Source organism: Argopecten irradians, chromosome 1, assembly GCF_041381155.1.
Source record: "Argopecten irradians isolate NY chromosome 1, Ai_NY, whole genome shotgun sequence".
Lineage (NCBI taxonomy): Eukaryota > Metazoa > Mollusca > Bivalvia > Pectinida > Pectinidae > Argopecten > Argopecten irradians.
The window spans coordinates 54,831,188-54,883,685 of NC_091134.1; the positions used below are offsets into that span (position 1 = coordinate 54,831,188).

Here is a 52,498-nt window from a genome sequence, read left to right on the forward strand (position 1 = left end):
AATTCAAATTATTTCCATTTTGATCGAAATCAATGATGATATGTTTAAAACCTACTGCAGTGTACCTAAAACATATAATTGGTTTTATATAGGCAAATGTGTGGTACAGTTGCCAGGTGCTGACCTAAGATCGGTAGTTTTTCTCTGGGTATTCCGACTTTCTCTAAATCAAGTACCTAGCACGACCTTAACGACCCCAATTGCGAGCCCCTGTCCGATTACGCATTCGTGATTTTGTACTACATATTTGACTATTTTACGTCTTTATAATTGAATCTCCTGAGAGACAAAATACTTGTTTGTGTTATTCCAAATGATAACTCGCTTGCAAAATGTTTAAGCACATCATATCATTGTGATATTTTTCATTAGTCTACAAATTAAGGTAAATTTTAATTATTCCTTTTATAATTCTCCGTCATTTTTTGTTTCAGGATTGGACGAGCTATCCACAGAGGACGACTCGTCCCTACTTACTGGTGACGTTACAGATGACACAGACAGTTTGTTCTCCAGCTCAGGAGCCGTCACAATCCCCATGTTCCATAGACATTACATTCGACAGAGAGCTATTTCCTGTGAAACCACCTCAGACGAACAAAATGCATTAGATGACAGTCACTTTGAAAATATGCTCATGAAAAATATCCAATTGTGGAAATTTTCCTTAGACAAAGATACTAATAGTGAACAAAATGTTTTACAAGCAAGATAATCTTTGTTATGTATATAATGATTATATGTGGTTGTTAATCATCATTATATTAAAGGCCCACTAGCTTTCCGAAACGGCTTTAAACTTTTAAATAGGAAATGTAAAACGAGATCGATAATTTTGTAGAGTCGCAAAAGTTATTAACTTACCGTTAATTCTACACTCATCATTATCTTCGGAAATATTTAATTAAAATAAAAAAGGTAAATTTTCATAACGCTGGTCGAATCACGACAATTATCACATATTACGCAGGAAATCTTGCATTTGTTTGGTGTTGTTACCTCATCTTCGTCATTGATATATTTTATCATTTTATTAATGTTTTCAAGAAATCTTAAAATTTTGCTCCGGAAAGGTAGTTGGCCTTTAAATATATTTAACGTTGATAAATTATAAAAGAGGCAGATATTTTTTCATGTTATGTTTAATGATATTTGTTGAATATGAAAATAAATGGTATGTATAGGCAATGAAATTGAAGTCTCAATATTTGACGCAAATTCATCTTTGATTTTTCTTGAGTCTTTTTCATTATTGTATCACTATTTCGTAAAAAAACACTACCAATCTTAGGAATGGCGTAATGATTCAATATTAGTGATATATTGCCAATATCACGAAATACAAATGGTTGCTTGGATAGATAAAAAAGACAAATACTGACATCGACATACCAGAGCATGAAATGATAAATATTAACATAATAATAAACACTTTTGGATATTATTGAAAGAAGAATGAACATGCATTCCAGAAGAGATATCGCTTTAAAATTCCAATAAATGTCATACACATTTTTTATCAAATACAGATCCCGTCGTCGTACATAACATGTTTTTAATACAAAAACGTCTACGTTTGGCACGAAAGTAAGAATTCGAGTGTAACCTTCATATTAAGTACACATTAATGGATTTAATAACTGAGTTATCTAAACTAACAAACTTACCAACGTCTTAGGGTCGACTTAATGTGTATTTTCATAGTTTACCCGACTGTCTAGCCACAATACACTGTACTGTGTTTAACTTATTTATACTAGTACAACGATTCACAAATAAAGTAGGGATATAATAGACCTTGCTATTATAAATAAAGGGAAATAATTCTGACTAACCTAGCGATTGAGAGAGAACTGAAATAAAATAAATCAAAGGGAAACAATCAAGCAAGCCTTACCGTAGTGTTGGAATGAAAATAAAAGTTTTAAGTTGTTTTCAAGGATTTAGTTAATACAAATTTTCCAGCAGATTTTCGTGTCAATCAAATGCATAAAATGTCAAAATTACATACCTGGATTCAAAACTATTTTTTGCTACAATGATGTATTGTTTATCATATCTATATAATATCAGAATCACAACTAAAATGATATGGATATTAAAGGATATGTTTTACAATTTTATAATATATTTTGGAAAAAATAAAAACAAAGCAACCTATAACGAATTCTTAATATGTAGTATCATAGGTAACACTTAATACCATTTGTCGCTTTCCAGCGGACAAGCATAGTGAAATATAACATGTTATAGATATACCACTTTAACACGACATCCAGCTCTTTATTCTTTAAGGCATTGCCCATCGACTGTCGTGAATCACGGGGTCACAAAACTGAGCTTTTAAACGAGACACTCGCATTTGAATGACATGAAAGGTAACTTGTACTCAACATATAGACCAAAGCTGACTTGTGGCACTCAACTGTTGTAGCAACCAACCTTCAAAAGATATGCAATATATTGTTAAGTACCCTGCACTCATTACAAAGTACCCCACCGATCAATGACATTCTATCGATAGATTGATCGTGTAGCAATATAGGGGGTTCATCCCAGGAATGTCAAGAATAGAAGAATGGCAATATCCGAGTTACTGGGAGGTGTCTATCGATATCGACAAACAATGAATAATGATTTGTAGAGTAAACATGATGTTCGTTTAAACAAACAAGTGAAGAGGATCAAAGCTGTTTAGTAAATACAAATCAGACAGAAATGGCCATCTATATTAATAGACCATGTTCTCGGTGTGTTTTGTAGGCTAGTGTTTTCATATTACACAGAAGGAAATATTGACTGATTTTCTTTTGTGTGATATTAATCAATTAGAAAAAATGAAGAAAAAAATGATGCACTTAATAATAGATGAGTTTATCCAATTGTACTTCTTGATATTGTTGACTGGAACTTTCACTATTGATTTTTGATTCATGTGTTGGTGTACGATACATAAAGAGGTATATTGTTCAGATGTGGAATGACTAAATGTATATGGTGTCGTTACACATGGAAGGTTTGAGCCAGGTACAAACGATCTGGTAACACAAAATTTCAGGTAGACATCGTAACGACGTGTAACTAGACATTAGTTCGATTAAGATTATGTCACTACATTGGAAGAGTGGTACCTGTTAAATACTCTGCCTATGTGTTATATAATGTGCCAGGGTCTAGGTCCTAGGGGTATATTTGGTCACTTAGGTGAGTGAAGTACTATGCTAAGAACCATAACACTTTTACGTCATTTGCCCCGGGTTTATAAAGAAATCGATCCAAGCAGATAAGCTTAGCTACTAGACATATTTCACAGGAGTTCGAACACATTTTTCTCAAAATAATCATATTCCGATAAATCAAAAATGTATATTATATGTAAGCAATGATTGAGCATATTTTTACATTCAAATAACGTTGTTCCTATTTTAATGTAGCCTTTAAGCTATTAGTCTTACTCTGGATCAAAGGAACACCAATTTTTAGCTGGCAATTATTTTGGAATATAAAACGTACTTGACTCTTCTTTATAAGAACTTAATACCATTAGAAGTTGATCGATATTTGAATCGAAGAGCCGTAACGTCCAGACGTTAGAATTGTGAGTTTTTCTCTGTTGAAGTCAGTGTAAAAGTTAAACAGATACAATTGGGGCAGTGTAATCGGGTATGTTTATACCTACTGCTGTGACACGAAAGTGCATATTCTAACTTCAGCAGTATAGTGCTGGTTTAATTATAGAATGTATGTCAAAAAACATGATTACCGTTGATTTAATCGTATCTGATTAAACATTTTTCAATTTTATATCTAGGCCAAAACTCCACAAGTATAGGTTTTCTTATTAGTTTAAGTTTATCACTACATGTGTTTATTTATGCAAAGGAAATGCGGCAAACCCGTGTGCAATTTTGCTGAATATCTAAGGTAGAGTAAGGCGTCTACGACATTTACAAATCAGATAAATATAGACATCCATTGTCCTAGACCTCATCGGTTTTCAATGGTCTGCAATGGAGATCATTATCAAAGCAGTGGGGAATCTAATGGTGTTTTAATAGTCTTTATTTATGGGGTATAAGTTAATGTACAACTGCTTTCCGTCCTAAGAGTCAGAATACATGTCAGCTTACCTATAGATTACATACGATGTGTTTACATTGTGATTTATTTTGATTACAAAATAAATAGAAAGACGAAGATTAATCGAACATGAGGCTTTTGGTCATATAATTTATCATCTATTATTTTTCAAAGTTTCCTTGAATGACGTTACATTTTCAAATAAATGAACATATCAATGGAAAAAAATCATACTCCGTAGAAATTGGATTTATATGTTTCCCTTTCAAATTTTTTTTTTTATGATAAAATACGAATTAGCATGGTAACAAGAATGTTAACTGTTCATAAATTTTCATTTAATCTTTGATACATATCAAAGTTACTTTATTATAAAACAAATCTGATCTACCCAAGTACTCTGTTACACCCATATTAATCTAACAAGCCAAAGATATTTACTATGGAACCTACTATCACAGGAGGCCACGTTTTGGGGTGTATTGATATCTGTGTAGATTAGTGTAATGATAATTAATGTACCCCTTACCTGGAGTACATACTGTAGTAAAACCAGTATATCGGATTTGACAATCCTACCGTCTTGGCAAGGGACTCGTATTCCTACAGACTGGCCTACTTTTATAGTGTTTTGAATGCATACAATGTTCTATGTACTTCCGAACTTATGAAAATTGGAAAGATGGAACTATATCTGATTTCCCGTATTTGTAATAAAGCTGTCCATTAATCAAGTCATTCAAATTCTAAGATGTTGTAACATTACTACTGTACTAGCTCAATGCATTCTGTTTTGTAAAATTGTACACATGGTCTCTTGACCTATTTTATGGATACTTTGTTTTTAATGCTCTTAACACAGCCTTTTCATCTGAAGATATAATTTCATGTCAGTTAAATTGTATATTGTAATTAAATTTGATCCTTATTATAAGAAAAAAAGGGGCCGCGGTGGCCGATTGGTTAAAATGTCCCGACAAATTACCACAAGCCCTAAACCTCTGGGTTGCTAGTTCGAAAGCCATGTAGGGCAGTTGCCAGATGCTGACCGCTGGTCGGTGGTTTTTCTCTGGGTACTCTGGATTTCCACCACCATCAACAAACCACACTTCCTTACATGACCCTGGCTGTAAGTAGGACGTTAAATTGATAAAACCAAACTTATATGAAATACAACTTTATTGATTCGATAATTTAATGTAAAACTCACTAAATCACAGTACTATAAAGGAAAAATCTCAGCCATAAGATATTGAAGATAAGTAAATGAATCAATATCATATTCTTAATAACCTGCCCGCCAACCATCTAGAAAGCTATGACCTACCTTTCTCAATAAACCAGCGTTGTAAATTGGCGAATGATTTATTTCCTGACTCATTATTATTAAGTATATATCATCGATAAATCAATAGCTACACACACATCTATCATTATATGTTATCACACTGTGGAGATTTGTTTTTATTTCACTTTACATTCGCAATGCATTCAAGCAGATATGTCACCTTCAAAAATCGATTTTATTTTATTTAATTACAATCCATAATAAATAAATAACACGGTTACGTTTCCAGACTTCGACATACTTTTTACTCGATATTTAATGCAATAGATGACGAAATTGTCAAAGCGTTTCAGATTTGATTAACTGTACCACACTAACATCATTTAAGGAAATATTTTGAATAGTTATTTTGTCATTAAATTAGATTGTTCTATTGAAATTGACATCAATCCTATTAAAATTCTCAAATATATTTCAACATACGCTTTGCTTGAGATTGAATAGACTATGCATACACTGATAGTAAATTAATTGAAAGATATATATTTTTAATTATGTTTGATTTTTAACCTAATTCCACTGCTACAACACTTATAGGTATCCATTACTGTTCTAATTAATTAATAAAATTAATGTTATGCGTGCTAAAGATTAACATTTTAATCTGTATGTCAATAAACCTGTTTGTTTAAATGTTCTAACATCACGTTTGTTTCGTTGTTCGGGCCCAAAATACGTCATTGTTCCCACTCAGGTCAACTACAATAAATGAGGTACATATGTAATCCCCGCATACCTATTGTATATCCAGTATGAACTATATATTACACATCATCGTGAAGGTATCTCGTTAACACTGCCATTCATGAGAAGGTAAATAATGAATTTTATAAACAATCATGAAAATGCATAGTTTCTCTATGCAAACGTAAACAGAAAGTTAAACAACAGCCGTTATGGTTAACGTTGATAACATTTTACATTTGTTATAACACAAAACAGAATAAAATTACATACACGTGTGTTTTATTTTTCAGTTTATATTTATATGTAATAGATACGCATATTACACTCTATATCACATACATTTTAGCACAATTTCCATAAGGACCTAGACTGCCATTAGAGTATTCATAAAGTGTTTATCAATGTGCTGGTTTATCAAATCAACAGTATGATAACTTGATATATAAATGGGTGATACATGGGGGAAAATTATGAAAAATTGTTACAAACTGTCCTTTTTGTGATAAGTATGATGTCAAATACTTTGAGAGTTTTAAAGATTAAACAAAGGAGGAGCATCTGTCATACCAATTATGTTCATTCTGCAGATAAGCACGAAATAAGATGTTGGGTTAATGTAGGATGACCAAAATAGTACATTTTTAAGACTTTGATCAGGGGATTTGGTGACATTATGAAATATTTTTAAAAACGTATTTTACAAACCAGTCTGTTAAAGATGCTCCACCGCCGACAGAGCATAAATGATATTCGTCATTTGAACAATAATTGGTGTTTAATCGTATATATATATATGTCTAATTAACACAAAAATGATATACAATTATCTCTTTTGTCTTTGGTGCATGCACAATCAGTATTTCATTCCATATAAGATATAGTGCCACGGATTTTTTTTCGGGATGCAATTAATTATTTTTAATATTTTTATCTTGACGTAAAATAAGAAGCTCAATCTTTTCATGGGCAGTAATGGTGTAAAGTAAGTAATTTTTGTAACTGAAGAAAAATACTAAATCGTCTGCTCCTGTTTTTGATAGTGAAAAAATTTGATTTGTCAGCGGTGGAGTATCTTTAAAAAATAGGCTCTTTAGTTTTTGATAGGCCAATGTTCTGCCAAAATGAAAATGAGCATCTATGATAAAAAGGAGTTGCAAGTTAATGGAAGATTGTCATAGGTTTTTGTTATGTTATTTTCACTTTAGTTAAATATTATTTTGATACTCTAAAAAATTCCTCGTATAAGTTGGTGACCTCGTTATCATAAACGCACCCAATCATCATCATTTTAATTCTCAAAAGACTACAGAATCATATCCTCTTCAAAATATCTTCCAGTGCATTCACACATCCTTTGATCTGAATTCAAACGTTAACGTAATTAGTCAATGTACCTAATCATATTTTAGTTCAATCCACACGAGAGACCTATATATATATATAATTACCTGACAAAGAACAAACGAACTACTAATCGAAGCGTACTAATCGAAGCGCGATATGATCAATCAATACATTTACCATAGTAGTTATGTGATAATGAGTAGTTAAACGACTAATGCTTCAGTTTAATTTGTTGTTATATATTATACTAAAAATCTTTCTTATTTCAGAGAATTCTTGAATGTAAGATAAAACCTACCATTGGATAATCTTTGAATATCTACGCTTACAATCGTAAACAGTACTGTTTAAATCAGTGTGAAGGACAATATATCAGGTATTTTTGATATCAATCTTCTCTATCTAAGCCGACTTTTCACCTACAGCAAGGCCTTCACGTATATTCTGTTCATTATTGGCGGTGCCGGCTCTAATATAAAAGATAGTCAACCGGAATGAACATTTCTTGGTCACGTATAATGTTGTCTTTGTTAGTTTTGGTGTATCGCGTTTGAAATTACCTTATGGCAATATCTTTATAATAGACCGCGAATCTCAAAACCCAGTATATCACCATCGCTAGTAAATTAGACACGTGACATGTGCATCGTGCTTTGCGTTTATCGTTAAGAGAGCTTTGACAACCAGTTAATAAAGAGCAATATGAAGCAGTGGTAACATTGACTATCGGAAAACCTTTAATACGATAGCGTTATCGCGCCTCAAACACTAATAAAATGGCATCAAATCAAATGAAACCTGACCAAAATATTGAACATTGATTATTTTGTGTAACGGGGCTAAATGGCTAAAGGTCTCAAAGGCAGCTTACATGTCTAGCTAAGAAGGAACCAGCGTGACTCGGGGGTGGTCCTTTAAGTGCAAGTGTATAACTTCGTCGTCCCAGTATAAGTGTAGTATGGTTAGCTTGTATGAACTTGTGCGAAACAAAATTAAAAATCATATGCACCTGTATACATGGATGTATTTTAGCATGTCTTAAACAGCTTTAGTGTCGTTGTTGAATTTGACTTTCAAATGCTACTGTAAAGAGAAAGAAAGAAACAAAGAAATTAAAGAGAAAGAAAGAAACAAAGAAATTATTCATTTTTCACATGCATTTGTACATGTAAGCACATTTACAAACGTGAGAGAAATATAATATTCCTTCTATTTGTCATATAATATAATCTGTAGTCATTTTATGGCATGACTATGACTTGTTTTCAGCTTATGCTCTTAAAATGTGTAATGATCAAATTATTTACACCAGAATGATTATTTTTAATTGAGTACGCATCAAATAGATCAATTAGCCAAAAATCAATTCATTGTATCCGGAAAACACATTGGGAAATTGATTAATGGCAAAAGTTTAACCTTAAACTGTGTGATTTATAACAACAAATTAAAAATTCCAAAATTCTATTGGAATATCGATTAGGAAGGATATTCACCTAACTACACGTCTCTTGTTAGGCATTTCTCGGGTAACCTGCTGAACACAGTCAACGCCTGCACAGTTTATTAGCATCAGTTTGTGTACTGGCGGTCTGAGGAGTTTTTTCCTGGTGTTTGCTTACCCCTTCGCGATCTGTCGTAAAACCGTGTAGTGTTTGTATATTACTTATCGACGTGTATTTCCTGAGGATATGTCTATACCCATTAGCATGTATATGCGGTCATATAGCCGACTGTCGACTAAATGTTTCTAAAGTCATTCCGGGGATTTACTTGAATGTAATCAGGCACCGCACGCTTCAGTGACTTAATGCCCGAGTTGTTTCATTGTTATTCTTGACGACGCGTCAATGAAGCATGTCACGACAGCAGCGTTAATGTTTAGAGGCTGGCGGATGAGGATGCAATACCGGTAATAGTGGTTAACTGACAACTATCTGGAGGAAATAGGAAGGTATTGACGTCTGATAGAAAGGTAATTTATCATATTACAATAGTAGAGAAATCCCTCAGTATAGTGCTTCATTTGATTTAACGTTGAGTCTTATTGTACTCTATATACATGTTAAATTATGGCAAATGAGATTAAGTTGTTTGTTGATTTAAATCAAATTTAGATATATACACAACCATGAAGGTGATTTATAATACTACATATGATACCATAAACATAATTATGTATATTAGAATAAGTATATAATCTTATGTTATTCATTTGTGATACTATTAACATAACCTCAACAAATTATCATCTTCTTGATTTGTAGTAAGAATATGTATATTATTACAGTACAAATTGTATTGGTCATCACATATATTTAGCTTTTATTAAAATATTGTATTGAAGAAATCGTTGTATTATTTTCAACGAACCAAATCATTATTACATTAACCTTTTATATGATAAACGTTTCACTAAAACAATTACCCCCCAAAACAACTCTGTTTACAGTATACGTATAACAGCATGAGCTAGCGCTAAGTGTTGATCCATTCAGAGATCCTAAATTATCAGTACAAACATCAGAATATTGGTCATATCTAGTAGATAACGAGTTGACAAGACATTAATGAATGGAATACTAGATATACGATCTGAATTGTAGACAAGATAAATCATAAAAGTGCTATTCTAACAACTAATTGCTATTTTACCGATTATAGTGAACACATGATTGACTGCCTTGTTCTACAAAATGAGTTGAACAACAAAAGTAATTCTACTAGTGTTAATGCCATTAGACAATGTCAAAGCATTCTGATTTATGGTATAAAATTTCAGTAAAAATCTAATGTGCAAACAAAACACCACAACACCTAGATTTGTCTATATAGTATTTAAGGTGCCTGGTGTACTGAATCGAATCCGATTCATTTTGTTTCTAAAGACTAGCGTTGGCCCTGTGTAGGAAACATATTAAATCTCCTATGTGTATAATAAATCGCCCGGGTAGAGAAGCATTGTTCTCATATCTACAGTCAGCTACATGTAAATGCGATTACCTGGCTCACCCGTGAATTAATTATATTGTTCGTTCTATTAAAACGTAGGTCCAATATCAGAAAAATTATATGTAACAGTTCAGTTTAGTCTGAGTGTCGACTTAGTATATAATGGTGCACATTGTGAACCGAAGAAATTGTATCTAATTCAAAAGGAGGAAAATTATCTAATTCTGTATGTGAGTAAGAAGATATATTTAATGTTGTGTATTCACTAGGTCCCAGTCTACATAATGACGGAAAATCTGGATAATGGTGAGGTGAATAACATGTCTACCCAGGATTATACCACTGCGGATTTAAATGTCTCTACTCATAATGATGAGAACGCCGTGGTACACACTAACAACAGTGAGCAGTTGAACCATGAGGGAGTACAACAGGAAAAACATACAAGCCCCGTCAATTCAACGCCAGATAATACTGTGATACCTGGAAAAATATCCGAGTCAGAGGTTGATAATAATCCACAGGGTGACAGCCAAGGTGAAGTCAACACAAACAGGGACAATCCTAATCAATCTGAGGACGTTCAAAGCAACAAGGTAGTTAACGGTTTAACAGCAAGTGAAAAAGCCGGTACTGGCAAGGAGGACCAAACTGGGGTTACGGAACTGTCCCCAATCGAAAAGGATGATGAGGGTGACCAGTCGCTCTCACAAACAGGGGATAGAAGTGGTGACAAAGAAGAACAATTAGATGTACCGGTTAGATATTTTATGTCAGAACAGAACACTGAAAATACAAATAAGTCTGCGGATGATAAGGGCAATACTGGTGACAGTGGTGTAGAAGAGGACCAGAAAACGAAAGGAGACACTGATCACGATTATTCTGAATCTTTCGAGGAACCTTCAAAGTCTGAAAACTCAGAACCTTCATTTCCAACATACAACAGTGAAAACAGTGCTAGTCAAGATAATAATGTGTTAGATGAAAAGGAAAACGGAGATAATGTGAACAATCAGGAAAGTAAATTGAAGTTAGCTTTGCGAGACGATGTTGAATTAGAGCCAGAATTTACATCGTCACCACGTGTTCAGATATCAGATATTGACGGTCAATCTAAACCAAACACAGTTGACCACATCAATCAAACGGCCTCCAATAGGGAAGTGAATCAAGATAGGCCATCCAGTCGTGCGTCGGTAGTTTCGGACCACGGCGATAACCAAAACTCGGACAGGACAGTAACAGAAGGTTCATGGCCCTCTTACGAACAAAACGAAAGTAGAGGTGGAGAGGAGAATATACACGGAGCTTTAAAACATAGTAACGACGACAGTAAATTGAGTGATGATATAAAGGACCAGAACGGTGTTGATCACGCGAGCGTTAAGGAAGAAAAACACGTCAGTTTCTCGGATGACCCAAAAGGGAAAAATCGCCCTCGTTCCAGGTCACCAGAACCGGATGTGAAAGATAAATCCGAGGAATCACGTACCCTGACAGAGGACAATAAAACAGGGGAGGTAACGCCTAGAGGAGGAGATGATACATTAGACGATATAGAGGCTCTTACCACAATATCAGAAGCTAATCCTGTAGATATTGAAACATCCCAGAAACATAGTGATCAAGAACCAGTAGCAAATATTAATCTGACAAAGACTGAATTGGAGAAATCAGAAATGGCTGATGATATGGCGCGCGCAGATGATATACCTCGGCAAGAAGCTGGTAATGATACTGATCACGATACGGAAGAAATGGCTTCTGAAGAACTGCCTACAAAGTCAGAAACAGAAAAACGGGAGGATGAACAGCAACACCAAAGTGATTCTAAGGAGGTAGACGAAAGTCGTGCAAGTGAACAACCACATGCGGAATCGGAAGATCAACAGGAACTAGGTCACCACACAAATGGCGATATATCTCAAGTAGAAAACCAGGAAGAATTGGAACCCAAAGCGAGAGAAAATGAGAAATTAACTGAAGGCATGGATACTCAAAATGAGGACATAACTCAGTCACAGCAGGAGAGGGAAGATCAGGATGACTCTGAGCAAAAGGTAAATTCTAAAACAGATGTACCAGCCGAACAAAAACAACTTTCAGAAAATGTTGATACCTCGAAAATTAGCGATGAACCATCTGAAGAGGGGTCTGCTCCTCCTCAACAGCAACAACAAAAACAACAAGAAACTACAGATAACGCAGACATGGATTCATTTTATGAGTCTGCGGATGAGCATTCTGTTAAGCCAAAGGAAGAAGACCAGAATGACGTTAACCAGGAAACAAGAAATAAAGAAGACAACCAAACACTGGAAAAGGAAGTTAACGACAATGATAAACCTGAAACCGGAAGAAGCTCGGAACCTGATACAGAACAGGAACACGATCAATCTACTGAAGAAACCAACGATAAACAGCAGGACCAAGAACATAAAGCTGAACCGGAAACACAGAATGAGCCTGAACCTGAACCAGAACCTGAGCCAGAACCCGAGCCAGAGCCGATGAGGATAATTCGAAATATAGAAATAGATCATGCTGTAGATACTGTGAATAATGTGGAAACAAGTGTTCAGGAATTACTGGGTGATATGAAGGAGCTGATGGACGACTATCATCACAAGTTAAAATCACAACCTTTAGCAGACTTTGTACAGGACCTTGACAAATTTCGCGGAGATTTTAAGTCTATGCACGATGCTTACAAAAAATGTGATACAATGTTTATACATCTTAACAAATCGCTAAAGGATTTACGGGTTCTTGGAGATGATTTTAATTCTTTGATGGACCGCAAGTTTCGGGAGGAGGAACTTTCGACATGGACAGTGGAGATGGATGATGACGGTAAGGGGAATTTTATTTATGTAACACTCTGCTCTCTCTGAATACTTAAAAATTCGATATTACCTTATAAAACAGTTGATAATTTTTACGTTACTTTCGTCTGTTTGTTCCCCAAATCGCTTCCGGTAGTATGTTTTATCAACAGCTATCGTTTCGCAGTTTTAGACTTTTTATTGAGTTCAATAATAGAAGTGTAACAGTGTTAATGAAAATAAGGTTGTATAAAACATTTTTTGTGGATACAGCTATCCCAAAATGAAAATAGTTAAGTCTCACATTGAGATATATAGGGGGTTCATGCCTAGAAATTTACGTCAATTTATATTTACATCTAATCATGCTATCAACTCAATATCTCAAACAGGCTTTTGTGTGTAACTGGTTTGTTAGGAGTTGCTTTATCGTAAAAATTCTCCGGATTGTATATACTCAAGGAGTTATGTCAATACAAGAAGTTGTTACCTAATTCATCAAACGACTCTATTAATTAACCAGACGTCAATATTACTATAACCTGCCTAGCGACACAATTCTAAACAAAACAAACTGCATTTGTTTCTCTGCCTGCCATAAGAGTTTAGTTGGAGCACTCGGAATGTTTAGCATTGGCGGTTTTATTCCTGTAGATGACGTTTCCAAAACACCTGTTGTCAAAGTGTAAACAAACAAAAGTCAATATTTTCCGCTGGGATCAGCTTAATGTTATCACTGACTATTCTAAAACGCATTCACTTCTGTTTACCAATGAAATCAAATATACCTATGCTTCTCCTACTTTAAGTGCCATTAATTTCTCCTGGCCTACTGATCCTCTATATCGAGTCGACGTTCCGGATTACTTTGTCAAGGTTTCCTTGTCTCTGCTATCTATTTTGGCATGTTCTTAATAAAAACCCATCGATTTGTAGGACCTACATCTAAACAGTAACTGTCAGGATTTATCTAGAGTAGGAGTAGAAGGTCGCTATGTTTCCTTTGATCAATTTGGCCCCGGCCACTTCATAGCGACATTTTGGTAGGAGGTCAAATAGTAATGGAGCACATTTGAAAAATGTTATCTACATAATGAAATCAATGATATCAATCATAATATGAAATCAATGATATCAATCATAATATGAAATCAATAAATGTATAGAAGGGTTCTATGGAAATTGATTTCTTTGAAAAAATATTAGATTATTGCTGTCAAAATGCTTTAACAATTAATTCTTTATGAATACAACAGCCAAAACACACTTTAACAGAAAGTATTGTTCTGAAACTAAAAGTTTTAGCTCGTTAATTTCGTGCAGCTTAAATGCCATTGGCAATTTCAAGAATGATATAAATTACATAAGATAACCACAAGCACCAAACTAATCAAACACCATGTTACCATGACAACCTGTTCTAATAATACTATTTTATGAAGCATCCTCATCAAAACGGTCGTGTATATAACGGACGATAAATTATTTCTAAAGCGAATCGTCTAAATATAACCCTCTTAAGGATCTAGATCAATACATTTAGTCTTAATCAAGGGACATGACGCAAATGCCAGAAGTCACATATAGCCTAAAGACACTTGATAGCGTACAGCAGAACTGTCTTGTTAATGTACACTATGAACTGGGCTATCAACAAACCCGTCACTACGCATGGCTATTATCTCTTGTTTCTCCTCGTGGGTATTAAACGGTAAGGTTCGTTTCGTATGACGTATCAAGGACAAGATGACAACCGATAATTATGGAACCACCTGGAAATCGATACGATCATTAGGCTTAGAGATCTTAAACAATTCTATTTATAATTGTCAGAAGTTCGTTTCCTGGCAAAGATATGTATAACTTATGTATGTGTTTATAAGGTTCTATTTAGCCTACTTTGTGCAATACACTTACAATCAAATTAAAATTATAAAGTCAGAACTGGTTTTCGCGATGGGATGACATTTAATTATTTCATTATTAGGTATGAAAAACAAAATAAATGTTGATCAGTTTGGTGTTTAAATCTTACTTTCAGTTGCAATCCATTTCTTTCTTGTAGGCAAGCGAGACACAAATGTCGCTGCCCTATTAGTCGTCGTTATAATATCCACGTATGATACGATACTACTAATTGTATGTGCCCAGACATTAACCATACATCACCAAACTTCTATGTTTACTCTGTTTCATATCACGTTCTACAATATGTCTTGTAACATCAGTATATAGCTCCATCTAGAATTGTCTCCCTGGAAAGAGTTATTTTCTCGAGGGCTTTATTTTATTATACCGAACAAAATCAAAAGAAAAAAATCTTTGTTAAAAGAATCCATGAAGATATTTCCCAACAACAACGTTGTTAAATTCGTTGGGCTACAAAAAAATAAACAACAGCGTTGCCATTGTTGGTTGACGTTGCAGATGACGTCAACTTCCGGTCACGTGCGGAGCTTCCAATGGGTTATTTCCCTGGGGTTATTTCCCTCGGGGGTTATTTCCCTGGGGTTATTTCCCTCGGGGGTTATTTCCCTGGGGTTATTTCCCTCGCCTTCCAATTCCGGGGAAACATCTAACTTATTCAATGTCATGTGATCAAGTTTAATCCAATCAGAACATTCTGTTTCATATCACGTTCTACAATATGTCTTGTAACATCAGTATATAGCTCCGGTCATAAAGGATATTTGCTCTAGTATCACCATGTTTAAATGATGTTCGTTATGAGTGACATCCAGAGCCTATGAAAGTTTAAATAGAGTAAGATATATACTAAGTATAACCTGTGTGACAGAAATAATCTATACAGCTTAACATGGTAATGACAAATAATACCACAATCACGCTTCAGTAATCAGCGGCTTAGCAGTAAAGAAATGTACAAAAGCGTTATTTTATTTTCTATAGGTATTCATAAATCGTTAAGGGATTTCCGAATGCGACTTTTTACCATCGCTTATTAACTAGATAAACCAAAATAGATCATATTTTAATGTATTAATTTGAACCTAATCATTTTGTAATATGGGATCAGATTCATAAGATAGCATGCCTCGAAGTTCCGTTGTCGCTCTGCCCGATTCTCATTTGAAATGCTTAATATTTCCATAGGTGTCAATGACAACCATAAGGTTTGATATTTGTGTGGATAAAAAACTATTCTATGTACAATTCAGTAAAAATAGGCAAACGATAGTCCTTTAAGTCTTTAAGTTAATTTTACAATGTTTCAATCTGAGAAATGAATGATTTTACATACAACTAGACCTATTGTGTATCGCAATATGTTTTACGATATTACAACAAGGTTGTGTTGATGACAGTCCCGGGTCCAATGTCATAGAATAGTATTGAGTTCCATCAATCCAAAACTGCCTGCATGGGTTGCCTTTTGCAGTGGTACTCATTTACAATCAGTCGATGATAATTAAAAATGTCCTGAATAACCTGAGGAAGGGATAAAAACGTGAGAATTCCAGCCTACTTTGAGTTAAATGGTTAATGGTATAGACACTATTGTTGCCAGGTGTCGCCAGGTTTATTAGCTGCACACAGCTAATTTATATACATATACATACAATGATCAACTCATATTTGAATCACTAATTGACGTCCACTAAAATGCAAGTCATTCCCTGCTTTTATTTATCAATGGAATATTTTATCTTTATTGATAACACCTTTTTAAAGGATCATGCTCTTCAATCAAACTAATTTGTTCGATTTAATTTGTTATTGAATTGCCATACTTAAATTACCGATGGCAGAACTATTTAGCTGGGGACTATTATTTTACGAATTGGAAATATATCTAATCGTTTTTTTTCAATTTTCAGTCCCTCAATCAGACATTATCTGAATCATACTGCTGCCATTTCAATCAAACATAAGTTTATATCCACATGAATACTGACGTTATTTTAGATACACATGCGCACTTGTCGGTGTCCTGTATTCGTGCCAATCTTTTGTCAGCGCTTAGAAATGTACTCCCGTAGATGAGTTTTCATATTAAAATGCTACCCAAAATTCTTAAGTGTATCCATATCACACATTAACTTTGTTGACATGTACAATTACATTTTGATAGAAATAGAATTTAGAAAAAAGTCATATATATAATGAAATAATCATATATGGTCATCAATACGTATTAACGATATGCGTAATATTTTACTTAGAACAAAAACAAGAGAAAAAAAAACAATACAATGTCATACTTAGTTCTCTATTAACGTTAATTATAGCACACAGACAGACTGTTTTGTTTATTATTTATATATTATACTACTACTTATCCCAATCGAAGTATATGTAAAGATACTAAATAGAAGTTTATCAGGCATGTATATAACACAAGTGGCAGGATAAAATTTCATTTTGATCACATAATTACAAGCACAGCATAAAAGTAGTTTATTGTATGTTTAAAGATTAAACATGAGGTATGTTTGACTATGCCTATACACTATATACCGTATACCTATACACCATAAAGGATCCCGATTGTAAATGACACTAGGTAAACAGGGTGTATACACAGTTCACTGATTGATGATAGTTCCATGTCCACCTTGAACTTTCCGTCAGTAATTACAGTGGAGTGAACACGGATGGTTTTAATACTCTTAAATATTTAATAATCATTGGAATACTCGAGAAGAGATTAATTAACACACACAAAAGAACATTCTTCTGGAGTCCTATGAAACCTAAAACATTAAATTCAAAGTCCCATGTTGTTCATGTATTTAAAATAGAACGTACAAAGAACTAAACCTTTTTGCATGTTCTGTAATGTTATTTCATTCAAACAGTGATAGAGTAACATTTCATTTCACATAGCCGGGGTTTTAAAACTGAATAATTAAATATGGGGATTACGTCACGATTATAGACTTATCGTAGACATCTATCGCGCTGTTTAATCAAATATTGTAAGCTGTAAATAAAATACTAATATTAAAAACAAAGTATCTAAATTAAGTTGGAATCATCTGACTCCCGTTCTGTACTATTCCTTGAATCACCCAAACGTCGACATGTTTAACAATGTTTATTCGATTTTCAATACACATTATGAATATTTACTTTACACTGATAGATTAGAGCTTATTAAGGTTCATTATAAAATCCATACGAATTAGAATTACAGAAATTGAATCATGTACTTCAATATTTCAATAACTACAATGTATTTGTTTTTCACTACAAGACATATATGAAAGTATCGCTCTTGTTTACTTACAGAGAAAGACCGAATACAAGCTGAACGAGTGGCAGCTACAAAAACTGCAATAGCAAAAGCAACAGACGCTCGAGCATATGTGGCGAAAGCTGCGATTTCAGTAGCAGAATCGAATGTACTCGCTGGAGAATGCGAGGCAGACGCTGCAGACGCCGCGTCGACGGCCGCACGGGCACTGGAGCTCGCACAGAGGGCTCGAAAAGACGTGGAAGACGCCTTATTAGCCGCAGAGGAAAAACGTAAATCAGAAGAGATCGCACGTGAGCGAGCCGCAGAGAGAGCAAGGAAGAAGGCAGAAGAGGAGAAAAAGAAACAGATTGAGGAGGACAAGCGCATAGCTTTGGAGGCAAAGAGAAAAGGGACGTCATTTGCTGATGAAAAGAAACGTACGCTTAATGAAAAAGCAAGCAAAGAAGCAGAGAGACGAAATCCAAAGAACTGGCGTCGCCTTGTGTAAGAAAAAACTTGTAGATTTTAATTAAGACACTTAACAATTTTACTTTTTAATAATTTCTTGTAACGATAAAATCATAAACATAAAATGCATTGAACAAAAAAAAAATGATCCTTTTCTTGCTATGTTCAATGTTACCATTTCACAATAGGTCTAGTCAGATTGTCAAAACGGTTTCAATATTCTATCTCCTCATGCGCGTCAATAAATGGTCCTTTTGTTAGGATAACGTTACTATTTTCTCCTACATTGAACTAATTAATGTTTTGTGTCTACTATGACAGATACAGTGCGGACGGTGGAGACTTTGACCCCGGTGTTGGCTGTATCCTCCGGGCTATCGACAACTGCCTAGAGCGAGATGACGTGAACGTGGTCCGTGTGGATCAGATGTCCGGAGTCCTACAACTTGTAGATAATGAGGAACTCATCAGCAACATCATTAGGATTACACCAATAGACCCAGAACGTAAATTCTCGGTAACATCATTATATAATTTTTTTTTCTTTGTTTTCATACCAACTCTGGTTTTCTAATTGGCAAATCTGAGAATGGCGCGAAACCCCGACGTTATCGTGACGTCACAATAGATACATTGACTTTGCGTATTGATTCGGAAAAAGAATCCATTGAAAAATCGTTAGAATGCTACATTTAAACATACTTTATTTCATCAAATAGTTTATAGAATTGATTTTAATCATTGATGTCACTATTTTTTTAATTTACAATACATACAAATATCAAACAGAGCAAAATGTCAAAAAAGGAAATAGCTATGTAATGGACTTTTTAATTACGAATTCACTAAACAATGCATTCTGTTCTACTAAAGTCCAAATTGTATACTGTTTGACGTGGATGAAGTATGCTCATAATGGTGTAATTAATTTGCGATCGAGACATCTATAAAATGCTGACACCTGGATTGGTAGCATTATCTATTAGTAGTTATGAATACCAGGTACGCTATAATGTTTGTCACAATGTATATAAGATAAATTCGAAAACAAATTAGATAAACGAAACTAAAATGAAGTTTTGATGGATATTGTATTCACTCCTATATGCCAATCAAAGTAAAGTATTGCAATTATCGCATCAGTTTGAGGAGCCATTAGCGCTGGCTATCCCACACTGTCTACCTAGAGCTGTGGCAGGCAGGGAGGTTGTGGTAAAAACTATTGGAACTAATGGTAAATGGGTGGAACTGCCTTCCAAGGACGTCAACTTTGAGGATATCAAGGTAAATACATTTCAAGTAGTGCATTATACTTGTAAGTCGAAAATACAATACCTATGTTAGTAAGTTTAATATGTAGTAATTATAACAACCATGTCGAATTTCTACGACACAATTGCCAAAGTGCATTGGGAACTACTTTGGAACCCCCTCTTTTGGCGACCAAGGAGGATAACAATATTAATCGGTCTATTTCTGTCTAATAAAAAGCTATAATAACAGACTGAAAGATTATTATTGATATACTGAAAACAAACGGATATTGCATATTGTATGTAATGTCTAAGTCAAGCGTGTTTATGTTATCATTATTCCATTAGGAAATGCGATTTGGTGAAGCACAGACTCGGAGATTCGGTACGTTTGCAGTGGTCCTCAGACTGAAGAAGGACACACTGACATTCGTTCGTAAAGGGAACAAAATACATACTGCTGTTGATGCACGAGTTTCTTTTACATGTCCACCAGGCATGTTCAAGACGAACACAAACTTCACTGTTGAGGTGCGTATAGATATAAAATCAAAGATCAATCATGATTATACATATTGCAATATTTCGTAATTCTTTCACTAAAATTTCGTTAGTATCAATTGACACAGACTGTGTGTTTCGCCGCCCTTCTAAGAATATGACAATGATACTGCAGACAAAGTATATTGACGATGAAGGCGATCATTGTTATTAAATCACATGTATTATGGTAAATGTCATGGTTAAAAACTTACTTGAAATGCCTTTTTATTTCAAAGGTACAACAAATTGACCAGTCTGTTATAACGGACCTTAAGTATCGCCGCCCGACCGAGTGCTCTAACCTGATGGCGAGTAGTCCGATAATGAAATTCAGCATCCAGAATAAGAAATTCAACAAGACACTCACTATGACACTGCCACTTCCGCCGAACCCAACTCGTCCTAAGAGGCCAAGTACAGCAGCGGCGTCTATGCCCAAGGAAGATAAGTCTGAACCGCGACCTGTGACGGCTCGTCCACTTGTCTCCTTCAACGCAAACAAGGAAGGTCGGTATAAAATCATTTTTTCTGTCAATCTTGTAACTCTGGTAGTACTCCAAGTTTGGGACTTTTTTATGCAGTGAGTAGTTATATAGATATACATTTATCTTTATTTGGTTTTGTAATCAGTACAAGATGCGCGGAAGAAGTATACCAAGATATAATAATACGAAAAGAGGACTCGTTTTCCTACAATGAATTCAGTTGGAAGGGAGTCGTCACTTTTCATATTGAATTTTTCCAATAATGTTAATTAATGAATAAATATTTCAAATCCTACTGAAACAGCAAACAACTAAGATTAACGCAAAGTCTTCATATTAATAGAATTGCAATTATCCTACCAATAAATTGAAAATTTTCGTGTACAGAGGAAATAGAAGAGGAGTTACACTTGTTGTTGTGTGAAGAAGGTTGCCAGTGGACGAAGTTAACTGACGTCACTATTACACAAGCCAAGAATAAAGACATCGTAACATTGGAGATCAAGGAACCACATGAAAAGTAAGTGATGGAATTCTTAAGGATTAACCTATTGATTTGTTTAGTTTATGAAATTATAAATCCAACGGAGCAGTCCTGTAAATTGCACGTAAACGTTTAGCGTTTACGCAATGTACTTTGTGCTTCATAGGGTTTATCATCTCATAAACTAAACAAAGTAAGAGTTTAATCCTTATATTTACAATATTTTCTTTTAAAAATAAAATCAACAAGAATATCAGATACAATCATTTACCGTGTGTTATCATACTGTCGTCATGTTTAACCGTGCACAACAGCCATTCAAAAAAAGCGCGTCGTTGACTTACAGCTTCATCCGCCTTTTTTTTCTATGACGTCACAAAAATGGTTCTTATATTTCAGTTATTTTATTTATGTCAAATAGCAATAACACATTCAAAAAAATCTGTATTATTGTATGTCTCCGATTGTCTCGTAAAAATGTTATTTGTAAACATTGACATGTGATTTTGTGAAATTTCAAAGAAAGTCCGCCAATGTTTACACGTATACATACGCACCGAATCGGGTCACGTTCTGCACTAAGTTATTGGGAAATAAACAGATCTGCTCCATTTTAGTTTATAGATAATAATCCGAGATATTCCTTTACTGTTAGCATGGCGGAGACATGGCATGATATTCATTAATCACATATTTCTTTCAATTGTAAGTTTTGCAGCGAAGAGAAATTGGTCGATATTGGTGATACAAGATATTTGACCTAGAGATACCAGTAAATGTCTCTAAATGTATTAAATCACCTTACATATACTCTGAACCTTAATCAGTAAAGAAAATATATACATTGAGGACTCGTTCGTCAATCGAACACATTTTCTTAAATTGTAGAAATAACAGCACTTTATACAGAAAATTAATTTAATGAAATAATGCTGTAGTTTGATAGAAATGGTGACTTCTACTTGACTCCAAATAAGGAATTGTTCTATTATTACATAATAAATCGTACATACTGATAAACTTGAGTTAATAATGCGTTTAGGTTCCTGGTGATACGGACTGGGCTGGGAGTTAGCGCTCAAAAACTAGAAACAGCAGCTGGATTACTGGAGGCATCAACAACACAAAGATCTATCAACGTTTTCCTTCGACAGTTAAACACCAATCTAAACAATGTGGTCGTTGGGTGCTGCAAGAAAAACAAAACAGAAAAGGAACTTAAGAAGTTAGCCGCGGAGGGATACGAAGATGGTCCATCGCCGAGTCGTGAAATTATAGTGAAAGAAGGACAAATATTGAGACTTTCGTTTAGGGGAAATATACATTGCACAACCAAGAATGCAGTTCTTGAGTTTATATATAACACACACATTAAATCCAAGGTACACTTCTCCATTCTTGAGACGGATCGGTTTGCACAGAAAGGTTTCAACTGCTACAGAGGATTCTCCCAAGTCTACACCAACGTGTTGGTACCAAAGCCTGTACCGCCATCAGACAAACCTAAACCAAAGAATGTAGTCGCCGAAATGATAGAGGAGGAGAAACTAGTGGCCGAACTTCTCATGAATATCCCTAAGGTTTGTTCACAAATGTGGTTTGAGTTGACCCCAATAACTCATTGATTAGTTTAGTTATCAATCCCAGACGTTGCTTGTATCAACTGTTTCATCATTAAGCAGAAGTACAATAATGTTCAGTCTATCAGTCATAGTTTTATATATCTGTCTCTTCACGTGTATGTCAAACTATTACCCAAATATCATATAGAATATTCCGGTTCACAAATAGTATTACTTCTAACTATATGTAAGTATGATTGAATTGTTTTCGTATTTACCCCAGCCGGAACCAGAGCCACCCAAACCACTTTGTACTGCTCCCATCAAAATCACTGCGGAAGGTTAGTACTGTAAATAGCCATATCATTCAGTCTACTTAAATTTGTTTCTCTGAAGGTCAGAAGCCTCAACTCGGCAAGTTTAAATGAATTACCCTCACTATACATGCTGAGCTTATATAAAAAAAGGCAACGCAAAAGGGGCATAACTTTTATTGCAACACAGAATTGATTGAAAATCGAAATGCATCATAATTCGAGTAAATGCAAGTTCATACTCATTATTGCGTTGACATGTTTTCATAACAGTATAAGGATGGTTATATTTTGGTAGTGATGGAACCATATTGAAGTTTTGTCGTGACCATAAAACCTCGGTCAATTCATATACATAGTTAATTTTGTCTTATACAATAATAATAGAAATATTTCACTCCAAACGTTATGACTTTGTATATGTAATGATCTAGGTTTTGTTATCCAAAAACATGTTTCTGCAACATAATTCGAGTAATTCGTCCTTCGCGTAATTATAACTAAAAGAAATTCCCCTCTAGCGTAAATTTTCACGCTTACAGTAATGGTTATACCTGTTCCAGGTCCAGACACACAAGACGTACTGATGTACTTGGCCGGGGAACTCGGCGAGGAGTGGAAGAAGTTAGCTCAGTATCTTAACCTGAAGAGCGTGCGTATCCAGGCAATCCTCAGACAAAATAACATGAACCCTGATCCCAAGAAGATCCGATATGACATGCTCGTCACGTGGGCTAAACGGATACCACGAAGTGCTAATAAGGTCAGTATAAATGGATCAACAACAAAATATGTAGTATGTAATTACGAATGTATAGCGCGCTTCATTAAATAAATTAAAATGCTTTCTCCCATAACTGTCAACAGAATGTAGTTCAATGATTGTATTTGCTATAGATAGTGTGTTTGCATTATAATAACATTGCCTTAATTCACTAAATCTGCATGCGAAAGTAAAAGAACTTATACCATGTAAGCCATGTCGCAGCTGCAAATTATATAGTACTCACACCTTCAGAAATTTTATCCTTAATCAATATTTGAATCCATTGAACATTTTTATTGACGGAAATTAATTATAGAACTAATAATAGGGAACCAAATGAAAACATTGACTTGTGATTATAAATTTCCATTATATAATATCAATTGTTTTGGCAATTATGGATACTAATGCTCAGTTGGAATAATTAATGGTTTTAGTCGAATGCTTACCATGCGCATGTCATAATAAAATTCCTTATACAATTTTCGTTGTCAGATGGATATATTGGCGCATGCGCTCCTGGCAAGCGGAAGAGGAGACCTTGCAGAGGAACTTCGAGAACGTGACGCTGAGTTCCGCCGAAGACGAAGCGTCGCTTTACGAGGTATGTTTCTATAATCTTTTAGACCTAAAACATCATACAGATATACAAATACCTAGTGTAGCTGCGTCTTTCGTTTGATTATAGTCTATCATTTGTTCATTTAGGGTTTTGTTGTAATATATTGGTGAAACATTGCTCTCGTGTACATATTACATAACAATAAAAAAAATCGTACTTCATGTAATTATGTTTGTTTGGCTTCAGATACTTACCTCAACCGAGCCTTCGTAAAGGTAGCCCAGAACCCGACTGCTGTAAAAGAATGGAAGACGATCGCTAAACGACTTGGTGTTTCCGACATGGATGTGACAGAAATAGAACGAACCAAACCATCCATCCAGGAAAAATGCTATTACAGTCTCCGTAAATGGCAGACGACCGTCGGTGATCAGGCGTCACTTCCGGTGCTTGGTGCTAAACTACGTCTGTGTAACTACAGAGGACTTGCAAGTACGTAATTTTGTTAATTTCACTCAAGTACTAGAACATTTTAGCTCTGGTTAGTGAATGTCCACGCATTGTTTTGTTTCTGTGATAATAACTATTTTATCACTTCATTCACCCCAAAAAGAAATTATTTTTAAGTCTTATCTATAGGAGTTAAAATTATTGAAAATTCATTGTACAGTTATAGAAATGCCCTTGTTGGCTGTAATTTGTGAAATATTGGCCACAATAAGTCTGTTTACATCGTTTATGTTATTGTGTTGCAGGAGACATCGAGACGATTGGATGAACACATGTGGTAAAAGGAAATACGACCTCCATTGCTCCCTTAGGTTTTTTTTCTATTAAATTTTAATGGCAATGTTTACAACAAAAACATGCTTTTCGATACAGCTTCGTTTTTACTGAAACAATGGGAATTGTCTTTACACCTGTGTATCCATGCGGAGGGAGAAAAGCATTTTTTGATGACAGTAGTATGCTCTCTTGATAATGATTGCATGGTCTGTACATTATGCATTTGTTTTTGCATATTTAAACAGATAATTTTGAAAAAAAAAAAAAACATGCCTCTGGTCCGTAATTTTACTCAATTATTGAATCCTTAATCTTATATCCATAATTGTTTTGTTTAAATTTCAATTGCTCTCATCGGAATTTAGATAAATCATGTCTTTCAAATTAACCAAGTGAATATAATTTTCAGAATAAATGTGTATATTTCCATTTGTGTATGTAGCGTAAGATAATCTATGAAGCTTTGTCTCTACATCTTAAAGAGTCTGTGATATTTTTCATTATTTATGTATAGCATAGTATGTACATGTAGTATAAGATTTAATTTATAAATGTTTCATTACTTAAATGTTAATTTCTGTGCGTTTGCTATACATTAGTAAATGCCTATGCCTTTGGCGTCGTTGTACGTTATGGAAATGTAACTTCCTGTCTGTAGATTTTACTACATGTTATATACGGATATAGCAATACCCAATCATTTTTCAAGTTTGTATCAATTTTTAAGGGGCGCCTGTGATGAAATAGTATTGCATGCATTGTGCATCAAAGTTTCAAATATACATGTTTATATTTTATTTCATAATTTATAAGAATGCGTGTATTAAATATCATTTACATGAATTGCTATATGTGTAGCTTAGTAATACAGGCGTATTATGTATGTGCTATATTAGGACCTTTAGTACAGTTAAATAAAGGTGTAAGAGCGATAACTGTCTATAAAAGTCTTCGACTAATCAATATTTTCCAGAGCTTGGACAGTTGTCTTCCAATCGTTTACGACTTTATCATATATTGTTTCATAGTTCCTAAATCTCAAATGTAAATGAAGCTAGTTTTGCTTCTTATATGCATTACATAACGTACTTATTACTTATGCGTCAGTAAAGGAAATGTCATCAAGATATATTTAGCGTGCAGGAGTATTCTCTATTGTTTATTACTGTTGCCCAAGTAACTGTGATATATTATAATGCCTTTAGAATTAAATAATTTAACAGGAAACATCACTCTTTGTTATTTTCTATTATGATGGTTAGGTGGATGACAGTTTGGCAGACCAAGTGAAGTGTCTACAATTTAAAGGAGTTGACCTTTGTCTTCAGAACAACACAAACTAATTCTATCTTTGTTTGCTTGTAGAAGTATCAATTGTAATGTCCAGTAAACATAAGTCATGTTCGATACATAATGTTCCACTCATTTATATTGTAAACGTATATTTTGTCCACTGTTAGGTAAAAGGTGTGAAAAGTGAAACTCCATAAGACCTTTACGAGTTGCACTCGTCGCTTTCTTTGGGACACTGACATCATTCTTTTACCAATATCACGCTAGCAGCAGACTTGGAACGATCATATAGTTACCCACAATAAAACGAACACGTAAACAAAGCTTCCCTCAGTGTTCAAACAGAATATGCCATTTGCAATTTTGCATGTTCAAAGGAACATTTACCAATAAAATGTATGTCGTTAGTTCTTTTTATCTAAACTGATCTCCATCATATTAGTATAAATTATGGTTCAAGATTTGATGACAATTTACAAAATATAAAAAAAACATTTCCCTTTGTCCCTTCTGACGGTTCTTCATCTGATTTCACTTACAGGGTACAAAATAATTAAACTACAAATCCATTGATGGCGCTCTTCATAAATATGCTTACTGGGCAGTTGATTTCAAATTCATACGATTTTTGTCTGGAAACAATGTTTACACTTTTCAATCAGCAGTATCAATATCTTTATTCACTTGGTATCACTGCAGATTGAGATTTGTCTTTCTTTGTGGCGCTATGGACCATTTCCATAAGTCCAACACTTCGCAAATATTTTTTGTATTCATTTTTCATGACGTCGTCATAGCGACGTAGAAGCACGGAGTGTCTACCAATGAAAACTTCCATTCCTGATAGTCTGTCACGTGTTTCAGTACTGTCAAGGACGATAATCCACCTCGACTTTGGAATAAACTGGATTGAGATAATTTTGCTGCCTCTTTTGTAGTGCAACATGTCTTTCATCTTCCCGAGGACATCCATATGAGTAGCAACACTACTCTTTAGCTCGAAACAGACAGCAGACGGCCTAAGCTCCGGTGGGTCTCTCCGTCGGACGGTCGGACATCCTACCTTCTCTTCAACTTTTTTCTCCACTTGCTGGCTAATTGTTTCGTTGTATCTGAAGACAAAGACAGTGATGCGGTTCTATCAATAAAATGAAGGATCGATGGAATACTTGTAATATGGAATAATACGTGATGGCCATCATGACCTATCGCCATAAACCCACTTCACACTGGATGAAGACCGCGCTACGACCTAGAAAATCAGTTAGATCTTTGCAGATCGTTACAACGTCGTTGCAAGGTCTTTATGGGCGTATTAGCAACATAGGTAGGTCGTCATTGCGCGCGATAGAACGTGGAAGAGCGTGGTTGTGCTACGACTATTTTGAACATGCTCAAAATTTACGAGGCGAGGTCGTAGTGTTTAAGGGTCGTAGTGAGATCTATTAAGGTCGTAGACGGAGCGTAGTGGCTACGATATCGTTAAGTCTATGCTACGCGCCTACTACGGAAAGTCGCGCTTGTAATACGATCAAGGGGACCATGGCACGTTATCACGACGAGGCCCCCGCGACCGTTTTACGTTGTCATCATATCTTAATACAGATTTCACAGCCACCCTTGATATATCGTCTGACCGTCATTAAAGTCACATAAAACAAGTAATTGTGAGAGAGAAAAACAGAGGTGGCCGTTTCCTCATTCCTTCCTTAAAGAGACAATTCAGTCTTAGAGAACCTTAAAATTTGTACATATATCGGAAAAACAGTTCTAATGGAAATTAGATCAGTCGATTTTACTGTGATATGCCTGAAAAGCTCATGGTTGTGACATGTGTGTAGATGTTCAAACTCGCTCGTTGTCCGCCATTACACATTGTGATCGAACTTCTTGTATGCCGAACCCTGTCCCTTGCTAGTAGAGTAATGCAACCTTTGTCTAGAACTGCTCAAATCGCTGTGACAGTAGTAGTGTGTTTACCTTATTAGGTGAATTGTCTTGCTTAAAAATCATTTTATCACCTTCTCAGTGGTTAATTATGCAGTTTATTTGTTTAACGTGCGTGACTTTGGCTCTGGTATAGGTACAGCTTCCATATTGTACCTGCTTAATTTGTATTGATCAACGATTTGATATTTTAACGATATTAATGAAAATACTAAACAATGACGTGGAATTTGTTAATATTTTATGTTACATGTTTCATAAGAAATGTAGAACAATACATTTATGCCAAATTTTGCTTCTTGGTTATGTTAAGAATTAGTCTGAGTAAATTGTCCCGTTAAACGCAAAAATGAAACTGAGAGAGAATGCTCAAAGACATCGCATATACATGATGTATAGTAAACGTCGATCGGTCTTGACAAAGTCGTGGAACTGACGTAGCGCAAACGGGATACTCGTGGTAGCAGCGGAATACTAGCGTGATGAGATTTTCTAGAGCGTCGCAGCTTAGTCACAAAATATCGTACTGACAGCATGGTCTGTCGTAGTATAATCGTACGAAGAACGTACAGTTGACGTAAATAATGTGGCGCAAAGCTATTTTTGTGAGCGGTAAGAGCGTATCAGAGTAGTTAAAACAGTCATACTGAAGATGGTTTTCAAAAAGTTTCAAGATCTCGCTGTGATCTTAATGGTCGTGAAAGTCGTGGAGAGCGTATACGTAGTAGAGTCTTCATCCAGTGTGAAGGGGCCTTAACGTGATACGACAAATAGTCAATTTGTATAAGATCTGATTGAGAATAGCAAAGCTCGCCTGTGGCTCCATAAACGGAAGTACTATTTATGAAAAATACATAGCTTCATTACGAAACCCAATACACAATTATTATGATTCGGCGTTCTGAAAGAGGATTTCGCTTCTACACTTTGACGATATTCTCCATGCAGGTGTAGCATAAAGCCCACTGTTCGTTATTTTTTTTTTATTTTTATTTATCTATTTATTTATTTTTCAAATGTAATAGGATAATCATAATTTCGTATCATAAAGCCTTTACATTTGTTTAAAAATTGGTTCACAAATATTTGCGCTCAATATTTGTTCTACAAAATCATTTTCCCGTTTTTTATGGTATACGTACGCGTCAGAATGTAAGCTTGAGTAAATACCAAATAAAAAGTAACTTGCAGTAAAGGTAACTAACAATCAATTACATTGTTTGTATTTATTGTGGTTTTAAAATGATTCTGAGGTAAAATATACTATTTTTGGTGACCTATATTTAAACTAATTGATTATTAACAAAAAGCTTACATAATAAAAAATATAATATAAAAATTTAATTAAAACTTAATTAATTGGAAATCTGGTACCGAGTAATACTCAATACCTCACCCATCCTAGAGGAATAATGTTGTTGATTGTTGTGTTGTTTTACATTGAAATTAGGAAACTTCTTTGGTATTGAACTATTACCCTTAATAAGATGCGCATGGCATTTAAATTCGGCCAATATTACATGTATGCATTAACTTTAAGGTTGTTTATAGCGAGATTTGCGTTTCTATGTCGTTTGAGATTTGGTAGACTCCATATAAATAATTTGTCCTTTTCGATTGAGGTCTTGATTCTATAGATCACGATGAAGAGCTAAGCAGATTTAATATGCTGTTAAAGGCGCCATGAACAAATTAATATTTCAGGAGTACCTGCATGGGCTAGACATGTCTATTGCTAATCAAGTTCATGAAGTCATGTATTTGGAATCAATTACTAGGTCACTGTAAAATGAATTTCAGATGAAATTTTCTGAGTAAGTACTTTGCGAAAGCCAATTTGAAAAAAAAAAAACAACTTATTTTTGAGATCGATCTTGAGTTCAAATCTCAAAGATGAGATAAATCTTAAGAAGTTTTGTGCAAGAGGACATTGTCCATACCTTTAGATGTATATTCATTTATAAGTCAAATGAACGTTTATCCTGAAACGTTCATTTCAAAATGGCCAAATAGTTTTTAAAGGTCACTATAAATAGCTAAAAGAATTTAATTTGCTGTTTAAGTTGCCATGAACAAATTAATACTGTATTTCAAGAGTACAACTGTACCCGTATGAGCTAGACATGTCTGTTGCTAATCACTAAGTCGGGTAAACGTAATTAAACGTCCGTGTAGAGAATTTGCTCTGTTTTAACCTTGATTTTAAAACAAAACAAAAAAGAAAATTAAAAGAAAAGTATTCTAATTCATTATTTATCTGTTTGATATCGAAACACTTACTGTTTGACTTCCACTGATTCGTCTGCAGGTTTTTCCACTACAGTCACTCCGATCTTCTTCATTTTAGTGTCCTTTTTGTCGAGTGAACTCCAAAAGCCCAGCTGATGTAGACGTTCATTTTCTCTAACCAGACTCGATGCTGTCCGCTCTTCTGTATCTGTGTGGTCACAGTTTTGCACAGCCGTGGTCATTTGGTCATCTTTCAATTCCGGCCAATTCTCGTTGGACGTTTTGCAACTGGATGATAGCTTGAGCTGTTGGTTCGGATCCATCTTGTACTGTTTCAGCACTTTGACTTTATTCCTCGATGATTTCCCAGTCACTCGTGCCATAACTTTGTTTTGACTCGTAGTAGGCATGATAAAGAATTATTGATCACAAATCACAACAGAAATGTCTAATAATTTCAAATATTCATGAATTGGTTATTTCAATTCAGCATATTCCAAACATGTTTCAGTTCTGGGAATATATCATAGATAACATCAAAGATGTATTCGCTAATTTTCTTTTGAAGTGGTTTCTGAAAATCCGTTCCGTCCATAGCGTATACTCTGCATGGAGTATCCGAGATGCAATGAACTGCTACCAAGTTTGGTCTGAAGATCTCCCCTCGTGGGAGACTAGGCAACTGATACAACAAAAGGATTCCAATGAGTTGATACCGTGGCCAGAATTAGTTTCCGTTTCTCTGTAGCCGATAGCGATCGGTCTATAGATTTTTGGCCCTTGAATCTGTCCGGCCAGCCACTCACTTATTTATTATTGACGACCGGTTGCTATCGTACTGATACCTGTCTCAGGAGAAAAATAACGCGGGCAATTTTACAGATGTAGTGGTCTAATCAGGGCATGACTCAAGGGGGTATCCTACCTTAAACGACGCTATCTCCTCTTTCAGAGAAACATACGGTAATTTGGTGATTTTGTAGCTTCATTGTATTTTCTTATGATTCAAGCATTTTCAGGCATAATAGAGATTACATAACAAAATGCAGCGCATTTAAATATCGATACGTGAATCTTAAAATGGACCAAATCAAAAACTGAGTATTACTCAATTAAACTTGTTCCGTGCATAGTATATATATATTGTTCACAAACGATATACAATATTGAATTGTTAACCAAATCACTGTTAGTACTAATAAGTAATACGCATTGAACGCCGTGTAACCGTAGTACACGGTCAAAGCTGTAAATCCAAGGAGATGGAATCAAATCGATTAACAATTGTCTTTAGCAATAAAATGGTACATTGGTTCATTGATTCTGTTTCCTAGCCATAATCAAACCAAGTGTACCAATTATTCGTATCACAAGGACTAGGTGGCTGTGACCTTCCCATCAAAATAAACTATTCATTTGGTCCCATCCCATTTCTCCGGGAAACGAGGGGTGGGATTGGGGAAGTATTGAAGTGAAGAGAATGGGAGAAATGGAATGGTGACCTACGCGTGTAATTTTCGTCTCTTTTCGCTTGAAGTGTGGGAGTGGGTTGAAGTTAGTTGGTTATAGCTATAAAACACATCAATCAACAGATATCTTCTGTGTAATTGACCTGGCTACCACTGTATTTTAAACTGTAACTGTGCAAAACGTGCAATGCAAAAAAAAAAACCAGAGAGAGTGGGGCTTTATTGCCTAGTCAGTGATGTAAAAATAACAAAAATCTTATTTTACAATTCTTCATCTACCGTACTTTATTCGTTTTCATTTTAATATCATTTTTCATTTTAAGACCTATTCTTGCTGCGGTATGTTCCGCCTTTGTCTGTGTCAGGAACTGGTACGTTCGGAACTCCCTCTTCATAACTTCTTCTAGTGGTAGTACCACAATATCATCGTTGTCTATATATAAACCAGTGCTGATTAACTGGTTAAAGTCTTCCCTACTTCCGGTTCTCACGATCCAGCGGTTCCGAATACCGTAGTCTCCGACTCTGATAGACAATACCTCATACCTTATTCCCAAAGGCATAACACCTGTTTGTGTCCATATGCAGTTTCTCAGTTCGCCGTGAGATACTGCGTCGTTGTGACGCAAACTGAAGCAGACGTCAAACGGCCCAGCGTCTGGGGGGTCCTTTCGCATGTAGATTGATGGGTGGACTCGGTTGGCGAATGAAGTCGTATACGCATCGCTCTCAGTTACCTCCTCAGCGCATTTTTCGGCAGAGACTTTTTGACAAAGAGTTTCATAGTCTTTCCTAGAAAAAGAAAATAATATCACAATAAAACATCTCCTAGCGTATATATTTGACTATGTATGCATTCAGACGAACAAATATACATGTAGAACTAAAACAGTTGCCCCTTGAGTAGAAGTTCCCAGGTCGAGAAATAGATTGTTATTTCGAATGTTTATATTTAGGTTTTGATTATAATTATGTACATACCACAAAGTCTTTAACATTGGTTTGGCCTTGGGAGGATTCCTTTTGAATCCTTTCATTCTGACACTAATCGCTTCATCCCCACCAGAGTCAAGGCTCCGGGAACAGAGCCATGACTGTTTCTCTCCTGATCCTTGGGAATCCTTAACCTTTAGGATGGATTTGCAATCCGTTGTATCAGTATTGGGACCGTTGGCTACGGGCATACGAAGACCGAAGCAGACAAGCTTGTCACCTTTGTTGGAGCAAGAATAATACACAGGTTTGGCGAAGGTAACGGATGGTCGCTTTGTGCTGCCAGTGCTGGCTGTCTTAGGTCTGGCACGATCTTCTAGTTTCCTTATCTGCGTTCTTGTTCCAACGCCTGTTTTTGGTCTCGCTTTAGGTGGAGTTGGTAGAACGGGTGTCTCGGATTCACGAGCGTCAGTGCTGTCAGTTTTGTCCGACTGATTGAACTTCCATGAGAACGACCCCGATGATTGGTTATATGACAGAATAGTTTTATATCCCTTTAGGTTTAATTCACTCGAAACTATAGATGAATCTTTTTCTTTGTCCAAATTCGTCAAATCCTCCACGATTAGGTGTTCGCCACTGTCTACAATGGAGGACTTCCACATTTCGTTGATGTCGACGTGTGATACTGGACAAGGCGTGAGCTCTCTTTGTGTACACGACCCGGTGCTACCTTTCTTTGATACGAGAGGGATTCTGTCCAAAGTAAGGTTAGAGCGACCAGTGTGCATCAGTAGCAGAGCCTGACTAGAGGTCGGCATCTCTCTACACCATGAGAGCGACAGTACCGGGCCCGGGGTAGTTCAGGATTAGGAGTGAGTACAGCAATGGTTGGAGCGCCTAGAGACTGATTGCCTATTATGACGTCATAATGACTAAGACGTCATAATAGTACGCCCATGCACACGTGACGGCTGCTACACCTCGTGTTTCTTCAATGCCATCGCTGGTTGAAAATGTTTCGTGACGTACAGACATTTTGAACAATTAAGTACCGTTATCAATAGTAAATAAACATATCGATGATATACGCAACCTGCTCATGTTCATTTGTTTTCACTGTTGCATTGAAGACGATGCGTAGACGTTTCCTGAAGGCTATTTCAATATCGATTATATGGTATTTAGTCAAAAAACCACATATGCATATATATGTGCATGGGTGTATTTGTTATCTACATCGTGATATGATGTGTCAATGGTTGACAATAATCAGTGTCTGTGTTCAGGAAGTAGAGGGCTATTGTAAATGGACAATAATTGTGGTGTCAAGACAAATGTAAACAAAATAACATACAAGGCTGGTCCAACAAATGACTTATGAAATATCATTCCATCAAGCATAAACTATTAAGAATACAACAAAAGGAGAGGAACTCGGGTGTTACCATATAGCAGAAGCATAGAACAACATGGTCTTTACAAGTCGTAAACGATATTGTGTTAAATTGTTGTTGATGATCTGACCTTCACTCAATCTAATTAAAATTAGACTTATAATTCTACATTACGCCTTTTATTGGAACGTATCGTAGAGTATCGTATTGAAGCGGAATTACAAGTCTAATGATCAACTAGATTGAAACTTCACTGTGCATACAACAGTACGTGTAGAAGATACATTTCGATAAAGTAACTTTTAAGTAATTGTTTTGTGCACTATTGGGTATATAGCAGGCGTCTGGAATCCATTTTGAAGTACAGGATATTGAAATCATCGGAAGGGTATAGTATATAGACAAGAGTAATATAATTTATATCAGGAATCGGGAATATAAGCTGTCATAGAGTGCTCGTCTCAAGAAAATAGGAATTCCTACATTGGCTTATCTCGTAGGTTAAGGGGATTATATTTGTTTTATAATCGTTATAACAACGTCCACGATAGTTAGGTCACGAAATGCATCTTTGATAGAGAAACGGGATGTAACATTCAAAAACTGATCGAACATTTGTAAACACCCGTTTGCTTCAGAATTATAAGTAATTCTATCATAAAAATAAATTTATGCATGAAACAGTCTACCTGAAGCTAGCAGTGATCCATGCGACAACGCTGAAAGAATTTGGAATAGAATTGAACAATTACTGGGAGTAAAAATTGGTCTGAATTTCGATTACCTGGCTAGTTAACAGGAAGTCAGCCACCAGAATTCTAAATCTACCAATTTAATTTTATGTACTGTTTTGTGATATGGACATAGATCTATAGTAGAGGCAGTGTATACCACATAAATATTATCGATCATCACAATAACCCAGTGCAGTGTGGCGGATATAGATTCCCTAGCGTTTCCATGGGTGTAAAGTTTGCTATGGTGAGAAAAATGTAACAGAAAATTCACATAATGGTTTCCTAAGCCTAAAAATAACGGCGATGCAAGAAAGATAACTCTGAATATATATATATATATCTAAACAAATCGTGTACATTTCTAAATTGTATATGGTATGTGTATAATTCTCAATAAATTTTTTTTTTTTTTTTTTTTACTCTACATGTATTGACTCAATAATCATGCTTTCTAGATCTAGTATTAGTATTATCATTATCAGGAACATATGAATGACTCGATTCCAATCAGCTGTTCAATCGAATTCGTTGACGATGACGGGAGAGTAAAAAATATGGAAATTTTAATAAAAATTGTGCAACTATCGCGAGAATAAATAATATTCATTTACGAGTTATTACTCGTAAATTGTAAATATAAGAAATAGATTTTTATATATTTCTTAAATATTCCCATAAAGAAGACCTCGTTCTCATAGTTTTAGATACTCATTTCGTGAATTCGTAACACATATGCTTATGGAAGTACTCTGTCGGGGTTATCCCCCTTTGAGCGCAAAATGTAAATTCCGCGCAATTGCTACATATGTAGTGGTATATTTGAATCCGCCAGATTGTCCATAAATCAATCAGTAATTTTAGACGTTTTATGGTTCTAGGCCTATATAATGGTTACATCGTACTCTACATACTGTATTCACGGGCATTAGCATTTTGTATTTTCTTTTCGTCCGTGCATTTTTAGCTCACCTGGCCCGAAGGGCCGGTGAGCTTATGTCATGGCGCGGCGTCCGTCGTCCGTCGTCCGTCCTTCCGTCCGTCTGTCCGTCAACATTTCCTTTAAATCGCTACTAGTCATAGAGTTCTGCATGGATTGTAACCAAATTTGGCCACAAACATCCTTGGGGGAAGGGGAACAGAACTTGTATAAATTTTGGCTCTGGCCCCCCGGGGGCTGGAGGGGTGGGGCCCAATAGGGGAAATAGAGGTAAATCCTTTAATTCGCTACTAGTCATAGAGTTCTGCATGGAATGTAACCAAATTTGGCCAGAAATATCCTTGGGAGAATAAGAATTGAGTTTGTATAAATTTGGCTCTGGTCCCCGGGGCAGGAGGGGCGGGGCCCAATAGGGGAATTATAGGTAAATTCTATAAATTGCTACTTAATTGTCCAAGAGTTTTGTATGGATTGTAACTAAATTTGGCCACAAACATCCTTGGGGGTAGGAGAACAGAACTTGTATAAATTTTGGCTCTGACCCCCAGGGGGCAGGAGGGGCAGGGCCCAATAGGGGAAATAGAGGTAAATTCTATCAATCGCTACTTGTCCTAGAGTTCTGCATGGATTGTAACCAAATTTGGCCACAAACATCCTTGGGGGAAGGGGAACAGAACTTGTATAAATTTTGTCTCTGACCCCCCGGGGGCAGGAGGGGCGGGGCCCAATAGGGGAAATAGAGGTAAATCCTATAAATTGCTACTAGTCGTAGAGTTCTGCATGGATTGTAACCAAATTTGGCCAGAAACATCCTTGGGGGAAGGGGAACAGAACTTGTATAAATTTTGGCTCTGGCCCCCCGGGGGCTGGAGGGTGGGACCCAATAGGGGAAATAGAGGTAAATCCTTTAATTCGCTACTAGCCATAGAGTTCTGCATGGAATGTAACCAAATTTGGCCAGAAATATCCTTGGGAGAATAAGAACTGAGTTTGTATAAATTTTGGCTCTGGTCCCTGGGGCAGGAGGGGCGGGGCCCAATAGGGGAATTATAGGTAAATTCTATAAATTGCTACTTAATTGTCCAAGAGTTTTGTATGGATTGTAACTAAATTTGGCCACAAACATCCTTGGGGGTAGGAGAACAGAACTTATATAAATTTTGGCTCTGACCCCCAGGGGGCAGGAGGGGCAGGGCCCAACAGAGGAAATAGAGGTAAATTCTATCAATCGCTACTTGTCCTAGAGTTCTGCATGGATTGTAACCAAATTTGGCCACAAACATCCTTGGGGGAAGAGGAACAGAACTTGTATAAATTTTGGCTCTGATCCCCTGGGGGTAGGAGGGGCGGGGCCCAATAGGGGAAATAGAGGTAAATCCTTTAAATCACTTCTTCTCATAGAGTTCTGCATGGATTGTAACCAAATTTGGCCACAAACATCCTTGGGGGAAGGGGAACAGAACTTGTATAAATTTTGGCTCTGATCCCCTGGGGGTAGGAGGGGCGGGGCCCAATAGGGGCAATAGAGGTAAATTCTTTAAATCGCTACTAGTCATAGAGTTCTGCATGGAATGTACCCAAATTTGGCCAGAAACATCCTTTGTGGAAGGGGAACAGAACTTGTATAAATTTTGGCTCTGACCCCCAGGGGGCAGGAGGGGTGGGGCCCAATAGGGGATTTAGAGGTTAATATTAAAATTCCTTCAGAAAAGAAACAATGAACCTGTATTCAGAAAATTATTTGGCATTACAAACCAGGTGAGCGATACAGGCCCTCTGGGCCTCTTGTTTAATTACACATACATGTAGAGTATGATTTCTGCCAGTTGTTTTAATCTCTGTTTGACACCGACGGGTCCATAAGCTACATGTATACATGCACATGTAGGTACAAAAACTGTAGATACCTAATAATGTATGAACTGTTACTACAAATTAATAGACAGTAATTCTAATATTATAATCGCAATGTTTACGATAATAACGTATCATGCCATTTGTGTGAAATTATTTTAATGCATACAAGTAACTATATCAAAAAGACAAAAATATTTCAAATCTTTAAATGATAAAAATATATATGAGTGAAAGCGTGTGTGCATGATTTTATATTTCGTATACCAGCTCTAAGCCAGCTTCATTTTCTCTTTCTTTTCTAAATTATATGTTAACTTTTATATATTACTTGAATCATGGTTATTTACTTTGTACTATTTACTCTGCTTGTATTTTCTTTTGTATATATAACTCTTCTTTGACCCACTTGGGTATTCTATTACATATTTGTTATTTGAATTACTGTTATTTACTTTATACTATTTATTCTGCTTGTATTTTCTTATATTACTCTTCTTTGACCCGCTTGGGTATTCTATCACAAAGAATTTTGTGATACAATTTTAAAGTGCTTTGAACTTGCGTTAATAGTTGCTAAATTTTAACATCAATTATCAGTTAATACTATTGTGTGTAATTTGACATTCCTAAGGTTATATTCTTGATCATATTTACGTTTGTGACATTTGAGATAAAACCCCATATGTGTGATAACTGTGTATATCCTCTGTCAATTTACTTTGATACATTTTCTGAAAGATTTTAAGTTCCATTCTATTACTTAACCGGATTAATGTCACGGCCATCCTAATTGCCTAAAGGACACTGACCACGGCTGATTAATCTGCCAATGAGCGATATCTGTCAATCATAATTCTGTAATTTTATTGTATGTACATTATTTAAGCATGAAATATTTTATTTGTAAGGCAGTTAGGTCTCCGACTTTGTACGGAACACAACGGTTATATTCTGGACACTCCAGAATAGCCATCCGTCAAGTCAAAGTTATCATCATTAAATTCCAAAGTTCAACTTCAACATTTTCTTTCGTCATCTTTACATCGTGACAAAACGTGCGGAAGTTTCCGTATGTTAATTGGTGGAGATAATCCTGGTAGTACCCACTTCTACGCTGGGTACGCTTTCCCGAAACCTCAACTGCCAAGCAAGTATTTCCCGCGAGTGACTCAAAGAAGGACCAACTCTATTCGGAATCACACGGACTGGATTTTAACCAAGACTGTGTTCGCCATACTTTGGAGTTAACCAGGGTAACGTTTTGACTGTAACCATTCAGGATGGCATTATGCTATAGATGTGGAGGCCACTTCGCCCCAAACCATCCGATGTGTTATCCAGCAAACGGATGTTACTGTTTCCGATGTGGAAACATTGGCCACTTTTCGAGAATGTGTTTTAATCGAACCGGACATTGTACTACAAATGTTGGTACAACAGGATATTATCCCTGGACCAGTCAGCGACAACTGCCTATCCATCCTGTTCCTGTCCCGAAAAACTCTTCGGACAGTAAGTCCGTTATTCGCACTGCACCAAAGAAAAAGGCCAAGTCAACATCTAAACGGCGGCGAGATTCTGAACGTCTCAGGAAATTCCGAGAAACCAAAAAGGTATTGTGTATTTTTCCATTCAGTGACATTGAAAATAGTGAACTTCAAAACGATTTCCAGAAAGACTCTAACTACAACAACCAGATAATTTCATTACAGTCAAAACTTGTTCGTACCAAAATTACCATCTCCAAACTATCAGAAAAGTGTGCAAAATTACAAAGATCAAATGAAATTCTAGAAGAGGAATGTGCACGCGCCAAAAATGTGAATATAACCAATTATGTGTCTCAAATTAAGGAACTAGAAAAAGCATTGGACAACAGAAAGAAAATTATGAAAAGCAAAGACGAAACAATCAGTACATTACAAACAACCGCGAAACAAAAAGAACAGACACAACGACAGATTGCGAATTTAAAGTTCAAAATTTCGGAGAAGGACGAGGAATTAAAACAGAAACAAAACATAATCACAAGCCTCCTAAAACAACTTAGTTACTACAGCGCTCCAAATACTACCAGACCGAATACTTTTCCCGGACCACGAAACCAACCACAAAATAATTCACGACGCCAGCGACCATACATTTCCTATGAAAACCGAGCGAATAGACTCCATCAATACAGAGGACAGTTTAATTAAGACGCGGGACGCGTCTTTTCCGGAGCGGAAGGAAGTTATCACAAAGAATTTTGTGATACAATTTTAAAGTGCTTTGAACTTGCGTTAATAGTTGCTAAATTTTAACATCAATTATCAGTTAATACTATTGTGTGTAATTTGACATTCCTAAGGTTATATTCTTGATCATATTTACGTTTGTGACATTTGAGATAAAACCCCATATGTGTGATAACTGTGTATATCCTCTGTCAATTTACTTTGATACATTTTCTGAAAGATTTTAAGTTCCATTCTATTACTTAACCGGATTAATGTCACGGCCATCCTAATTGCCTAAAGGACACTGACCACGGCTGATTAATCTGCCAATGAGCGATATCTGTCAATCATAATTCTGTAATTTTATTGTATGTACATTATTTAAGCATGAAATATTTTATTTGTAAGTCAGTTAGGTCTCCGACTTTGTACGGAACACAACGGCTATATTCTGGACACTCCAGAATAGCCATCCGTCAAGTCAAAGTTATCATCATTAAATTCCAAAGTTCAACTTCAACATTTTCTTACGTCATCTTTACATCGTGACAAAACGTGCGGAAGTTTCCGTACCCGCTTGGGTATTCTATTACATATTTAGTTTACATATTTATTTTTCCCTCAGTTATATTTTATTAAGTTATAAGCCTTTTTTCATTATCACCTTTATTATATTTATCTATAAAAAATATTTATTTTTGTCATTTCCAGACATTGGAAAGGATTTGTATAGACTTTGCCTGTTATCTAATCCAATTGTTAATACATTGTACTTTATTATATTTATGATCTATAGATATTATAATTATGTTATTATTATTGTATTACCAATAAAATATTTTAAAATGAAATGCCATTTGAGTAAAGAGTATATATATATAAACTCATTGTTATTGCGACAAGCAATAATTAAGATATTAATGATTAAAGGCCCATGACCGCTGACAAATGGTATTTTTTCACTATAAAAAACAGGAGCAGACGATTTAGTATTTTTCTTCTGTTACAAAAGTTACTTACTTTACACCATTAACACCATTGAAAAGTTTGAGCTTCTAATTTTACTTCAAGTTACAAATATGAAAAATAATTTATTGCATCCCGAAAAAAATACATGGCACTATATCCTATATGGAATGAAGTGGTGATTGCACATGACCCAAAAAACAAAATAAATCATTTTCTATTATTTTTTTGTGTTAAATATACATATATATATACGATTGAACACCAATTATTGTTCAAATGATGAATATCATTTATGCTCTATCGGCGCTGGAGCATCTTTAAAGGCCCATGACCTTTCCGGAGAAAAATATAAAGGTTTCTTAAAAAACATTAATAACATCAGAAAATGCATACCGATGAACTAAAATAAGATTACAACACCAAACATATGCAAGATTTCCTGCGTAATATATGAAAACAGTGGAGAGTCGATTCGCCGTTTTGCCGTCTGGCGCAGTGATAGTCAACTACCGCGCGGTATTTAGGACGACGGCGGGAAACATAATACGACCCGCGTTATGAAAATAAACATTTTATTTATATTAATCAAATCGTTCAGAAGGTGATGATAAATGTAGTATTAACGGTAAGTTAATAACTTTTAAGACTCTACAAAAATATCTATCTTGTTTTACATTCCCATTTTAAAAATTAAAAGCCGGTTCGGAAAGGTAGTGGGCCTTTAACAACTATTTTAGATAAAATTTATGATAAAAACTATAAGAGCTACAAATGTAGATATCTTACGTATAGAAATAAAGGTTGTGATTATTCATGCATATAATATATAGTTAAAGTTAAAGGCATAGTTAAAGGTCTAATGTATACGTTCAGAAGCATACAAATAAATACATGTACACATACACACAATGTTGTAGCAGAAACATATATAGATTATACATGTACATGTCGGACTACATATGTTTCTGAGTTGTAGGCCTAAACAGATTAATTAAAACAATTAGCTTTAAAAAGCTTATAAGTACACATTTCTTCATTTATATTCTATAGATATGATAACTGATTTATATATAAACACTCAATCCACCAATGGAGAGAACTTATATAGGCCTAGCCTGTTGTTCCATCCTTTTGACTGTACCATCAATATATGTCAATAAAATTTGTTGAAATGAAAATTTATTTTTGCTAATTCTGGGACGTGCACATGCCTCTATATTTATAAAAATGGAATTTGTTTGGATCAAGAATATCATATTAAACCGTAAGTACATACAGTACATACATGTACATTGTACAAGTATATATACATTGTATGTATGCCTATATCTCCGCGCCTGTATATGGAATGTAATAGACTAATATATACATGTTTATAACTGTTATACGAGTACACGTTAGACCTGTCAAATGTCACGTTCTGTCTGCATCCTGTCTAGCTTGTGTCTGAAACGTACTCGAATAACATCCTGTATTATGAAAACATTAATGTGTTCAATAGACAGCGTTAACGGCTGAGAAGTAGGTACACTCATACAGTCTGGAGACGTAATGACTGATCTCGTCTATAAATAGAAAACAGAAAAAATACCGAAACCCAAATTTGTTATCTACAATTTGATTGGATGACTGATATAAAAGTGACCAATCGAAAGCTCTGATACGGCTAGTGTACGTCGCAGAAGAACTGTCTGGCATGTCTGGTGCACAGTGGAAGGGATGTGAGCGAAGGTCGTATTAATCGCCTAAAGTTTCGTTTTGACAGAAAATCAGAAGACCATGGTGGTGTTTTCCTTGACATTAGTCCGGCAGTATGTTAACTTTATCGTGAATTTATCTGTTTTAACCAGTAACTGTGTAAATAAGGCTATGGGGTCAAACGGGGCACCGTGTTTTAGAAAACTCTTGACTCGAGTCGTAATATTTTTGTGATCTGTTTTTAGCTCTTGTTTGTGGATAGTTTGCGCAAATGTGTAATATTTCGTTTGCATTTCAATAGTTTCTGTCGATAAGAGTTTTGTATATTGTTTCTTAATCTCCCTTGTGTAAAAACTACACAAAATATGATCACATGTACACGTGAAAAACATCACGATTTTGTTTCAATCGGTCAATAACATGGCCTGATCACTCTAATGTGCGTGAGAGAAGATACTGCAGATAACCTGACAAGTAACGTTCCTGTCTAACCTTTACTTCCACCCCTCCTGCAAGGCACTATATTATATACATGTGATTTAAATTATTAATTATAACAGTAACACACACTAATTATTAGCCTATGTTTCTAGCCTGACGCAATGTGCTCATTCCATTCTGATTTAAATCAAATTTAAAATAAATTAAAATGTTTGCAAACATGCATGAATTAGTCTGGCTAACATCTAATTCTAATTGAACAGTATCAAAGACTTGATCTGTACATTTGTAAGGTAAGCACTGGACAATAATTTTGTCTATTGACTCGTATTGTGTAGCCTTGGTCTACCAGGGTTTCCATCTTATGGGCCTATATGGGTCAACAGATTATCATATATATATTGCCTGTCAGTTAATAAAGACTTCAACTGGTCCATACTAACTAATATCCAAAATAATATCTTTCTATACTTACAATCACTCTCATTTCAAAATCACTCACCAAGCTTCAGGGCCAGAATAAGTTAAATCAAAACCTCACTGCAAATCACAAACAAAAATGATCAGCTACAGCACAAAGCCCTGAGAAGCTGACCTCAAAACTGCTTGTTCTCCATACTTGTTCGGGCTACTAACACAGTCACTGTGGTCACAAATTAGGGAAAGACACCTCTCCCTAGGTTATGACAGATTGCTCAAATGCTAACTTTTTGAACAGAAGTTTGGTCAAAACAATTGGGTGATGCCATGAATTCATCCATTGTATAAGCATGCGATACCTTTCCAATAATGTCATCAATTTTGATATGCAATCAAAGAAGCCATGATCATATTCTATTTCAATTAGTCTGGGTTACGGAAGAGAGTAAGACAGCTCACTTGCACTACACAATGATGTTACATTATCAGATACGGTATGCAACAACCATTCTCTTAAACATTTGATATCATTATTATATGGTTTCGGAGGTTTCCTATCGGGTTATTTATTTCTTGCTGATGAAGTGGCTCGATCAGGATAAAAATATATATATATCTGACAATGATAATGAAAAGCTAATGTCCTGAATATATTATAAAGGTTCTAGATATGTCTTATGACAGACTTTAATTGTATTACATTTTGATATTCCAGTGGGGAGACACTGTATAATAGGAAAAAGATTCTTCAAGGTAAGGAACCTTAATTAGGATCTGACAAAATAATGAAATCATATGTTTTACACTTTTGGCCCTCTGTCGAGGGATACATCTAGAATTGTCTCCTTGGAAAGAGTCATTTTCTCGAGGATGAAACTGTCTTAGTCTCTGGTAAAAGTAACTCATATAAGATACATTTGCCAAAAACAATGCTTATCAAATCTGTCAAACTACAGTCAATTAGATCAATATCGTAGACAAACTTTATGATGTTTTAGAATTAAGCCAAAAAAATGGCAAAATGACTTTGCGACACATTTTATGTATTTTTGTTTTTTGAAAATTTGAAAATACCTGTGATATGTTTCAAGGCCAGACAGACGTGCCGTTATCACAAGTTGGAATACAGCAGGCAAAGATGGCAGCAAACCGCCTGGAGAATGAGAACTTCACCCATGTGTTCTCTAGTGACTTGAGTAGGGCAAATCAGACAGCACAGGTGATCATGGAAGGAAACAGTGTGTGTCACAGCACGGTCATCACAGACAAGCGGCTTCGTGAGAGGGTAACGTTTCATAAATTTTTTTTTAAAAAAAAACCCATAATCCAACATGGTTTTGACTTTTCATTTGGTTATACGGAATATATCTCTGTATGTAGAGAGTTTTTCTTTTTATCTTGTTAGCTAAAATGATATTTGGCATTTAACATGAGTTACTTTCTTCTTCCTAACATCTCCGCAGGTAAGAGTAAGAAGTGTACCTGCTGGCCCTATATTGCATCATAAAAGGCGACTAAATTTAGGATCTTATCTTTTGTTTCTTCTAACTTACTTTCTTCTTCCTAACATCTCCCTTGACACCACCTCACTTTAGTTGACCATTCACCTCTTTGAGGAAGGCTCTGGGTTCTCTCCCCTGACCAAGACATGTACATGTACACCATAGTTTATAAAAGTAGAAGTTTCTGCTCCTGCTTTGCATGCAGCACTAGGGGTGTGGGACAACAAGTTCGCCCGTTTTCAGTTTAATGTGACTGGATGGGGTGTGTTGCTTGGTGTCTTCAGTGGTATATACTTCAGTGATATAGCACTATAAAAACAACTGTATATTAAAAAGGGCAAGAGTTCCACTATACAAGGAGACACAACACAAATATACCACAGTCTCCCAAAACACACACCTCGCAATTCATACACATAACACACTGCATACATGGGAGGGCGCCCTTACATGACTCTTGCTGTTAACAGGACGTTAATTAACTGAAACCAACAAACAATTTGCATGAAAGTAAAACCAGGGAAGTAACCCTTTAAACCATATTGTAAAACCTCCTTTCATTGAAAGTTACTGAAACCCACTTAATTGTAATTATTATGAAGAAATCTTCAGTGCTAATGGGATTTAATTATATTTGGGTCATACTATACAGTTTTCACACAAAAAATTACAGGTAAGTAACTTTCACGTTCATTTAATTACAGAGCTATTTACTCTATGAGATAAAATACACAATATGACCACACTGCAGTCTTCCAAAACACACGACACCACAGGCATTCATCTCACACACAGGGTAGGTTGCCTTTAGATGATAGCTGTTGATAATTAAAAGTAGATATTAAAAGTTAAACCAAAATTAGGTAGCAACTAGCTAGCAATCATAGGAAAAGGTATTTTATTTTCATTTAAAATATACTGGGGTAATTGTGTCCTCTATCTGTTTTGATGCCTCAGCCCATCTCATACTTTGCCCATGGAGGTAGCGGTTCCGGTCATACAAATAATATTAATTGTTATGAACAGCTTAATTATGGGTACACAATATCATTGATGTTATAATGTTTAACATGAATAGGAATTGTGAAGATTAAAGGTGAAACAGAAATTGTATTTGCATATTTTAATATCAAATCACTGTATCATATTTATGGACACGCTATTGGTATAAGTAGTTTTGATTTTTGGCTTTAACTTTTGCAAGAAACCATCACCTGGATTTAGTTTCTCTCTTTGGCAGAAATTTGGGGCACTTGAGGGGAAATCTCACAACGAGCTGATTGCTGCTGCCAAGAAAGCAAACACCAATGTGGCCAGTTATACCCCGCCTGGTGCTGAAACAAACTTACAGGTAAGGCTTAGGTTACTTCATTGTGAATGGGTCAAGGGTCAATGGTCAAACACTAAGGATGTAACTAAGAAACGTAACTCTGTTAATATACAAGGTTATCAATTAAACAAAGCACCCTTTTCAAATTCACTTGTCCGAAGTCCACTCACAACATATGAATATTATGAATACAGAATTTTTGGGGAATCATTATTTTTCTATTGACGTAGCATCAGAAACCTTTTTACTTTAGTCTTATTTACATTTGTGCTTGAGATAATTAATGGTTTTAAAACATTGTCAATGTTGTTCAAGTGAGTACAGCTTGTCACATATCGGCCAATGTTTGTTGCCTAAAAAAGGAGTGAATGTTATCTTTATAATGATTTTTACTTGTATTTTAGAGATAATATGTAAGCTTATCAGTAACAAATATGGATGGATTTACATGTCTGTAGAGCATTCTGATGTGTGAATGAATATTACAAGATTTAAAATTATTATCAAATTTATTTTGGATGATATACATATAAGATCTTGAAGAAATTGATGCTGACTAAGGCATTACCATGTATGATTTAATAACTACACTGCTGTCGATAAAACCTGTCAATGACAATGAAGCACTTGTACAAATCAGAAAGACAATGGTTTCAGCTTCAATATTTTATACTGTCTTGTAGATGCAAGAGCGGGCTATGTCATTTTTTCGTGATCTATGCAAACTTCTGGTGGCCTTCATGAATGAAACTGAAGATAATGAATACACACCAGGATCAATAAAACAGCGTCATGGTGGCAGTCTGGGACGTAATAGTGGCAACATACGTAACCGTCTTGTGAGCAGTCGACGTAGCCAATCTTTCTGTGGCATTGCATCAATGTCAGATGCTCCAGATCTAGACATATATAATAAGGATTACCAATCATCTGATCAGAAACGACGCAAATACGAGAAAGATATTGACACAAGCGACGATACAGAAGGTAGTCCATGTCACAACTCTTCAACAACAGCAGCAACAGTAAATAATTCTGTACGATCTCAATACACAAATGGTGGGTTGTGTTCTTCTCAAGACGAGAATCTCACTGACACTGTGATAGGTAGGTCAAACTCGAGCAGTTCTTCCGGCTATGCCAGTCTGCCAGATGGCACAGACTTGTCTGACAAAGATGGGGAAGAACAAACAGAACGAGAGGACAAGTCACAGAAAAAGAAAGCTAGTCAGGAGAATCTGTTCAATCCTAGTGGTTATCTAGAACTTAATTGTGAATCCTCAGACAATTTTTCAAATTCAGAAAATGAGCACTCTTCAGATTCACCGGCTGATGCTAAACCAGATTCAGACCAAACCTTTATCGCTGGGCCATCAGTGGTGAACCGGTCCCCAGCAGGTGGTTACTGTCCAAATGTGTCCCTATCTCCACTACTAGCCCATCGTCTGTCCAGTGTGTCCAGCATCAGCTCTGGTAGAAACAGTTCCTTTGATGATATGGACGGACTCCCCCCGACGGTGGCAGATGTCCTCATTGTAAGCCATGGTGGTTTTATCAAGGAAATGATACGCTACTTTGTAGAGAATCTTGGATGTAAAATACCTGGAGGTAAAAGCCATGCACTCAAAGTATGTGCTAATTGTAGCCTTTCTAAGTTTACTGTGACTGTACATAACATTAGTGAATCTCCAACGGTCAGCTGTATTAGTATCAATGAGAAAGACCACCTCCGTGAGGTTGATGTCACTGAGTTTGACCTGGCTCTCTAGCATCTCAAATTTAATGGCTTTTTGTTAGCATATCTATTTGGTCATCAGTTTCATGTGGTTTTTTTTGTTAAATTTTTTTTTCATTTTTGTTTTTATGTTCAAATCTTTCCACTCCCAAAATATGTTCTGATATTTTAAGAATACATATTTTTGGCTATAAGTAAGATAAGTAATTTTTTTCCCATGAAAATTCCAAGACACAATTTTTCAAAGTTTTAATATGAGGTGATCCTTTCTTAAAATCCCAAATTTGGTAAAAAAAATTGTTTGATGCATACTGTACATTCTCTTAAATTTGCTTCCTGTCGTCTCCTTTTTGAAAAACTGCATCATGCATAGCTTACAAAAACATACAGAAAAGAAATAGTAAGGCAATATGTGGCTGTTTTGTGAAATAAAATTTAGCCTTCACAATATATCCTTTGTTTTTAAAGTCAAATTATACTTATTATTATACATAGTGGAAGATGTCTGATTTTATTATTTCTTTCAATGTCAGCCATCAGGTTTTGTTTTTCACCAGATTTTCAGTGACTTGAATTTAGTGTGTAGTTCATTTACCAGTTGATTATTAAATGTAATTCCCTGTCCCGTCCAGCTTTGTTCAAAATGTAGATCTGTAGCTTATAGATTATAGTTGTTCATAGAAACCACATATCATTCAATTCTAATACTTTTGATGAACGAAATACAAACTTAAAAAAAAAGTTATAGAATTTAGTGTATTTATCCCTGACTGAGGTTTGAAATTGGAAGAAGTAAATAGATAAATATAGTACAGTAATCCATTTGATACACGATCTTAAATATGTAAAATGTAAATACTATATTAAAAAGCCCTTATTAGAGATTTTCATAGAAAGATGAATGGTGTCAGTCATGATCTAGATAAGATGTATTCATAACTGAACTTGTGTCAGTATTTATAATTTTTGGCATTGATGTACATTGTTTATGTAAATAAAGTTGGTAACTACACATTGTAATTTGTAGTTTGAAAACTACTCTCACTTTTATCCAATTAATATATTTAATCATTTATAAATACTTTAAACTACATTAGCCTTTGATTGATAACTGCTAGTTTAAGCTTTGGTGAGGGCATTTAGTGCTCTCAGTTTTCTTACTAACACTGTCTTATGTGAGTCTTATCGATCGCAGACAGATATATCAGTAGCCTTTACTTTGATAACTATAGCAGCAATTTTCTGTGTCCTCATACTTCCTCTGTCTATAAGTCTATCTCATTACCAATATAATGTGATTGTAAAAAATACTTTCAATGAAAACAAGAGGTTTGAAAATGATTTTCAAAAGTCCAGAACAGACTTTCAAATAATGAATTGGCCATATATATACATGTCTTTCATAGTATGATATAGTACATGTATTGTGAGAATGTGGTCTAGAGTATCTGCATGTACTATTTTAAGAATGTTATGAAAATTTGATTGATTAAATGCAGGTGTTTTTATATAAGAAACTTGCAATCTGTTATGATTAGGGCTTTAAAATACATTATTTTGGTAGAAGAATTTCAAAGAAAATCTTATCATTCTTGAGTCTGTAGGATTTGGAATGCATGCTATTTTTGGAATCATATTATCTTAAAACTTCTTATCAGACCGCAGTCAGAGTCGAAATAACAAAACATAAAAAAGTATGTATAATTTATCATATTTTCTGAACTTTATTGTGATCATTACCGTATACATTGTTTGACACAGAATCAGAACAAACAAGATACACTATTAAAGAAAGTAAACTTGAAGATCATTTTGAATTTCTAATCTATTTTGAGTCAATTGCTTATTGTTACTCTGATTTTGATTTCGTGGATTGCTCAGTTGACATCACAGGACTTTTTCAGCATGTCACCTACTTGTCTTTTTGAAAGCCTATAGCTATAGTTACATATATATATATAAAGTTAAAATGAATGAGTGTTTTTAATATGATAAATGTTGATTGTGTTGAATTTGTTATTATGAAGAGAATGAGTTGTTACGTATGTCACTACTAATGCATCAGTATGATATATTTATTTCCTTGAACACTTTCATTACCGGTAAGACATAAATGGCATTATATATATATACTATTATTTTAACTGATGACATATAAACATGATAATGAATTGTACATTTTTGAAATTTTTACGGCTTTGCCAGTGTTCATTATATTATACTAGTACTGTATTAAATCAAAACATTGGGCATTGTTTACTTTATTTTGTAATATAAAGGTTCAATAATCTGCTCTTTTTGGTAAAGTTGTTTATGCATTCACAGCAAGGAATAATTTTTTTAATTTTTTTTTAGTGTTTTGGGTAAGATTTTTACCTTTAATTACTGATACAAAATGTGGTAGGCTTCTCTGAAAATTATAACATGTAATTACACTAAGATTTTATTAAAGTGGTTAAAATGACATGATATTTGTCTAAGTTGGGTTGCTATTGACATAGCTGCAATATTGTAGCTCAAAAGACTTTTAGACAGAAAATGGTATCGTCTTTAGAGCTACAATTCCTAAATTGGTGTCTGTTACTGCTAATGGAGCGAATCATTGATCATGCAAATCATTACAAAAACATTTATATACATTTTATAGTACTGTACTTGTTTTATATCGCTTATCTAGTAGGCAATAAAACTGAATCGTCTAAAATATCAAATTCACAGCGAGACAGTAGTTTTTTAAATATATATATGCAATAATTGCCTTTCCGGATGGGGATTTATACAGCAAGTCTACAAATTGTGAATTTGACATGTTGTGAGTGGTAGGGTAGATATTAAGAAGGATCGTGATGTTTGTTTTAGACAAAAACAATATAAAAATGCATATATATGCATAAAATAATTGGAAACCCAAAAAAGTACAGAAAATTGTGCACGAGTGATTTTCAGAGGCAGTGCTCCACTAAGACATATAGGGACCATTTCGTACGTGGCTGAATGGTATAGTAGGCCGAGTACATACATTCGTTCTATTGACATAACCATATCACTAGAACCAGAAGATACTGAACTCTTAAGAAATATGATACAAAGGGAAGTAACTCTGGTATACCTTTTGGTCTATCAGAGTTACTTCATTTTGTACCATATTCTTAATATTTTTATTAAAGTAAGAATTGATTGTGATATTTTTGACATACATTGGGTGTTCTAGCATATCCAGTGGTGCGCTACCATGATACATATGCTAGAACACCCAATGTGTGCTACACACTAATATGAATGTCAAAAATTTGACAAACAATGCTTATATTTACATTTAAAATAGTCATTATCGTTTTAAAAAGGAAAATGTTAAAAAATAAAGCAAGTAAATAAAACAACCGACTTAACAATAGCAGTAGATGAAATATTCTCCCACCATTCACTGATTTGGTTTTAGCCGTGGGAGATTTCTCTGTCAACCCCTAGGGTACACATATGATAGATTGCGCGCTCTAACCTTTTGAACCTGAAGACAGGCTATTATCTCTTCTTTTTCTTTTGTATATGGGAGAAAAAGAATTATTCCCTACCTATGAGGGTGTGACAACAAAATCACAATCCTAGGGGGAATTCCTGAATGTCAAACCCTCGGCAAGCCTCGGGTTGGACGTTCATGAATTACGGGTTGTGATTTTGTTGTCACACCCTCTAGGTAGGTAAAGATTCTATTAGTCATATCAA

General features: G+C 35.2%; 5 protein-coding genes across 7 annotated transcripts in view; 3 read left to right on the forward strand and 2 right to left on the reverse strand.

Annotated features, from left to right (window-relative positions):
- LOC138333786 (uncharacterized) overlaps positions 1–2,114 on the forward strand; it is a 10,662-nt gene extending 8,548 nt beyond the window's left edge. For both annotated transcript variants that reach the window (XM_069282372.1, XM_069282383.1), the window contains one exon: positions 435–2,114. In XM_069282372.1, coding sequence (XP_069138473.1) covers positions 435–715 — 281 coding nt within the window. In that variant the 3' untranslated portion in view covers positions 716–2,114. The remainder of the gene's footprint in view (positions 1–434) is intronic.
- A 6,913-nt stretch (positions 2,115–9,027) lies between these two features.
- On the forward strand, positions 9,028–26,892 carry LOC138333793 (calponin homology domain-containing protein DDB_G0272472-like). Of its 2 annotated transcripts, XM_069282403.1 has the most exons (14): positions 9,028–9,434; positions 10,681–13,267; positions 18,493–18,943; positions 19,229–19,424; positions 20,051–20,191; positions 20,509–20,691; positions 20,940–21,210; positions 21,576–21,708; positions 22,715–23,252; positions 23,518–23,575; positions 24,112–24,311; positions 24,810–24,918; positions 25,123–25,368; positions 25,632–26,892. In XM_069282403.1, exons 2-14 carry the CDS (start codon positions 10,696–10,698, stop codon positions 25,652–25,654), a joined length of 5,121 nt encoding a protein of 1,706 aa, XP_069138504.1. In that variant the 5' UTR covers positions 9,028–9,434; positions 10,681–10,695; the 3' UTR covers positions 25,655–26,892. The 2 variants fall into 2 exon arrangements, with proteins under 2 accessions (XP_069138504.1, XP_069138496.1); XM_069282395.1 differs by lacking the exon at positions 9,028–9,434 and having other exon boundaries at positions 10,497–13,267.
- Positions 26,893–26,955: 63 nt separating this feature from the next.
- Positions 26,956–32,216, reverse strand: LOC138333805 (uncharacterized). Its single transcript, XM_069282417.1, has 2 exons — positions 31,183–32,216; positions 26,956–28,067 (listed from the first exon to the last, which is right to left on the reverse strand). Exons 1-2 carry the CDS (start codon positions 31,539–31,541, stop codon positions 27,632–27,634), a joined length of 795 nt encoding a protein of 264 aa, XP_069138518.1. The 5' UTR covers positions 31,542–32,216; the 3' UTR covers positions 26,956–27,631.
- Positions 32,217–32,856: 640 nt separating this feature from the next.
- On the reverse strand, positions 32,857–34,471 carry LOC138333812 (uncharacterized). Its single transcript, XM_069282429.1, has 2 exons — positions 33,582–34,471; positions 32,857–33,392 (listed from the first exon to the last, which is right to left on the reverse strand). The coding sequence occupies exons 1-2, from the start codon at positions 34,352–34,354 to the stop codon at positions 32,876–32,878; spliced, it is 1,290 nt and encodes a 429-aa protein (XP_069138530.1). The 5' UTR covers positions 34,355–34,471; the 3' UTR covers positions 32,857–32,875.
- Positions 34,472–43,300: 8,829 nt separating this feature from the next.
- LOC138333827 (uncharacterized) overlaps positions 43,301–52,498 on the forward strand; it is an 11,733-nt gene continuing 2,535 nt past the window's right edge. Inside the window, exons 1-5 of the mRNA XM_069282445.1 lie at positions 43,301–43,460; positions 44,924–44,961; positions 45,300–45,493; positions 46,951–47,061; positions 47,724–52,498. The exon at positions 47,724–52,498 is cut by the window's right edge and continues 2,535 nt beyond it. Coding sequence (XP_069138546.1) covers positions 43,429–43,460; positions 44,924–44,961; positions 45,300–45,493; positions 46,951–47,061; positions 47,724–48,809 — 1,461 coding nt within the window. The 5' untranslated portion in view covers positions 43,301–43,428 and the 3' untranslated portion in view covers positions 48,810–52,498. The remainder of the gene's footprint in view (positions 43,461–44,923; positions 44,962–45,299; positions 45,494–46,950; positions 47,062–47,723) is intronic.

What these genes read in the sequence shown, in the direction of transcription:
- LOC138333793 (XM_069282403.1), top strand. Translation starts at nt 10,696, where the DNA reads ATGACGGAAAATCTGGATAATGGTGAGGTGAATAACATGTCTACCCAG. An exon ending in ACCCAGAACGTAAATTCTCG is followed by an intron (nt 19,425 to 20,050) that starts GTAACATCATTA and finishes TTATCGCATCAG; the next exon opens with TTTGAGGAGCCATTAGCGCT. An exon ending in ACGAAGCGTCGCTTTACGAG is followed by an intron (nt 24,919 to 25,122) that starts GTATGTTTCTAT and finishes GTTTGGCTTCAG; the next exon opens with ATACTTACCTCAACCGAGCC.
- LOC138333805 (XM_069282417.1), bottom strand. Translation starts at nt 31,541, where the DNA reads ATGCCTACTACGAGTCAAAACAAAGTTATGGCACGAGTGACTGGGAAA. An exon ending in GAATCAGTGGAAGTCAAACA is followed by an intron (nt 28,068 to 31,182) that starts GTAAGTGTTTCG and finishes CTTTGTCTTCAG; the next exon opens with ATACAACGAAACAATTAGCC.
- LOC138333812 (XM_069282429.1), bottom strand. Translation starts at nt 34,354, where the DNA reads ATGCCGACCTCTAGTCAGGCTCTGCTACTGATGCACACTGGTCGCTCT. An exon ending in CCAATGTTAAAGACTTTGTG is followed by an intron (nt 33,393 to 33,581) that starts GTATGTACATAA and finishes TTCTTTTTCTAG; the next exon opens with GAAAGACTATGAAACTCTTT.